This window comes from Oncorhynchus masou, unplaced genomic scaffold (assembly GCF_036934945.1).
Source record: "Oncorhynchus masou masou isolate Uvic2021 unplaced genomic scaffold, UVic_Omas_1.1 unplaced_scaffold_2007, whole genome shotgun sequence".
NCBI classification, from domain to species: domain Eukaryota; kingdom Metazoa; phylum Chordata; class Actinopteri; order Salmoniformes; family Salmonidae; genus Oncorhynchus; species Oncorhynchus masou.
The window spans coordinates 30,932-93,712 of NW_027008497.1; the positions used below are offsets into that span (position 1 = coordinate 30,932).

The 62,781-nt window shown below is 43.0% G+C and overlaps 1 protein-coding gene and 2 pseudogenes across 1 annotated transcript; 1 reads left to right on the forward strand and 2 right to left on the reverse strand.

Moving 5' to 3' along the window:
- Positions 1-13,384: 13,384 nt before the first annotated feature.
- On the forward strand, positions 13,385-60,101 carry LOC135532752 (voltage-dependent calcium channel subunit alpha-2/delta-1-like; the record flags this gene model as incomplete). Its single annotated transcript, XM_064960194.1, has 8 exons — positions 13,385-13,399; positions 13,734-13,793; positions 18,549-18,584; positions 19,352-19,484; positions 51,528-51,659; positions 56,023-56,092; positions 56,441-56,491; positions 60,002-60,101. Coding segments are annotated over exons 1-8 (597 nt in total), but the record flags the coding sequence as incomplete, so codon positions are not given.
- On the reverse strand, positions 40,100-42,961 carry LOC135532749 (pyrin-like; annotated as a pseudogene).
- On the reverse strand, positions 43,403-50,805 carry LOC135532750 (uncharacterized; annotated as a pseudogene).
- Positions 60,102-62,781: the final 2,680 nt, after the last annotated feature.

Genomic DNA, 62,781 nt, shown 5'->3' on the forward strand with positions numbered 1-62,781 from the left:
TCTAGATAAAGTATCCCTCCTCCACCCCATGAAAGTTGTTGTACATCTAGATAAAGTATCCCTCCTCCACCCCATGAAGTGTTGTACATGTCCAGGTACATCTAGATAAAGTATCCCTCCTCCACCCCATGAAGTGTTGTACATGTCCAGGTACATCTAGATAAAAGTATCCCTCCTCCACCCCATGAAGTGTTGTACATCTAGATAAAGTATCCCTCCTCCACCCCATGAAGAGTTGTACATGTCCAGGTACATCTAGATAAAGTATCCCTCCTCCACCCCATGAAGAGTTGTATATGTCCAGGTACATCTAGATAAAGTATCCCTGCTCCACCCCATGAAGAGTTGTACATGTCCAGGTACATCTAGATAAAGTATCCCTCCTCCACCCCATGAAGTGTTGTACATGTCCAGGTGTATATAGTTCTTGGTTTATTCCACCTCCACCCCATGAAGTGTTGTACATGTCCAGGTGTATTTAGTTCTTGGTTTATCCCACCTCCACCCCATGAAGTGTTGTACATGTCCAGGTGTATATAGTTCTTGGTTTATCCCACCTCCACCCCATGAAGTGTTGTACATGTCCAGGTGTATATAGTTCTTGGTTTATCCCACCTCCACCCCATGAAGTGTTGTACATGTCCAGGTGTATATAGTTCTTGGTTTATCCCACCTCCACCCAAAGGAGTGTTGTGCCCGTCCTTATTTATCAATATTGCGTAGTACTTCTGAATGGAATTTAGAATGTTCGTATGCATAGAAAAATGTGATTTATCAAACAATTCTACAAACGTTATACACACACACACACACACACACACTGGTAGGCCATAATCGTTTAAAAAAATACCAATTGTTCTCAGCCACAGTGCTTGTGCTCAACCTTGGCTATTTGCATTTAGAAACACCCCTAGTTAACCATATATGGTCAAAATCATCCCTTTAAACCTTGTGGGAATATACAATACCGTACCATGAAATAGCCTATGACTGAAAGAGGTCAAAGTGTCAGAGATTTAGTATGACCAAAATGTTTTATTTGGCTCGCTCAGTTGTGGTTGGACCAGTAAAAATGAAAACATAGCTACCAAGGGAGGACCATTAAGACAATTCAAGAGGCTTTAGAAATGGCAAAATATACAGTACCAGTCAAAAGTTGAGACAATTACTCATTCAAGGGTTTTTCTTAATTTTTTATTGTAGATTGATAGTGAAGACATCAAAACTATGAAATAACACATATGGAATCATGTAGTAAGCCTAAAAGTGTTTTAAAAATCAAAACATATTTGAGATTCTTCAAAGTAGCCACCCATTGCCTTGATGACAGCTTTGCACACACTTGGCATTCTCTCAACCAGCTTCACCTGGAATGCTTTTCCAACAGTCTTGAAGGACGTCCCACATATGCTGAGCACTTGTTGGCTGCTTTTTCTTCACTCTTCGGTCCAACCCATTCCAAACTATCTCAACTGGGTGGAGGTTGAGTGATTGTGGAGGCCAGGTCATCTGATGCAGCACTCCATCACTCTCCTTGGTCAAATATCCCTTACACCACCTGGAGGTGTGTTGTGTCATTGTCCTGTTGAAAAACAAATGATTGTCCCACTAAGCGCAAACCAGATGGGATGGCGTATCGCTGCAGAATGCTGTGGTAGCCATGCTGGTAAAGTGTGCCATGAATCATAAATCACTGACAGTGTCACCAGCAAAGCACCCCCACACCATCACACCTCCTCCTCCATGCTTCATGTTGAGAACCACACATACGGAGATCATCCTTTCACCTACTCTGCGTCTCACAAAGACACGGCAGTTGGACCAAAACATCAGAACAAAGGACAGATTTCCACTGGTCTAATGTCCAAATGTATGCACACTCATGCAAATGTTCATGTTCATGAATCTCACACTGCATGGAAATGATCCCACTCATGGATTACGCACAGATTTGTGTATGATTGATAAATGAGGCCTCCGGTCCCTACAGGTTAGGGTTTATCCAACCTCCACGCACGCAGTGTTCGTTGTGCCAGAACTGTGCTATATGCTAATTTAGCTGCCCTCATCCTGGGTAATGTTGCTTTAGCTCATTCGCTGCCTGTTATACACAGTAATAGCTCGTTAGCGAGCCTGTTCCCTATTAGCTCAGTGTTGCTCATTAGCGTGCCTGTTTACCATCCCTCGTTACTTAGCCTGTGGCACTGTGTGTTGATTAACACTGGGAAGGAACTCGAGGGGCAGATGGAGAACAGGTGAGGGAGAGTCATGTGCCAAAGCACCTGCTGACCTTTGACTCTGACCCAATTTGACCCCTAGTGGTACTTCCTCCTTAACCCCCTGAGGAGGATCCCAGTAATGAACGTGTGTGTGCGTGTGCATGTGTGCGTGTGAGTGCACATACACTACCATTCAAAAGTTTGGGGTCAATTTGAAATGTCCTTGCTTTCCATAAAAACATACATGAAATCAGTTGCAAAAATGAATAGGAAATATGGTCAAGACATTGACAAGGTTATAAATAATGATTTTTAGTTGAAATAATAATTGTGCTCTTCAAATTTTGCTTTCATCAAAGAATCCTCCATTTGCAATTACATTCTTGCAGACCTTTGGCCTTCTATTTGTCAATTTGGTGAGGTAATCTGAGGAGATTTCATCCCATGCTTCCTGAAGCACCTCCCACAAGTTGGATTGGCTTGACAGCTCAATAGGGTTGAGATCTGGTGACTGTGCTGGCCACTCCATTATAGACAGAATACCAGCTGACTGCTTCTTCCCTAAGCAGTTATTACATAGTTTGGAGCTGTGCTTTGGGTCATTGTCCTGTTGTAGGAGGAAATTGGCTCCAATTAAGCATTGTCCACTGAGTATGGCATGGCGTTGCAAAATGGGGTGATAGCTTTCCTTCTTCAAGATCCCTTTTACCCGTACAAATCTCCCACTTTACCACCACCAAAGCACCCCGAGACCATCACATTGCCTCCACCATGCTTGACAGATGGCTTCAAGCACTCCTTCAGCATCTTTTCTATTTTTCTGCGTCTCACGAATATTCTTCTTTGTGATCCAAACACCTCAAACTTAGATTTGTCTGTCCATAACACTTTTTTCTAATCGTCCTCTGTCCAGCTTCTGTGTTCTTTTGCCCATCTTAATATTTTATTTTTATTGGCCAGTCCTGAGATATGGCTTTTTCTTTACAACTCTGCCTAAAAGGCCAGCATCCCGGAGTCGCCTCTTCACTGTTGACGTGGAGACTGGTGTTTTGTGGTTACTATTTAATGAAGCTGCCAGTTGAGAACTTGTGAGGCGTCTGTTTCTCAAACTAGACAATCTAATATAGTTGTCCTCTTGCACAGTTGTGTACCGAGGCCTCCCACTCCTCTTTCTATTCTGGTTAGAGCCAGTTTGCGCTGTTCTGTGAAAGGAGTAGTACACAGCATTGTTCGAGATCTTCAGTTTCTTGGCATTTTCTCGCATGGAATAGCCTTCATTTCTTAGGACAAGAATAGACTGACGAGTTTCAGAAGAAAGTACTTTGATTCTGGCCATTTTGAGCCTGTAATCAAACCCACAAATGCTGATGCTCCAAATACTCAACTAGTCTAAAGAAGGCCAGTTTTATTGCTTCTTTAATCAGAACAACAGTTTTCAACTGTGCTAACATAATTGCAAAGGGGTTTTCTAAAGATCAATTAGCCTTTTTTGATTAGCTAACACAAACGTGCAATTGGAACACAGGAGTGATGGTTGCTGATAATGGGCCTCTGTACACCTATGTAAAAAAATCTGCCATTTCCAGCTACAATAATCATTTACAACATTAACAATGTCTACACTGTATTTCTGATCAATGTGATGTTAATTTAAAATGGACCAAAAAATGTGCTTTTCTTTCAAGAACAAGGACTTTTCCAAGTGACCCCAAAGTTTTGAACGGAAGTGTACATGCTTGCATGAGTTGTGAATGCACTAACTATAAGTTGCTCTGGATAAGAGCATTTGCTACAGAAAATTAGTCAAATGTAAATGTAAATTGTGTGTGTATTTGTGACTCGTTTCAGGAAACTAGGTGTGTCACGTGTCACTACTTCACAGTAGAGCCGTTTGAACGTAAACGTTTTTTCAAAATCAAAATTAGTTTTTGGTCAGAAATGCCTTCTGGAACATGTGAACTTTCATGTGCCTTAATAGCAAACTTGTATTCCAGCTGTAAATACGAATACAATTGTTAAATTAAGAGCCTAGTTGGTTTAGCCACAGAAAAAGACAGCATCCTTCCCGCTAGCTATGATTGGCTGCGATGAGTAGGCTGGGTATGCAGAGAGATTAGTTCAGATTGGTCTGCCACTCCTTGTGTAGGTAATCCTGTCTAACGTGGCTTTAAAAAAATATATATTGCGTAGTAGAACCGCATAAGTGTTCCCACTTTCTGGAGGACCGAGTTTTGAAATCAGTGGAATTGGTGTATGATAGGTAAGGAGATGGAGAAACACCTGTCTCTGGATTACATATTCAAACTAAGGGCAACCTTGGCATCCGTGATAGAGAGGGAGAATTCTCCAGCCATCTATACGGGTAAAATAGTGAAGCTCGCTACATTTTCATATATTACACGTTTCTAATTTTGTCAGAAAGTGTTTTCATTTCAAGTTAAAGTGTACTGTTAGCTCACTAGCTAACGTTAGCTGACCCGCTAGCTAACGTTACGTGTATGATCTGTGTAGTAATATTATTTGCATCGCAGAGCCATTTGCTTTGCTAGTTATAGCCTAATGTTAGCGAGCTAACATTGAACCTTGTTGGTTAGCTACCTGCAGATTCATGCATGAGTTTGGATTATGGTTCGGTGTTTAGCTAGCTGGCTACTTCTTAACAAAAGACTCCACTATGTCAACAGAATGTTCATGATGTCACTGCGAAACGATAGCTGTTGATAGACGTAGCTGGCAAATTCACTCGAGCTATCTACTCCGATTTCACTCTAGTCTGAGTCTGCCAGAGTGAAGAATAACTGACGAATTTACGAACACTCAATACCCGTTTTAACGGGTATTGATTTATCCGGAGCAATTAAATTTATTTTAATTGCTCCGGATTACATAAAACAGCCTAACCAGCTCTGCTCGGGCGAGTGAAATGGTCAGAGTGAGCTGTTCTCTCATTTTTATCTGAAAGTGGCTAGCCAAAGTTAGCCAGTTAGCTTGGGTCCTTGACGGCTGTTGTTAGGACAGAACGCTCGGATCAACCCTTAAAGAGATGGGTGGGGCTAAAGCTTGAGAGGGTGTGAACAATGCTGAATGGGTGTAGGCAAAGAAGAGCACTCCAGTAGGTACTAAAACATTCAAACATTCAATTTTCTCAAAAGTGAGGTTACACGTTTATAAACCTTCAAAGCAGAATTACTTTCCCTTTGTTACTCAACTGTAGTGTATGATATATCATTTTATAGCTCTACTTTTATCCAATGTAAAACTGAACGGAGCCGGTCGGTCACATTTGTGTGTTCGTGTAGGTTTAATCAAATCGAATTGTATTCATCTCATGCCCCGAATTCAAAAGGTGTAGACTTTACCGTGAAGGGCTTCCTTGCGAGTCCATTCCCAACAATGCAGAGTCCAAAAGTAAGACAAATATTTGCTAAATTAAAAAGCCATAGTAACACAATAAAATACCAATAACGAGGCAATATACAAAGAGTACCAGTCATAGCCACGGGGAGTAGGGGTGCTGACGGGCCGCAGCACTCCCTGATAAATACTAATAAAAATATATATACATACATACAGTTGAAGTCGGAAATGTACATACACCTTAGCTAAAAACAACAAGCATTGCATTTGAATTGTTTAACTTAAGTCAAACGTTTCAGGTAGCCTTCCACAAGCTTCCCACAATAAGTTGGGTGAATGTTGGCCCATTCCTCCTGACAGAGCAGGTGTAACTGAGTCAGGTTTGTAGGCCTCCTTGTTCACACACGCTTTTTCAGTTCTGCCCACAAATTCTCTATAGGATTGAGGTCAGGGCTTTGTGATGGACATTTCCAATACCTTGACTTTGTTGTCCTTAAGCCATTTTGCCACAACTTTGGAAGTATGCTTGGGGTCATTGTCCATTTGGAAGACCCATTTGCAACCAAACTTTAACTTCCTGACTGATGTCTTGAGATGTTGCTTCAATATATCCACATAATTTTCCTTCCTCATGATGCCATGTATTTTGTGAAGTGCACCAGTCCCTCCTGCAGCAAAACACCCCCACATGATACTGCAGTTGCAAACCGTAATCTGGCTTTTTTATGGAGGTTTTGGAGCAAAGGCTTCCTCCTTGCTGAGCGGCCTTTCAGGTTATGTCGATATAGGACTCATTTTACTGTGGATATAGATACTTTTGTACCTGTTTCCTCCAGCATCTTCACAAGGTCCTTTGCTGTTGTTCTGGGATTGATTTGCACCTTTCGCACCAAAGTACGTTCATCTCTAGGAGACAAGCGTCTCCTTCCTGAGTGGTATGACGGCTGTGTGGTCACATGGTGTTATACTTGCATACTGTTGTTTGTTCAGATGAACGTGGTACCTTCAGGTGTTTGGAAATTGCTCCCAAAGATGAACCAGACTTGTGGAGGTCTACAATTTTTTTTTGAGAACTTGGCTGAAATTTATTTTAATTTTCCCATGATGTCAAGCACAGAAGCACTGAGTTTGAAAGTAGGTATTGAAATACATCCACAGGTACACCTCCAATTGACTCAAATTATGTAAATTAGCTCATCAGAAGCTTCTAAAGCCATGACATCGTTTTCAGGAATTTTCCAAGCTGTTTAAATGCACAGTCATCTTAGTTTATGTACACTTCTGAGTCACTGGTATTGTGATACAGTGAATTATAAGTGAAATAATCTGTCTGTAAACAATTGTTGGGAAAATTACTTGTGTCATGCAAAAAATAGATGTCCTAACCGACTTGCCAAAACTATAGTTTGTTAACAAGAAATTTGTGGAGTGGTTGAAAAACTAGTTTTAATGACTCCAACCTAAGTGTATGTAAAGTTCCGCCTTCAACTATATATATATAAAATTCCACCAAATGAATACACTAGGCCTTTATTACTCCTGTATGAGTGGAGAAAAACACTCTCCAGCAGAGCGGAGAATAATTCTCCACAGCATGGAATGTGAGTGTGTGGGTAGAGTCTAGTGAGTGTGCATAGAGCCAGTACAAGAGAGTCAGTGAAAAAAAATAGCAATCTATATGTATATATACTGAACAAAAATATAAATGTGACATGCAACAATTTCACTGACTTACTGTTCATATAAGGAAATCAATCAATTGAAATAAATTAGGCCCTAATCTATGGATTTCTGATGGCTGGGCCAAGCCCAGCCAATCAGAATGAGTTTTTCCCCACAATTGGGCTTTATTACAGACAGAAATACTCCTCAGTTTCATCAGCTGTCTTGGTGGCTGGTCTGAGACCATCCCGCAAGCCGGATGTGGAGGTCCTGGGCTGACGTGGTTACACATGGTCTGCGGTTGTGATGCCGGTTGGACGTACTGCCATATCCTCTAAAACGAAGTTGGACGCAGCTTATGGTAGAGAAATTAACTGACACCAGCGCTGGTGGACATTCCTGCAGTGAGCATGCCAAATGCACACTTCCTTGAAACTTGAGACATCTGGGGTATTGTGTTGTGTGACAAAATTGCACATTTTAGAGTGGCCTTTTATTGTCCCCAGCACAAAGTGCACCTGTGTAATGATCATGCTGTTTAATCAGGTTCTTGATATGCCACACCTGTCAGGTGGATGGATTATTTTGGCAAAGGAGAAATGCTCACTAACAGGGATTTAAATACATTTGTTCACAAAAGCTGAGAGAAATAAGTTTTTGCGGATTGGAAAATGTCTGGGATCTGTTATTTCAGCTTATGAAACATGGAACCGACACTTTACATGTTGTGTTTATATTTTAGTTCAGTGTATTTCAATTGACTGATTGCCTTCTATGAAATGTAACTAAATAATATATTTGAAATTGTTGCATGCTGCGTTTATATTTTTGCTCAGCACATTTCATTGTTCCACTGATCATCATCTCTTCGCTTTGATCATGCATCAAGTATGAATTGAAACAATGATCATATTTTGGGGCATAGCTTCCTTACTGATCGCCTCTTTGTTCTTTACTCTCTCTAAACATTAACATCTCCAATAATCCCCCCCTCTCTCGCTCTGTCTGTCTCTGTCTGTCTCCTTTCCCTGATTGGGGAATGTATCTCGAATCCTCCTCAGTGATAAAGACTGAGAAACCACTTCCTCTCCGTGTTTACATGCTTCTCCTGTCTAAATAATGGATGCAGGGATGGATATGAGCGCTAAACAGAGGGGAAACTAGTAGTCTGGATTTACTGTCTCGGAGGAGGGGAGAGGATGGAGAGGCAGAGAGGGGGAAAGATATGTATGTGTTCAAATTCACTTCACTTCAGATCTTGTCAACATAGATATTTTTCAGATAATTAGTTAAGTCTGTTTCCTCAATTGAATTCAGAACTGATTGAATTGATCCAAATTTTGCTCCAATATTTATTTGGCACGCATAGGAAATTCACCCCAGATCCATAGTCTAATCAAATATGGACTGGATACAGACATAGTTGTCAGGTCGACCTGTTTTGAGGGATGCTGAATCTTCAGAGCTCCTGTGTGAGAGTTGTACATAATTTACCAGCCTGAATTTAAACTGTGGCTCAAAGCATTTAGTCCTCATTCAGAATTCAAGTGCTTTGCTAGAGCATTTAACACAGTCTGAATTGATTTAACAGTTTAAACCAAGGGGGTGTGATCATGCTGGGGATGAATGACCTTTTGAGTGTGTGTGTGTGTTGGGCTCCAACAGGCACAGTTTTGTTGGCATTTGTGTTAATCCTCACCAACACAGTCCATTCTTTCTGTCACACACACACACACACCTGAATGAAGTCTCAAGTTTTTGTCCTCACAGCACCAACAACTAAGACACACAACTAAAGCATGTTTCACAATACAATTCACCTCTTCCCCCTCACCACTCACAATACGGGGTCCAGCCTGCCTGACAACCATCGCTGAGATCCTCAGATAACAAGGCAGATACTTTTGTTAAACAGAAAACCCAAACCTATGGCAGCAGATCCACAAGGTCTGCCATTAGAAGTGACTGTATAGTTCCCTTAATGAAAGGCACCTTTAGTCAATCTGCTTTCTCTGTGAGAGCTTCCCATGTCTGGAACACACTGCCATCAGACACACAACTGCACCAACTGTCACACGAAAACAGACATGGCTAAAGGCCAATCAGACATAATCCCTAGCTGTGTATTGCTACTTTCCATGTTGTCTTGTTGTCTGTAGTTTGTGAGGTGTGGAAACACTGTTGCTTTTATAGATTTAGTTTTGTTGCTTTTTGTGTAATGTTGCTCTGTCTGCGTGCTGCTTCTTCTATGTTGCTCTGCATGTGCTCACTACTCATTGTTTGTCTGTATTGTAATTCTTTTAATAACCTGCCCAGGGACTGCGGTTGAAAATTAGCCGGCTGGCTACACTTTTATTGAAACGTTGATTAATATGCACTGTCCCTGTAAAAATAAAAATAAATAAACTCAAATTGTGGATATCGCCATGGCAACCACAGTCAACCGGTGTGGGCACAAGTGTGGGCACAAGTCTCTCAGTATAATTAGCTGTCTGAAAAGAAAACACTGTAACGGATTTCATTATCAAAACTTTACATAAGCATTGCAACACACCAGTTCATTAGGAAGAAACAGAGAGAGAATGAGCTAAGCTCCAAATAAAATTGTCTTTCATTCTGAATGAGAGGCGAATGTTGTTCGGGTGTTGGCTCTTCAGGAAAGATCAGAGAGGTTTGAAAGTGTCTGCACTGAGAGAAATGAGTGTCACAGTTATCACAGTAGGTTTTCCACTGATATATGTACAGTGAGGAGCTCATCATGAGAGATCACGTTATGTGTTGTCAGATCTGCCCCATAATGGTCAGTCCATTAGGATCCAAACAGCTTAATTCAGACTCTTAGGAGGTGCTTCCACAATAATGTGATTTGTACCACATTCAAGATAAATTATTGGATTCTTCACACATCACATTAATCCCATTCCATTCCCTTTTCAAGATTTTTTAAAAATGATATGAAAAAAAAGCTTTGCTTTTATACTTACAAGCCCATCATGCTTGATTGAGCTGTTTTGTCTTTCTTTGGTCAGTAGGTGTCCAACATAACAACAGGTGGTTGTGTGTTGGACACAGTCACTCATATATAGAGGTCTATAGATATATAGAGGTCTATAGGTCTATAGAGCCTGTTTTCATTCCTGATCTATATAACCGTTAGCTTACCTGTGTAATATTGACAAGCTCAGAAACACTTCTTTTGCAAACATGGTCTCATGCAGCGTAGGTCCAATCCCTGTACCTTTTGCAGAATATCAGTCTGTCCCTGATGTTTTTCCTGGAGAGAAGTGGCTTCTTTCTTGCCCTTCTTGACACCAGGCCATCCTCCAAAAGTCTTTGTCTCACTATGCGTGCAGATGCGCTCACACCTGCCTGCTGCCATTCCTGAGCAAGCTCTGTACTGGTGGTGCCCCGATCCCGCAGCTGAATCAACTTTTGGAGACGGTCCTGTCGCTTGCTAGACTCTTTTGGGCACCTTGAAGCCTTCTTCACAACAATTAAACCGCTCTCCTTGAAGTTCTTGATGATCCGATAAATGGTTGATTTAGGTGCAATCTTACTGGCAGCAATATCCTTGCCTGCGAAGCCCTTTTTGTGCAACGCAATGATGACGGCACGTGTTTGCATGGCAAAGAGGGACTTCATACAAACTGAGGCAGCAGACTTTGTGAAAATTAATATTTGTGTCATTCTCAAAACCTTTGGCCACGACTGTACACTGCGCACCTCCTCCAGGACTGCGGCGCAGAGACGCAAGAGAGTGAACTTCACCGAGTTCGCCCCATTAGTTTGCACGAAATAGATCAACATTCTTTCTGTGATCGAATCAACATGATATCAGCCCCTTTTCAATGCAACAAACCAAAACAAATCTAACTTTGCAAGATTGAGCCTGTGATTGTGTTGTAGCCAGAGCAGAACGGAATATAATTATATTGGCGGGGGTTGCCTCAAGCGGTCTTTCAATCACGGGTGAGTGTATGCGCTTTTCAGATAAGAGCAAAACCGCACGTGTGCACATTTGTTGATATTCTTTGCTATTTAGCGAGTAATTAGCCCAGTTATAGATAATTATAGGTCAGCAATGTGGAGTTACTGCTTCATACAAGAGCACATGTGTAGGCTATATTTTAAGCTCAGGTAAAAAGTGTATGTCTTAAAGGGGTAGTGTTGTATTCTGAGACAAGCTTGAATATGCAAATAATCCAACAGGCAGAGGGGTAGTCTACATTGTCTAATTCTCCATATGGAAATTATAGTTAATTGAATTTATATAAAATTGTTTATTGTATCATACAACACAAAACAATGCAATTTACAAGCCCTTCATAATGTAAAAATGTTTTTAAAAGTCTCATGTAGTGTAGGCCTGCATTAAACACCACATATAGGCTACTGTAGGATATATCATAGAAATCAAAGCTATTTCCATGTGAAAATGTTGTGGGATTTGCTCCATTTGTTTTGTTGGTAGGCCTACATTATGCTCAAATAGCCACAATAGCCTATTGGCTGCTGTCTAAAACTGTAAGGGGACAGCGTCAGTGTTCACTGTAAACGTGTGCCGGAAGTTGCACAAAATTCTCACAATGTCCAAGTTCCCGCTCACAAGATCAAACATTTGCTCAGTGCCTCCCAAAAATGTAGGGAACATCACTTCACCCTAAAAACATTACCCCTCCCTCTATACTCCATCTCTGTCATTACACTGTTCATTTTTGTCCATCAATTAGTCTTAGCTTTGATAGAGTCAGGAGGCCCACAAAGCTACAAGAAGCCCAGGGGAAGATGCAAGCCAATAACGCTAGCAGCGCTAAACACATTAGCTCTAGAATAGTGTTAGCCGCCTCAATGTGTTCAGCGACAGATAGAAAAAAGTGCTTGCAAAGCTCTCTGGCAGGCAGTATGCATTGAGGGTTAATTGGCTTTGATTAGGCATAGTCACTTTAATTATGCACTTGTGACATCATTGTGTAGAGGAGAGGATGTAATGCTAACACAGCCCTCTCATTGCAGCCAAATGGGGAGACTTAGTGTAAGCGTGCCAAAGAAAAGGGGACACTTGGCCTGCAGATCCGAGTTCTGATAGATACAGCACTTAAACACAAACTGCCATTGTGAAGATTGTAAGATCTCTACACCCTGTGATTCATCCTCAAGGGAAGCTCATTGTTTTGTTTTTCTTTGTTTGATTTTCTTGTTACTATCTCATCTCACTAACCCCCCACTTCGCCTTTATTCAATGAATTTAACTTATAACATTTATGGGTGACGTGAATAACTCCCTTTCTGCAGTACTAGTAGCTAGTGACTGGAATTAGATTCCATATTTCCCCAGGGGAAATTAGTGTTACAGTGTGTTTCTAGACCAGTTTGAGATGAAAAGATGATCTACATTAGAAACCCATTAACCTAGTCATTAGGGCCAGATCTGGGCCAATATGGAGTGGGGGGATCTAACTTGAGCACAATGGCGTCTTATACTGTGACACCCCAGCCTCGTTTCACACCTGGGGGTGTTGAGTGAAAATGTGTTTGTTTAGATTTTCAGTCTAAAATAACTTCCTGTGTTGACAGCCTTCCTAGTGTTGTTGAGCCAGCCATGATAAGGTGAGGTTGTGAATGAGCCATGATAGGTGAGCCAGTTGTTTGAATTAGCCATGATAAGGTGAGCCAGTTGTTGTTTGCCATGATTGAGCCAGTTGTTTGAATTAGCCATGATAAGGTGAGCCAGTTGTGTGAATGAGCCATGATAAGGTGAGCCAGTTGTTTGAATGAGCCATGATAAGGTGAGCCAGTTGTTTGAATTAGCCATGATAAGGTGAGCCAGTTGTTTGAATTAGCCATGATAAGGTGAGCCAGTTGTGTGAATGAGCCATGATAAGGTGAGCCAGTTGTGTGAATGAGCCATGATAAGGTGAGCCAGTTGTGTGAATTAGCCATGATAAGGTGAGCCAGTTGTGTGAATGAGCCATGATAAGGTGAGCCAGTTGTGTGAATGAGCCATGATAAGGTGAGCCAGTTGTGTGAATTAGCCATGATAAGGTGAGCCAGTGAGCCATGATAAGGTGAGTCAGTTGTGTGAATGAGCCATGATAATGTGAGCCAGTTGTGTGAATGAGCCATGATAAGGTGAGCCAGTTGTGTGAATGAGCCATGACAAGGTGAGTCAGTTGTGTGAATGAGCCATGATAAGGTGAGTCAGTTGTGTGAATGAGCCATGATAAGGTAAGCTGAGGTGTGTAATGTACCCTCAGTATATGTTGTGTACGGTGGAGGAGTATGATGGCTTTTATGCTCTTAACACTTTCATGTCTGTGATCAATGTTAATGAACATTTGTACCCTCTCTCTCTCTCTCTCTCTCTCTCTCTCTCTCTCTCTCTCTCTCTCTCTCTTTCTCTTTCTTTCTCTGCTTGCCACAAGCACTATGTCAACTCCTTAATTGAAAGGAAATATGTGTTAAAATTCCAACTCTATTTCTCTGTTTTTTGTCCAGACACTGGCATCCGCTGCAGAGGATTTTCAGATGTGGCATCGGTGGAAGAATGATCCTGAGGTGAGGCAGTGGTTGTGGAGATCAACATTATTCATGTCCTCATTATCTCTGGATGCATTACCTATAGAAGCCTTGAACTCTATAAGAAGAGATTGATTTCATTCACGATTATATATGATTGTTGTAATTGCCAGCAGCTTACCACCCTGCATCCCACTGCTGGTTTGCCTCTGAAGCTAAGCAGGGTTGGTCCTGGTCAGTTCCTGGGTGGGAGACCAGATGCTGGTGAAAGTGGTGTTGGAGGGCCAGTAGAATGCATTCTTTCCTCGGGTCTAAAAAAACAATATCCCAATGCCCCAGGGCCAGTGATCGGGGATATTGCCCTGTTTAGGGCGCCTTCTTTCGGTTGGGACATTAAATGGGTGTCCTGACTCTCTGTGGTCACTTATCGTAAGAGTAGGGGTGTTAACCTGGCTAAATTCTCAATCTGGCCCTCATACCATCATGGCCACCCAATCATCCCTATCTTCCAATTGGCTCATTCACCCCCATCTCCCCCTTCTCAGTCAACTTACCTGGTAAAAAAAGACATTGGATGTTCATTTTTGTATAAAATCTTATTAGATTGACAATATAGTTTTAATAGCGTTCAATGAAGTAGAATTCAATTAGATTGCATTGGGACACATTCAGAGCCATGCACACACTGGGTCTTACTCTCTCAAATTCCCATTAAGCCAGTGTATAGTGCATTCGGAAAGTATTCAGACCCCTCCCCTTTTCCACATTCCACATTTGTCTTGTTCTAAAATGGATTACATCAATGTTTTTCTACACACAATACCCCATAATGACAAAGCGAAAACAGGTTTTTAGAAATGTTTGCAAATGTATAAAAAAAATTTTTATTTTATTTATTTACATAGGTATTCAGACCTTTTTCTATGAGACTCGAAATTGAGCACAGGTGCATCCTGTTTCCATTGATTATCCTTGAGATGTTTCTACAACTTAATTGGAGTCCATCTGTGATAAATTCAATTGATTGGACATGATCATGATTTTAGGCTGGGTTTCTGTACAGCACTTTGAGATATCAGCTGATGTACGAAGGGCTATATAAATTGATTTGATTTGATTTGACAGGCACACACCTGTCTATATCAGGTCCCACAGTTGACAGTGCATGTCAGAGCAAAAACCAAGCCATGAAGTCAAAGGAATTGTCTGTAGAGCTCCAAGGCAGGATTGTGTTGATGCACAGATCTGGAGAAGGGTACCAAAACATTTCCACAGCATTGAGGGTCCCCAAGAACACAGTGGACTCCATCGTTCTTAAATGGAAGAAGTTTGGAACCACCAAGACTCTTCTTAGAGCTGACAGCCCAGCCAAACTGAGCAATCAAGGGAGAGGGCCTTGGTTAGGGAGTTGACCAAGAACCTGATGGTCACTCTGACAGAGCTCCAGCGTTCTTCTGTGGAGATGGGAGAACCTTCCAGAAAGACAACCATCTCTGCAGTACTCCACCAATCAGGGTTTTATGGTAGAGTGGCCAGACAGAAGCCACTCATCAGTAAAAGCCACATGACAGACGCTTGGAGTTTGCCAAAAGGCACCTAAAGGAGTCGCAGACCGTGAGAAACAATATTCTCTGGTCTGATGAAACCATGATTGAACTCTTTGTCCTGAATGCCAAGGGTCACATCTGGAGGAAACCTGGTACCATTCCTACGGTGAAGCACGGTGCTGGCAGCATCATGCTGTGGGGATGTTTTTCAGTGGCAGGGAATGGGAGACTAGTCAGAATCGAGGCAAAGATGAACAGAGCAAAGTACAGAGAGATCCTTGATGAAAACCTGCTCCAGAGCACTCAGGATCTCAGACTTGGACAAAGGTTCACCTTCCAACAGGACATCGACCCTAAGCAGACAGCCAAGTCCCTAAATGGCCTTGAGTGGCCCAGCCAGAGCCCGGACTTGAACCCAATCGAACATCTCTGGAGAGACCTGAAAATAGCTGTGCTGCGACGCTCCCCATCTAACCTGACAGAGCTTGAGACGATCTGCAGAGAGGAATGAGAGAAACTCCCCAAAAGCTTGTAGCTACATACCCATGAAGACTCAAGGCTGTAGTCGCTGCCAAAGGTGCTTCAACAAAGTAATGAGTAAAAGGTCTGAATACTTATGTAAATGTAATATCATATGTTTTACATTTTTATAAATGTGCAAACATTTCTCTAAACCTGTTTTCACTTTGTCATTATGGGGTATTGTGTGTAGATTAATGAGATAAAAATATATTTTCTAGAATAAGGCTGTTACGTAACAAAATGTGGAAAAAGCCAAGGGGTCTGAATACTTTATGAATGCACTGTATGAACACGATTCCAGTAACCTTTTCTTCTACTTGAACTCACTCCCCATCGGACACATTTCTCTACTGAGCAGCCTGTCTCTGCACTTGATTAGTAGGCCTCATCATGAATTATGATGCAGTTCCTCAACTCCCCATGTCCAAACGTTCTTTGTCCGAGCCGCAACGTGTTTCTAATGAATTCAAATAGTTAATTTACTTCTCCTACTTAGTAATGCGAAAGCCACTCACTTTCGGCAGCCATATATTGAAAATGACAAATTACCTGTTTATACTGTATATATATATTTATTTTTTTACTGCCTCTATGTGGGATGACTCCATTGCCTCCTATTGGTCTATTAGCTTCAAACTAACCTGGACAGTGTCATTATAACCTCCTCCGATACTCCTTTTAATGACTCTTCTCCATTAAAGGTTTCTTATCGGTCTGATTCCGACACACTCACGGGAAGTGTGCGTGTGTGTGTGTGCGTGCGTGTGTTTGTGCGTGCGTGCTCCACCTGTGTACGTGCCTGTGCACATGCGTGTGTGTAGGATAAAGTAGAGTACGTGTGGGGAACAAGGTAGTATCTGCTTCGCGCTGCTCTATGCTGCCGTGGTCTACTTCTTTGAGGCTTGGGATGTGTGACTGGAGGCTGGAGGATGCTTGGCTAGCTTGGATAATTATCCCTTGGCGTAGAGTCATTAGTGTGAACGTCCAGCGTTTTCTGTAACTAACGAGCAAATATTAGCGCACATGTTAGTCTTAGCCAATTAAGCCTGCACCGATGAAAGGACTCGGAGGTTGGCTTTTTCAGACTGTTTATGTTGAGCTAGCTAATTGATCCCAAGTGTGTGTGTGCGGGTGCGTGTCAACCAGGCAACGACAAACGAGGCTGAATGTAGTTTTCTCTATTCATTTCAGTTTCTTAAACCGCTGGCTTTCTCAGGCAATGTTGCGTGTCGTGAGGAGTGTCCTGGCTCCATGTGGCTCTCGCACGCGCTCAGTGAAAGTGTTAGGAGGAGACGTGGTCCAGTCTGTCTCCAGACACCCCCTCCTCACTCCTTCTCAATCCGTCTGGCCAACATCGAGGTTACAGCGTAGTCCTCCGTGAACCGCCCATGTCCTTGCTGCATCCGAGGGTGCGTGTGTGTGTGTACGTTCCTGTGTGTGTACACAATCTGGTGTAGGAGATCAAATATCCCTGCACACACGCCTCATTTCTGTATGAAAGCCCAGAAGACGTCCTCCCTCCCTCAGGAGTTACATCACTTAAAAACATTTACCCCATTACTCTACAAGCCTCTGTGTGTGTGAAACCACCTTAACACACATTCACATCCATGCACTTAAAACACACACACACACACTTAAGGAGGTGGGGAGTGTAGCCACAGTGCTTCAAAGCTAACTTGAAGAGACCTCCTCATGATGGCTGTCAGGCCATCTTAATGTTGTGGAGCGACACTCACACTAAGGTCACACTGTCTCACCCCTCAGGGATCTGAGCATATGAGAGATACAGTAGAAACTAAGACAGACAGAGTGTGTATATGTGTGCGAGCTTGTGTGTACGCTCTGCAAGGACTGCAGCCTGTCTCTCGGGAGGTGAGCAGATGCTGGAGCACCGCTGTCAGAACTGTCTATCGCTAACACCTAGCTCATCGCTAATGGCCTGGCGCTAACTATTGAGCCTCACACCACCAGCAGATCACAGGTCTGTGGTTTATGTAGCGTTAGCCCCATGTTGCAGCGCCGGAGGTGGCAGGCAGGTGGTGCTAACCAGTGAACCGGCTCCATGTCCCCAAGGCATCCATCTGTCAGCTAGGCTGGATAGGCTAGCTCATTAGCGCCTGGCTTGCTCGTGCTCTGACAGGAAGCTCGCACAGAGGATGAAAGAGAGAGTTGGTTACAACACTACTGATGCTTTTGTGTCAAACACACACACACACACACACACACACACACACACACACACACACACACACACACACACACACACACACACACACACACACACACACACACACACACACTGTATTAGGGGAGTACACACACACACACACACACACTATTAGGGGAGTACACACACACACACACACACTGTATTAGGGGAGTACACACACACTGTATTAGGGGAGTACACACACACACACACACACTGTATTAGGGGAGTACACACGCGCACTGTATTAAGGGAGTACACACACTTGTGCATGTGAGACACACACATAGACATACGCAGAGAGTGAAGAAGTGCTTGAATTGACAAAATAAGACAAATAATACAAGCACACTGAAGAATAGAAACAACATAGGAACACAGTTTCCACACAACTCTAACACTGTCTGAAAACAATGCACATTGATTTAAACCCCTACCAAAGACCTGCTGTGTTCAGAAATCTTTGTTTTACATGTTTCTCTCTCTCTCTTCCCTCCTGCCCTTTCTCCAAAGCCTGATGACATCCATTACTACTATGCCAAAGAAAACGTGAGTACATGTCTACTGTTACTTCCTCCATGTGCAGTGAAGAGATGTGATCTGAGTCATATTGAGTCTGTATAGTCAACAGAATCCCACCTGCACCCTCTGTCTTTGTAGCCATGGTTACTAAACCTGTTGTAAAGCGTATTGATAGCCGTAAAGGATCCCCCACATCCCCCAGCTGTGGCCCAGGCTCTAGAGCCCTGAAAAGACACAAAACAGTTGCTATAGTACGCTAGGGTTAGTGTGTGTTTTTGTTAGCATGTGTGTTTGTATGTGTGCATATTCAAATGAGCGTGCATGCATGTTATGTCTAGTGTGTGTGCGTGTGCGTGTGTGCGTGTGAGAGATTATCTCAAGAACACGTATCTGTGCGAGTGATATCGTCTGCATCCCTCTGAAGCCTCTGAAGTCATCTGTCTGATTTGATACTGGGGATCAGATAGTAATTCCACAGGGGATGTGGTGATAGAACACATGCAGGCAGGCACACACCTCTCCTGAACAGCTGATGTCATTCTGGCTTTGACGGGCCACGACACAGGAGATCAGTACTGTCAGGCATCTGAACACAGTATTATTCACAGCCACAGGAGATGGAGCAAGCGCCACACAGACACACACATGTGTTATCATACAACGCACCATAATGCAAAGTGACAGACACACACACACATAATACTTTATATTCACCAAATACATGCAGTATACTCTCCACTGACCTCCATTTTGCGTCAATAATATGTCATTCCTTTCGTCTTTTTCCCTTATAGCTGGACTCAAATGATACAGAGGTCAAGAAGCCAAACCGGCTTTATCCAGAGTTTAAGGAAGACGAGCAATTCAGACGCCTCATCTCCTACAACACCACAGCAGTCCACATACCCACGGACATATACGAGGGCTGTGAGTACACACACACACACACATGCATTGTACAGTATTTATAGCATGTTTCCATGACATTTTGGTCAGTCAGTTTCTCAGAATGTGTGTAGTAGTCAGCTGATGGCCCGGCCAATGCTTGCAGTCTAAATTTAGCCCTGCCTAGCCCAACCCATGGGCAGCAGACCTGGCCTCCGAGTCACCCCGGTCACCAGCTGCTCCTCGCTCTCCCACCCACAACCTCATGAGAGAATCACACTGAATGTCAATGAAACTGCCATGATTTTTTTTCTTGTGTGGATACTTTCTGGGTCTTTCTCAGTCTTTCTGCTTCCATGTCTTTCTCTAGTCTTAATCTTGCTCTATCATGCTCTTCTTTAATGCTTGTCTGATCCGCCCTCGGCTCGGTCTGTCACTCCTCTTATCGCCCTCGGCTCGGTCTGTCACTCCTCTTATCGCCCTCGGCTCGGTCTGTCACTCCTCTTATCGCCCTCGGCTCGGTCTGTCACTCCTCTTATCGCCCTCGGCTCTGTCTGTCACTCCTCTTATCGCCCTCGGCTCGGTCTGTCACTCCTCTTATCGCCCTCGGCTCAGTCTGTCACTCCTCTTATCGCCCTCGGCTCGGTCTGTCACTCCTCTTATCACCCTCGGCTCTGTCTGTCACTCCTCTTATCGCCCTCGGCTCTGTCTGTCACTCCTCTTATCGCCCTCGGCTCTGTCTGTCACTCCTCTTATCGCCCTCGGCTCTGTCTGTCACTCCTCTTATCGCCCTCGGCTCGGTCTGTCACTCCTCTTATCGCCCTCGGCTCTGTCTGTCACTCCTCTTATCGCCCTCGGCTCTGTCTGTCACTCCTCTTATCGCCCTCGGCTCTGTCTGTCACTCCTCTTATCGCCCTCGGCTCTGTCTGTCACTCCTCTTATCGCCCTCGGCTCGGTCTGTCACTCCTCTTATCGCCCTCGGCTCTGTCTGTCACTCCTCTTATCGCCCTCGGCTCTGTCTGTCACTCCTCTTATCGCCCTCGGCTCTGTCTGTCACTCCTCTTATCGCCCTCGACTCGGTCTGTCACTCCTCTTATCGCCCTCGGCTCGGTCTGTCACTCCTCTTATCGCCCTCGGCTCGGTCTGTCACTCCTCTTATCGCCCTCGGCTCTGTCTGTCACTCCTCTTATCGCCCTCGGCTCTGTCTGTCACTCCTCTTATCGCCCTCGCTCGGTCTGCTCTTATCGCCCTCGGCTCTGTCTGTCACTCCCTTATCGCCCTCGGCTCAGTCTGTCACTCCTCTTATCGCCCTCGGCTCGGTCTGTCACTCCTCCCCCTATCTGTCACTCCCCTCGGCTCTGTCTGTCACTCCTCTTATCGCCCTCGGCTCTGTCTGTCACTCCTCTTATCGCCCTCGGCTTATCGGCTCTGTCACTCCTCTTATCGCCCTCGGCTCTGTCTGTCACTCCTCTTATCGCCCTCGGCTCTGTCTGTCACTCCTCTTATCGCCCTCGGCTCTGTCTGTCACTCCTCTTATCGTCTCGCCTCGGCTGTCTGTCACTCCTCTTATCGCCCTCGGCTCTGTCTGTCACTCCCTTATCGCCCTCGGCTCTGTCTGTCACTCCTCTTATCGCCCTCGGCTCTGTCTGTCACTCCTCTTATCGCCCTCGGCTCTGTCTGTCACTCCTCTTATCGCCCTCGGCTCTGTCTGTCACTCCTCTTATCGCCCTCGGCTCTGTCTGTCTTATCGCCCTCCTCTGTCTATCGCCCTCGGCTCTGTCTGTCACTCCTCTTATCGCCCTCGGCTCTGTCTGTCACTCCTCTTATCGCCCTCGGCTCTGTCTGTCTGTCACTCCTCTTATCGCCCTCGGCTCTGTCTGTCACTCCTCTTATCGCCCTCGGCTCTGTCTGTCACTCCTCTTATCGCCCTCGGCTCTGTCTGTCACTCCTCTTATCGCCCTCTTATCGTCACTCCTCGGCGGCTCTGTCTGTCACTCCTCTTATCGCCTCGGCTCTGTCTGTCACTCCCTCTTATCGCCCTCGGCTCTGTCTGTCACTCCTCTTATCGCCTCGGCTCTGTCTGTCACTCCTCTTATCGCCTCGCTCTGTCTGTCACTCCTCTTATCGCCCTCGTCTCTGTCTGTCACTCCTCTTATCGCCCTCGGCTCTGTCTGTCACTCCTCTTATCGCCCTCGGCTCTGTCTGTCACTCCTCGTCTCTGTCTGTCACTCCTCTTATCGCCCTCGGCTCGGTCTGTCACTCCTCTTATCGACCTCGGCTCTGTCTGTCACTCCTCTTATCGCCCTCGGCTCTGTCTGTCACTCCTCTTATCGCCCTCGGCTCTGTCTGCTCTTATCACCCTCCTCTTATCGCCCTCGGCTCGGTCTGTCACTCCTCTTATCGCCCTCGGCTCTGTCTGTCACTCCTCTTATCGCCCTCGGCTCTGTCACTCCTCTTATCGCCCTCGGCTCTGTCTGTCACTCCTCTTATCGCCCTCTGCTCGGTCTGTCACTCCTCTTATCGCCCTCGGCTCTGTCTGTCACTCCTCTTATCGCCCTCGGCTCTGTCTGTCACTCCTCTTATCGACCTCGGCTCTGTCACTCCTCTTATCGCCCTCGGCTCTGTCTTATCGCCCTCGGCTCTGTCTGTCACTCCTCTTATCGCCCTCGGCTCTGTCACTCCTCTTATCGCCCTCTGCTCTGTCTGTCACTCCTCTTATCACTCGTTCTCTCCACTTTCTGCTTTAATTTCATTCATTTACACTAGAACAGCTGGGCCTTGAAGGAACCCCCCTTCAAGCTAATGAGCAGTCACTTTGACTACAACATTTTAACAGTGTAATTAATGCGTTAATATATGCTATTGCGAAAACAATCATTTGGTTATGTTTATGAAGGTCTTTTATTTCATTAGTTTGTGACTAGGCTATATGTAAAAACATAACATTAAAATGTTCAATGCATTTTATTAATGGAATAGCTTTGCTACAATTATGAAACAGAAGGCGTATGTGTTGGACCACGGTAACAGCTTCTTTTTATGACGACAAAAACAATACCCCAAAATACCACATTCACCAAGACGCATGAACTGTAAGACACAAGGTCAAATGATAGAAACAGCAGTATCCTAAACATCATTATAAGTGACAAGTGTGCTTGAGAAACAGTGAAAATCAGCAAAAAAAATAATGGCATTCTAATGAATATAAGTGTCGATAAGACAGCAGTAAAAAATAGTCAGGTATTTATACGTTGGATACCATGGCGAATTTCTGTTTCATCAAAATGGAGGTAAAGCATGATCTCTCTGAAGCGATCCCATGACATGGTTTCTCCAAAGAAAAGTATCTCATACATGTCTGACCAGAAGCTCTCCATACACACGCTCTTTCCACCGAATGCTCCACGGACATACAGGTTTGAAATGAACACTTCCAGCTCATCAACAGACAGATTCCAGGCAGTGTCTCCTTGCTCTGTGTGCACCTTAGCCACGGTACAGTCCCTGAATGCTGTAGCATGTCCGTGTCACATAAACAACGGAAGCTGGTGAGTGTATTGCTGATGTTGTTTTTTGCTTGAGATGTAGAGCCTGCTATCTCAGTGATGACATTTTGTGCTGATAATCAGCCCGTAGTCACCGTCTCGTTCCATCTAAATGGTGTCGTCACTTCCTCTCTCCTATCTCACTGTGTCATTTTGGTGGTGGCGTGGGCGTGCACCACATTTTTGCTTTTTTGCTTAGGCCTCGGAGGTGTCTATGTTCGTTATGCCACAAGGTGTCCATGTTCGTTATGCCACAAGGTGTCCATGTTCGTTATGCCACAAGGTGTCCATGTTCGTTATGCCACAAGGTGTCCATGTTCGTTATGCCACAAGGTGTCCATGTTCGTTATGCCACAAGGTGTCCATGTTCGTTATGCCACAATTGTCCATGTTCGTTATGCCACAAGGTGTCCATGTTCGTTATGCCACAAGGTGTTCATGTTCGTTATGCCACAAGGTGTCCATGTTCGTTATGCCACAAGGTGTCCATGTTCGTTATGCCACAAGGTGTCCATGTTCGTTATGCCACAAGGTGTCCATGTTCGTTATGCCACAAGGTGTCCATGTTCGTTATGCCACAAGGTGTACATGTTCGTTATGCCACAAGGTGTCCATGTTCGTTATGCCACAAGGTGTCCATGTTCGTTATGCCACAAGGTGTCCATGTTCGTTATGCCACTAGGTGTCCATGTTCGTTATGCCACTAGGTGTCCATGTTCGTTATGCCACTAGGTGTCCATGTTCGTTATGCCACTAGGTGTCCATGTTCGTTATGCCACTAGGTGTCCATGTTCGTTATGCCACAAGGTGTCCATGTTCGTTATGCCACAAGGTGTCCATGTTCGTTATGCCACAAGGTGTCCATGTTCACGTTATGCCACTAGGTGTCCATGTTCGTTATGCCACTAGGTGTCCATGTTCGTTATGCCACTAGGTGTCCATGTTCGTTATGCCACTAGGTGTCCATGTTCGTTATGCCACAAGGTGTCCATGTTCGTTATGCCACTAGGTGTCCATGTTCGTTATGCCACTAGGTGTCCATGTTCGTTATGCCACTAGGTGTCCATGTTCGTTATGCCACTAGGTGTCCATGTTCGTTATGCCACTAGGTGTCCATGTTCCTTATGCCACTAGGTGTCCATGTTCGTTATGCCACTAGGTGTCCATGTTCGTTATGCCACTAGGTGTCCATGTTCGTTATGCCACTAGGTGTCCATGTTCGTTATGCCACTAGGTGTCCATGTTCGTTATGCCACTAGGTGTCCATGTTCGTTATGCCACTAGGTGTCCATGTTCCTTATGCCACTAGGTGTCCATGTTCCTTATGCCACTAGGTGTCCATGTTCCTTATGCCACTAGGTGTCCATGTTCCTTATGCCACTAGGTGTCCATGTTCGTTATGCCACTAGGTGTCCATGTTCGTTATGCCACTAGGTGTCCATGTTCGTTATGCCACTAGGTGTCCATGTTCGTTATGCCACTAGGTGTCCATGTTCGTTATGCCACTAGGTGTCCATGTTCGTTATGCCACTAGGTGTCCATGTTCGTTATGCCACTAGGTGGTATAATGATGTTCTCCATGTCTTCACACTGAGCTCACTCTAGGCTGAGGCCTATTCCATGTTCGTTATGCCACTAGGTGTCCATGTTCATTATGCCACTAGGTGTCCATGTTCATTATGCCACAAGGTGTCCATGTTCGTTATGCCACTAGGTGTCCATGTTCGTTATGCCACTAGGTGTCCATGTTCGTTATGCCACTAGGTGTCCATGTTCGTTATGCCACTAGGTGTCCATGTTCGTTATGCCACTAGGTGTCCATGTTCCTTATGCCACTAGGTGTCCATTATGCCACTAGGTGTCCATGTTCATTATGCCAGAAGGTGTCCATGTTGTTAGAAGGTTCGTTATGCCACTAGGTGTCCACAAGGTTCATGTTCGTTATTAGGTGTCCACGTTATGCCACAAGGTGTCCATGTTCGTTATGCCACTAGGTGTCCATGTTCGTTATGCCACTAGGTGTCCATGTTCCTTATGCCACTAGGTGTCCATGTTCGTTATGCCACTAGGTGTCCATGTTCGTTATGCCACTAGGTGTCCATGTTCGTTATGCCACTAGGTGTCCATGTTCGTTATGCCAGAAGGTGTCCATGCGTTATGCCACTAGGTGTCCATGTTCGTTATGCCACTAGGTGTCCATGTTCGTTATGCCACTAGGTGTCCATGTTCCTTATGCCACTAGGTGTCCATGTTCGTTATGCCACTAGGTGTCCATGTTCGTTATGCCACTAGGTGTCCATGATCGTTATGCCACTAGGTGTCCATGTTATTATTATGCCACTAGGTGTCCATGTTGTATGCCACTAGGTGTCCATGCCACTAGGTGTCCATGTTCGTTATGCCACTATGTGTCTATGCTCGTTATGCCACTAGGTGTCCATGCTCGTTATGCCACAAGGTGCACGTGTTCGTTATGCCACTAGGTGTCCATGTTCGTTATGCCACTAGGTGGTATAATGATGTTCTCCATGTCTTCACACTGAGCTCACTCTAGCAGACTGGATGTCACAACACTCATTGATCCAGACTCAGTTTTAGTTCCAACAGGGTCGTGGTGTGAAAATGAACAGGAGGTGTGATTTGTAAGAATTAGGATGGTGTTGATTGAGGTGATTTAGATGGCCTGGGTTTGGGGGGGGGGTAGCATATGTGACATAGTTAGTGAGCATTAGACATCACCTTCATTAAGATCTACAAGGGGAGGAAAACACTAGGCTCTTGTTCCATCAGCTCACACATTGGTGTATTCAGTTTTTGAGCTGTGTGTTTGTGCACGTGGTTCTCTGTGTGTGTGTGTGTGTGTGTGTGTGTGTGTGTGTGTGTGTGTGTGTGTGTGTGTGTGTGTGTGTGTGTGTGTGTGTGTGTGTGTGTGTAGGGGGCCTCTTTTAGCATGGGCACACTGAGGACACGGGGCACCCTGCACATGGATGCAACAGACACACACATACCTGAGGTCATGGATGTATTTATTCGTCATGTAGTTACTGGCTCAGATAGTGTGTAGTGAGTGGTCCAGTATACAGTGAGCTTCAAAAGTATTGGGATAGTGACACACTTTTCGTTGTTTTGGCTCTTTACTCCAGAACTTTGGATTAGAAATTATATAATGGTTATGAGGATTAAAGTGCAGACTGTCATCTTCAATGTTGGGGGTATTTTCATCCATATCGGGTGAACCGTTTCAGAAATTACAGCACTTTTTGTTCATAGTCCCCCAATTTTAGTGGACTAAAAGTACTGGGACAAATTCACTTGGGTATTAAATTAGTAAAAAGTTAAGTATTTGCACATATACACATATAAGTGAATTTGTCACAATATTTTTGGTCCCCTAAGAGGGGGGGACTATGTACAAAAAGCTACCACGTCTCAGTCTCACGTCAGAATTAAACTTTCATCCATGTTACTTAACTCTCTAGTTGTTGCAAACGTTACATTTTGAAGTATTTATAAGGTTATCAACAGACGTGTTGATCATTATCATGCACAGGACGGCTGGATGGACGAGTGCGTCCAGATATTTTTACGAGTGGGAATGAGCAATGACGAAGATGGGAGGGAGGTAGCGGGTAGGACAGGGAGGGGGGGGATTCATCCCTCTCTTTTCCTCTCACTCTGGTGGTCTCATTCTCTCTTTTTCTGTCCCCTCTTTTTTTCGTTTTCTCCCTTTTCTCGCTCTTTCTCTTTCTCTCATTTTCACTCACGCACACATTTTCTCACTCTCTATCCTTCTCTCACTGTGGCTCTGAGTGGCTAATGGGGGATTTAGCGACGCACCCCACAGTCACAGCCTGTCTGTCCCTTCCTATTTTCGTCAGATTGTTTATGGAGGTGAGCTTCTGTGTTACTCATCCCTCTATCCCGACACCTCTCCCTACATTCCTCTATCCCTCTACCTCTCCCTACATTCCTCTATCCCGCCACCTCTCCCTACATTCCTCTATCCCTCTACCTCTCCCTACATTCCTCTATCCCTCTACCTCTCCCTACATTCCTTTATCCCTACACTACCTCTCCCTACATTCCTCTATCCCTCTACCTCTCCCTACATTCCTCTATCCCTCTACCTCTTCCTACATTCCTAACCCTCTACCTCTTCCTACATTCCTCTATCCTTCTACCTCTCCCTACATTCCTCTACCTCTCCCTACATTCCTCTATCCCTCTACCTCTCCCTACATTCCTCTATCCCTCTACCTCTCCCTACATTCCTCATTCTCTCTACATCCTCTATCTATCCCTATCTTCTCTATCTCTCTCCTAGGATGGGCGGCCACATCAATGCTACTTCAGCTGGCTGGTGCTGTCAGCGTTGCCATGGAGGTGTGTGTGTGTGTGGGGGCACCAGAGTGGTGGTGTGTGTGTGTGTAGATAGGCGGGGTGGTAAGTTGATTACAGGACATTGTCTAGACTAAGCCAAGTGTCCTTGTGGGTTTGATGGCTGAATCAAAGTTTGATGAGGTGTCCCACCATCCCGCTCTCTTTCAATCTCTCTTTCTCTCACATTCTCTATTCTAATGTATCTTTTTACCCATATTTTCCTCCTTTGACTTTCACACTCCTCTCCTCTCCCCCTCTTTGTTTTGGCTTGTTCACTCTATCCATCACTCTCTCCATCTCCTCCTCTCTCTCTGTCTCTTTTCCATCTCCCCCTCTGTTTCTTCGTCTTTTCCCCATGCCCCTCTCCGTCTCTTCTCCATCTCCCCTCTCTCCATCTCTTCCCTCTCTCCCATCCTTCTTCTCTCTCCCTCTCTTCCTGCTCTCTCTCTGCTCTCCAGTTCAGTCTAATAATAGCAGGGTGTAGAGACTGTCACTCCTCCACAGTGGGGCCTGCTGATTGGAGTCTTTCTCCCTGCTGATTTGGTGTGGGTGGGGAATAGGGACGTGTATGTGTGCGCGTGCCTATTGGTATGGGTTTGAGATTGAAAATGAGTGTTTGTGTGCACGAGATTGAAATAGTGTATGTGTGTGCATTTGCATCATGCAAGTGTGTGTGTGTGTGTGTGTGTGTGTGTGTGTGTGTGTGTGTGTGTGTGTGTGTGTGTGTGTTCTCAGTCATTAGGAGGATTGGCGTGTGTAGTATGAGTGTTGGAGGCTCAGTTTGGAAATGGAACTCTGAATCGCCTGATGCCCATTAGCATCAACCCTGTGTGTCACCTGTCAACTCCATACATACACTGGCCCAGACGAGCTCAGACACTCTGAGGGTGTGTGTGTTTATTAGGGTGTGTGTATGAGTATGCAAAAAAAAAGTGTGTGTGTAATCTGTCTGTGGTGATGTCACAGTCCCTGTGGCAAAGCTCATAACGTACAAATATGATTTTTTTCTCTCGTTTGCTCTGTTCGATACGTTGGGCCTGTCGTCTGTAAAGCTGAGAAGAACACATTTCTTTATCACTTTCTTTCTCTCCATATCTCTCCCTTCTGTTTATCTCTCTCCCCCTCCTCTGTTTATCTCTCTCTCCCTCCCTTCTCTGCTTCTCTCCATATCTCATATCATATTACATGAAATCAGAAATAAATATCCATTTAAATTACAGGTTGTAATGAACAAAATAGGGAAAACGCCAAGGGCGATGAATAGTATTCACTCTGGGATGTGTTAACACTGTTATTAAAGCTACTTCATTCACTCTGGGATGTGTTAACACTGTTATTAAAGCTACTTCATTCACTCTGGGATGTGTTAACACTGTTATTAAAGCTACTTCATTCACTCTGGGATGTATTAACACTGTTATTAAAGCTACTTCATTCACTCTGGGATGTGTTAACACTGTTATTAAAGCTACTTCATTCACTCTGGGATGTGTTAACACTGTTATTAAAGCTACTTCATTCACTCTGGGATGTGTTAACACTGTTATTAAAGCTACTTCATTCACTCTGGGATGTATTAACACTGTTATTAAAGCTACTTCATTCACTCTGGGATGTGTTAACACTGTTATTAAAGCTACTTCATTCACTCTGGGATGTGTTAACACTGTTATTAAAGCTACTTCATTCACTCTGGGATGTGTTAACACTGTTATTAAAGCTACTTCATTCACTCTGGGATGTGTTAACACTGTTATTAAAGCTACTTCATTCACTCTGGGATGTGTTAACACTGTTATTAAAGCTACTTCATTCACTCTGGGATGTGTTAACACTGTTATTAAAGCTACTTCATTCACTCTGGGATGTGTTAACACTGTTATTAAAGCTACTTCATTCACTCTGGGATGTATTAACACTGTTATTAAAGCTACGTCAATCACTCTGGGATGTGTTAACACTGTTATTAAAGCTACTTCATTCACTCTGGGATGTGTTAACACTGTTATTAAAGCTACTTCATTCACTTCATTCACTCCCCCTTGGTGTTTTTCCTATTTTGTTCATTACAACCTGTAATTTAGATGGATATTTATTTTGATTTCATGTAATGGACATACACAAAATAGTCCAAATTGGTGAAGTGAAAAGAAAAATATAACTTAAAATGGAAAAGATAAAACCGGAAAAGACATGGGTATGTTTTCACCCCATTTGCTATGAAGCCCGTAAATAAGATCTGGTGCAACCAATTACCTTCAGAAGTCACATCATTTGTTAAATAATGTCCACCTGTGTGCAATCTAAGTGTCACATGATCTCAGTATATATATACGCCCGTTCTGAAAGAAATATTCTGCATCTTCAAAGTGCTAGGCATGTTGTGTAAATCAAATGATACAAACCCCCCCAAAATCCATTTTAATTCTAGGTTGTAAGGCAACAAAATAGGAAAAATGCCAAAAGGGGAACAAGCCACTGTAGCTTCAATAAGTGTGAACACATCCCAGAGTGAACGAAGTTAATTAAAACTTCTTAGGGCTAGGGTCCTTTTTTCTCAATTTCCGCCTGACTGACGTGCCCAAAGTAAACTGCCTGTAGCTCAGGCCCTGAAGCCAGGATATGCACATACGTGTTACCATTGGAAGGAAAACACTTTGAATAACAGTGTGACATATCCCAGAGTGAAGGAAGTAGCTTTAATAACAGTGTGAACACATCCCACAGGGAGGAACCACACAATCATAGGACTGTGACACCAACACACAATAACTCATTAATTCTCTCACACACACGTGAACACACACACAAACACACACACACACACGAGGCAAATGGGTGTTTGATCATCCCAAAGCCCTAACCATTGTGTGTGTGTGGATGCCTCTTACCCTCCAGCTGCAATTATTCATTGAATAGCCCAAGCAAGAGCAGACATGTACACACACACACACACCGCTACTCACACACACACACCGCTACTCACACACAATTCTCCACTCAGTAACAAACCTCCTGGACAACTCTCAACCTCATATTACCCTTTTGGCAGAGCCTGAAGCCTGGGACAACATTTGGGCTCTTGCCTGGCCGAGGAAGGCCCGAGTTGTGATGATTGGTGATATGTGATAGTCAGCTGACGGCTCAATGCGAATATACAGAATTGATCATCTTGAGAACCTGTTTCTTGTGTGAAAATAGCTTTAGGCTAAGCTAGTGGGCCAAATCCTAACATGGCATCTTCATTCAAATCTCCACGCAAATCTCCCACTGACTTCAATGCAAGATTGAAGCAAAAACCAAATGCGCTTGCAAATCTCAATGAAATTATTTGAAAAGGAGAGAAGTGTTGGAACAGGGCCCAGAGAGTGCAGTAGTAGTGAATGGTGAGTATCGTTGAGTGAAAGGCTCTCTCTGATAGGATGATTGCAGGCTCTCACCACAGCCCCTTTCTGATACTGTAATCACAGCCAAGTGGAGTAATTACAGTGCTGATAGGACCACGGCAGCTGGCCAAGACACAGAATGACTGTGTCATGTCATCTCTGTGATAGTCCCAGTTTTCTGATGGTTTCTTCTTCTCCTCTTTTCTCTTCATCAGTTCATCCTTTTGTTCTCCTCCATTCACTCAAGTCTCAGGAAACTCCTCTGTCAACTCTCTTCTCTCCTCCAGTTGGTCGTTTTCACATCCTCTCTGTCTGTCTGATCCCCTCATCCCTCTCTCCTCCTGACCCTCCTATGCCCTCTCCCTCTCTCCTCCTGACCTTTCTATGCCCTCTCTCCTCCTGACCCTCCTATGCCCTCTCCCTCTCTCCTCCTGACCCTCCTATGCCCTCTCCCTCTCTCCTCCTGACCCTTCTATGCCCTCTCCCTCTTCCTTTGACCCTCCTATCCATTCACCTGTTACTGAAAAATACACATGATGTCCCATTAATTTTTACATGTGAAAACAACATGTTTTTGGAACACTTCAGATGTGATCATGTTTGACCCATGTTATCCATTAACTTCACTCCAAGATAATGTGATCTCATGAAAACATGTCCCTTTTTTGAACCTTCACAAGTGTTCATGTGACCCTTATGCCCTTTTTCCCTCCTGACCCCCATCCCTTGTTCTCTTTCCTTTATCCCATGCCTTGTTCTCTTTCCTTTATCCCATGCCTTGTTCTCCTTTCCTTTCTCCCATGCCTTGTTCTCTTTCCTTTATCCCATGCCTTGTTCTCTCTCCTCCTGATCCCATGCCTTGTTCTCTTTCCTTTATCCCATGCCTTGTTCTCTTTCCTTTACCCTCCCATGCCCTTCCCTCTTTCCTTTATCCCATGCCTTGTTCTCTTTCCTCCTTCTCCCATGCCTATGTTCTCTCTTGTTTCTCTCCATTCACCTGTTCAGAAAAATCATGATTTCCTTTTTCTACATCCCTTGTTCTCATGTTTTTGGAACACTTCAGATGTGATCATGTTTTTCTGTTTCCATTTCACACAAGATCATCCCTTGTTCTCTTTCCTTTCTGAATGCCTTGTTCTCTTTCCTTTGACCCATGCCTTGTTCTCTTTCCTTTCTCCCATGCCTTGTTCTCTTTCCTTTCTCCCATGCCTTGATCTCTTTCCTTTCTCCCATGCCTTGTTCTCTTTCCTTTCTCCCATGCCTTGTTCTCTTTCCTTTCTCCCATGCCTTGTTCTCTTTCCTTTCTCCCATGCCTTGTTCTCTTTCCTTTCTCCCATGCCTTGTTCTCTTTCCTTTCTCCCATGCCTTGTTCTCTTTCCTTTCTCCCATGCCTTGTTCTCTTTCCTTTCTCCCATGCCTTGTTCTCTTTCCTTTCTCCCATGCCTTGTTCTCTTTCCTTTCTCCCATGCCTTGTTCTCTTTCCTTTCTCCCATGCCTTGTTCTCTTTCCTTTCTCCCATGCCTTGTTCTCTTTCCTTTCTCCCATGCCTTGTTCTCTTTCCTTTCTCCCATGCCTTGTTCTCTTTCCTTTCTCCCATGCCTTGTTCTCTTTCCTTTCTCCCATGCCTTGTTCTCTTTCCTTTCTCCCATGCCTTGTTCTCTTTCCTTTCTCCCATGCCTTGTTCTCTTTCCTTTCTCCCATGCCTTGTTCTCTTTCCTTTCTCCCATGCCTTGTTCTCTTTCCTTTCTCCCATGCCTTGTTCTCTCCTCTTTTAATCATCCTCCTCATTCCCTTCATCCTCTTATTTCATGTTCTCTGCTCTTTATTTTCTGGTGATTATGACCAGTCTATTCTGTCTGTTGTAGCCGGGCTGTGTTGAGAGAGAGAAAGCGAAATGTCCAGGTTGATTGATGTGTCCCCGCGGCAACACTGTTGTTGTGCTGTGACCCTGGTCGATTGGGATGCGTGTCGGCCATTAGTGATTTAACACCACTCTGCCACACACACACAAGCATGCAGACTTCACACACATAGACATAGACATGGATAGACACACACACACAAACATTTCCCCCAAACTAGACCTGACCGGGGCTTGTGTTACCGTGGTGATCTGTCCCACTCTGTCTCCATCACTTGACCTCGACCATCGCTGGGGTGACAGACACATTGCCGTGGAGATGGATTTGTTTACACGAAGCTTTGATTTGTTCTAGGTGTTTGGGTTTCATTAGGGCTCTAGGCCCCACCCCTGATGTGGCTGTTGAGGCTGATCAATGGTCCCCGGCCTAACTCTCTCTTCTGTCGCCCCGTTACTCTTTTTCTTCCTTCTGTCTTCCTATCCTTCTCTCTTCCTCTCCTCCATGCCACTCTCTTCTCTTTCTCTCATGCTCTTCTCGCTCTTTTCCCTTCTCTCTCTGTCTTGTTTCTTTCCTCTCTCCCATGCCTTGTTCTCTCTGTCAGCTTTCTCTATATCCTTGTTCTCTTTCCTTTCTCCCATGCCTTGTTTCTCTTTCCTTTCTCCCATGCCTTGTCTCTCTTTCCTTTCTCTCTCCCATGCTCTTTCTCTTTCCTTTCTCTCATCCCCTGTTCTCTTCCTTTCTCCCCACTCTCCTTGTCTCTTTCCTTCTCTCTCATCCCTCTCTCTTCCTCTCTCCCATGCCTTGTCTCTCTCCTCTTCTCCCTGTCTCTCTCTCTCTTCCTCTTCTCCCATGCCTTCTCTCTTTCCTTTCTCTCCATGCCTTGTCTCTCTTCCCTCTTCTCCCTGTCTCTCTCGCTCTCTCTTTCTCCTCTCCTCCTCTCTCCTCGTCTCTCTTCTCCCTGTCTCTCTCTCTTGTTCTCTTCTTTAATCTCCTCCCTCATCCTTCTCTGTTCTCGCTCTTTATTTCTCCCTGTGATTATCTCTCTATTCTCTCTGTTGTCTCCAGGCTCTCTTTGCTCTTTCTCCCTGTCTGTCCAGGTTGATTGATCTCTCCACACTCTCACTGTTGTTGTGCTGTGACCCTCTCTCGATTGGGATGCGTGTCTCTCTTAGTGATTTCTCACCACTCTCTCTCTCTCTCTCTTTCATGCAGACTCTCACACATAGCTCTTTCTCCCAGTCTCACACTCTCTCATTTCCTCTCCTCACACTCTCTCTCTCGCTTGTCTCCCTGTCTCTCTCTCTCCACTCTGTCTTCCTCTCCTCCACTCTCTCTCGCTCTTTGTGTCTCTCTCTCTTCCTGGTGATCACACTCTCCTCTCTCCATCTCTCTCGCTCTGACAGTTCTCTCTTGGATTTCTTCTAGCTTTGATTTGTTCTCCTGTTTCTCTCTAGGGCTCTAGGCCCCACCCCTGATGTGGCTGTTGAGGCTCTCCAATGGTCCCCTCTCTCTTCCTCTCTCTTCACTCTCTCCCGTTCTCTCTTTCTCTCCTTCCTTCTGCTCTTTCTATCATGTCTCTCTCTCTCCCTCTCTCTTCTCTCACTCCAGTTGTCACTCTCTCTCTCTCGCTCTTTCTCCCTGTCTCTCTCTCTCTTCCTCTCCTCACTCTCTCTCTCTCTTTCTCTCCTCGCACTCTCTCTCTCGCTTTCTCCCTGTCTCTCTCGCTCTCTCTTCTCTCTCCTCACACTCTCTCTCGCTCTTTCTCCCTGTCCTCTCTCTCTCCTCCTCCACTCTCTCTCTCTTTCTCTCCTCACTCTCTCTCTCGCTCTTTCTCCCTGTCTCTCTCGCTCTATCTTCCTCTCCTCACTCTCTCTCTCGCTCTTTCTCCCTGTCTCTCTCTCTCTCTTCCTCTCCTCACACTCTCTCTCTTCTCTCTTCATGCTCACACTCTCTATTTCTGTCTCTGTCTCTTTCCCATCTCTCCACATGGTTTTATGTTCTATAATCTCCATGTAACTACCATGTTCAAAGCACTGTGTCAGCTACATCAGTGTGTATATTTCACAACACTGGTAGATCACACAGCTGTGCTAGTGTTGACTCCATGAGATCTGACATGTAGCCCATTTTCTGTATAGATGAAGTGGGTTGTTATTTAGCCTTTCTCATCTTTTTCCCTTCCTCTCTCATTCGTCCATTCTCGTTCTGTCTCTCTCTCACCTATACTATGAGGCAGCAGCATCTCTTTTTTTGTTCTCTCTCCCCTCTTTTTTCACGTTCTCCTCTCTCTCTCCCTCCCCCCACCTCTTTCTCGCCCCACTAGCACCCCTCTTCCCTTTCTCTTCCTTCCCCCACTCTCCCTCCCCCTCCTCTCTGAGCGTAGCTATGTTGGTTTGCTGTGAATCATGGACAACATCAGCTTGGCATGCTGCCATCCCTGTGCCACTCTTTTGGGGAAAAAACAGCATTTTTTCAACCTAATTAGATACAGGGTGTATTAGCCAAATAGCATTACTAGCTACTATTTTAAAAAATCAGCTTCATCTCTCTGGCTCTCTTTGTATCTGTTGTGTCTCTCTCTCTCTCTCTCTCTCTCTCTCTCTCTCTCTTGTCTCTCTTTCTCTCTCTCCAGTTGTCTCTCTTTCTCTCTCTCCAGTTGTCTCTTTCTCTCTCTCCAGTTGTCTCTTTCTCTCTCTCCAGTTGTCTCTTTCTTTGTCTCTCTTTCTCTCCAGTTGTCTCTCTCTCTCTCCAGTTGTCTCTCTCTCTCTCTCTCTCTCTCTCTCGGTTGTCTCCCTCCCTCCCTCCCTCCCTCCCTCCCTCCCTCCCTCCCTCCCTCCCTCCCTCCCTCCCTCCCTCCCTCCCTCCCTCCCTCCCTCCCTCTCTCCCTCCCTCCCTCCCTCTTGGTAGTCTCTCTCTCTACAGTTCTCCTTTTAGAGTCAGTGTACTCACTCTCCCTCAGTAAAACAGCATGATTATTGTAAACTCATTTTATTAAAGTAATCCTACCTGGGAAGAGAACAATTGGCTATTTTAATGTTTTAGTTATTTTTCTTTGTAGTTTTTTCTCCAGATCTGAGTCACTGAATCCGTTTTAGCAATAGACTGCTGCTATTGGATACTTGTCATTGTCAATTATGGTTAAATAGATGTGCTGTGTATTACTGTGCTGTTATCTATGTAGCCATTAGGTGGTCTTGTAGTTGACGCCCTCCCTATCACCACAGTTTAACCTCTAACCCTAGAAAATCAATGATATAGGTGTCATCTTTGGCTGTGTACGTGTGTATGTCCAGTGGCGAACCGTGACTATAGGATCAAAAATCTTCCAATATGTTCTATCAAACTCAAAAATCAAGAAAATAAATGAAAACATAGCATCACCATTTTCGCCAGTATAAGTGGGAGATTGCATTGTCGCTCTCGCACGACTGTGTGGTCTAGAATGGATTAGAATGGCAGCAAAATGGGAGACCCTGGTTAAAAACGTGTTTTAAACACTTATTTTATAGCGAAGTACACATTCAACACATGGAGTCGTAAGTATTGTTCCTAGAGCTTCCGCATCGAGCCGTCTGTAAACAATGACAACATGAAAATGAACAAACCAGCTATTACTTCCCATTGCAAATCTATTTTTATCACATTTATCACACTAACTGGTGATCTAAAGTTGAAATGCAACTGTGTGTGTGTGTGTGTGTGTGTGTGTGACTACTAACTCAGCAATCAGTGTTCCAGTAGTTCTCTGATGTGACAACTCTTCCCCCAGAGTTACATTAACGGTTCCAACATCCATTTTCAGACCTGCTCTTTATGTCACTAAATGTGATTTAATCAGTGGAGTCCTATTAGTTTGGGCCCTTTTATTTGTGTCTTCCATTGTTTTATTCTGTAAAGACAAAAAGTGTCAGCCCCAGTCTGCAGCCCCGCCACTTGGTATGTTATAAAGCTGAGGGATGGGGATTCAGCCAGCTGAGTTCTCTGTCCATCGCACAGACAGGAAGAAAGAAAAGTGGAGGTGTGTGTTTTGTGGTTAACTACTCATGGTGTGATTCTGGTAAAGTACAGGAACTCAAGTCCATTTGTTCTCCCGATCTGGAATACCTCACCATCAAATGCCGAACACATCCTGAGATAATCTGTCATTGTCACGACCATGTATTTCCCCCGAAGCCGACCCTCCGACGGCTCTATAGGAACTACGCATTTCCTCAGGCCCAATTTATTGTGGCAGGGGACTGTAATAAATGACCTCTGAGGAAAACACTACAAACGTTTTATCAGCACATCTCCTGTGCTCCTCGCGGATCGAGCTCTCCCCCTTCGACAAGGCCCTCCCTCGCCCTCCCTTTTGGCAAATCAGGTCATGCCTCCCCTCCTATAGGTAGAAACTTAAACAGGAAGCCCTAGGAAGTGCAACCTCATCCATATCCCACTGTGAATTCAATAGGGACTGGGTTGAAAATCGACCAACCTCAGATTTCTCACTCCCTGTTTGGATTTCTTCTCAGGTTTTTGCCTGCCATATGAGTTCTGTTATACTCACAGACATCATTCAAACAGTTTTAGAAACGGGGTTCTATGTAGAATCGTATATAATATTTCACAGCATGCTCTATTGCAGAGATGTTTTTAGAATTGTTTATTTTACTGTAATATCTGTACATTTTATGATACAAAGAGATTAGTTTTCTAAGCTAGTAATTTTGGTTGTTCCAGTTTAGATGATCAAGGTAGTCTTAGTTTTCAATCTTCCCTACCCTGCAGTCATTCTGAATGCAGGTTGGGGGTGATTAACAATTCCCCTTGTTGGATATGCTAATTCTGGCTGGATTCCAGTATTGAATTACACATCACTTTTATTTTATTTTAAATTTTCCCCCTTTTTCTCCACAATTTCGTGGTATCCAATTGTTTAGTAGCTACTATCTTGTCTCATCGCTACAACTCCCGTACGGGCTCGGGAGAGACGAAGGTTGAAAGTCATGCGTCCTCCGATACACAACCCAACCAAGCCGCACTGCTTCTTAACACAGCGCCATCCAACCCGGAAGCCAGCCGCACCAATGTGTCGGAGGAAACACTGTGCACCTGGCAACCTTGGTTAGCGCGCACTGCGCCCGGCCCGCCACAGGAGTTGCTGGTGCGCGATGAGACAAGGATTTCCCTACCGGCCAAACCCTCCCTAACCCGGACGACGCTAGGCCAATTGTGCAATGCCCCACGGACCTCCCGGTCGCGGCCGGTGTCGACAGAGCCTGGGCGCGAACCCAGAGTCTCTGGTGGCTCACTTTTCAAGCCAGCATAATGTGACTTGCAGGCCTGATGTGGCCTGTAAACCAGGAAATGATTAATAAACTGTAATAGGGTATACTGTAGCTAGGCCCTCAAAGAAAGGCCTTATTTAAGTGATAATGCACAAAAAGCCCGTGTTCTGGAGGATATAATGGCATGGGTGTTGTTAGGCCCTAGACAAACACCGGCTTTGAGGGTTTTATCACTTTTATACAAAGGGTTACCAAAATATTCAAATAATGATTTGCATATTTTCATTTAACGTTTTAATGAATATATTCATACTATTTATCCTTCCACAAGATATAGTCCCAACACAAATCTATGGTTGCTACCCAAGCCGGCTGGTCTATCGGTTCGGTTGCCAGAGAATTTTGAACGACCCAGTCGTTCGTTCTAAATGTTCTATTGCCATGCTTTCTGGCAACGTTCTTATCCCTTGCTTGCTAGCTAGACAACTATGGATAACTTAGTCACGTCAAACAGTGCAGCCAGAATAACAACAAAGTAGCTGCATTAGCATTTGTTTAAGGTGTTTTCTAGTGACATTTATTTGGATACATCCAAAACAATGAGCTAATGATGCGCGATTTCACCTGGCATAGAAAATGTGATCTCCTCAGGACTCTGATGTTCAGAGGAGCTAGTCAACAACACAGCTAGCAGAATCACTTCAAACTGAAGCTGGAAAGACTGCAAACTAGCTGCACTTTGTTTTGTTTTACCTGTTTTCTATTGATAGTTCTTTGTATATATCCAGAAAAATTATGGCAGCTGATTCATGATTTCGACTGACTGAGAAAAGCTGCCTGCCTGTCTGTCTCATCCCGACTCCCAACACGTTTGCTGCTATGTGACAGCTGGAGAATGAATTTGAATATTGAAACAGTGTGGCAAATGTCGGAGAGACCGACTAAATTTGATGCAAATCTCTACTGTTGTAGATGCTTTTAATAGTGGAGATCAAGTTTACAGATGGCATGGCTGGGCTGATGAGACGGTGGATTCAGATGGAACAGAGGAAAATGGCTAAATCTATAACGTTAAAATGCCTGTGGTAACTTGTGGAATAGAAAACAGCTGGAATGAGGTTTTAACCAATCACCATTCAGGATTAGACCCACCCATTATATAAGATACATGTATTGTATTGTCATAAATCATTTCATTTGGAAGGCTGATAAGGTTCTTGGTAGAACCATATACAGGGGGTTCTTTGAAGAACCCTACATAAAGGGTTTTAGAACCTTCTACAAAGGCACCAAAAGAGTTGCCCAATGGGGACAAACCAAAGAACCCTGTATGGTTCTTCTTAGCACCTGTTTTTCTTAAAGTGTAGAATCAGTCAATTCAATTGTAGTTTTAGCTTTAGAGTTTCCAACATTGCGTTATGGGCGGATACGAGCCAATCTTGATACAATGTGTTACCATATAGCATTGAAAATAGTCCCCTAACCAAAGGATAAAGAGTTGAAACATACAGTTGAAAAAGAAAAAAGGATTTGCACATGGTAAAAACAAAGAAGTAAAAGAAGTAGTAAACACACTAAAGCTTACCTTACAATTTGTCTGTCCATGTTCATCTCTCTACTCACCTGCTTGTTTATGGATAATATCTCTGTTCTTTCTGTGAGAAACTGGACACAGTGTATAGGTAGTGAATAGATATTTCTGAAGACATGGAGAGAGTTTGGTACCGTACACAATACACTGTATACTTTAGTTTTATTACGACAAGGTGATGTTGAAATGCAGTGACAATGAGTCATCAAAACCATAGAAACAGACGATTACAAACACCCCCATATAATATACTCCCCCTAAAAAAATGACATCAAATTCAATAATATTTCATAGAATAAGGCTGATGTCATAAATACCCATCACTATTCTAAAGCTCTGGTGCTGTGCTAGACTGAATACCAAGTGTATCACTATTCTAAAGCTCTGGTGCTGTGCTAGACTGAATACCAAGTGTATCACTATTCTAAAGCTCTGGTGCTGTGCTAGACTGAATACCAAGTGTATCACTATTCTAAAGCTCTGGTGCTGTGCTAGACTGAATACCAAGTGTATCACTATTCTAAAGCTCTGGTGCTGTGCTAGACTGAATACCAAGTGTATCACTATTCTAAAGCTCTGGTGCTGTGCTAGACTGAATACCAAGTGTATCACTATTCTAAAAGCTCTGGTGCTGTGCTAGACTGAATACCAAGTGTATCACTATTCTAAAGCTCTGGTGCTGTGCTAGACTGAATACCAAGTGTATCACTATTCTAAAGCTCTGGTGCTGTGCTAGACTGAATACCAAGTGTATCACTATTCTAAAGCTCTGGTGCTGTGCTAGACTGAATACCAAGTGTATCACTATTCTAAAGCTCTGGTGCTGTGCTAGACTGAATACCAAGTGTATCACTATTCTAAAGCTCTGGTGCTGTGCTAGACTGAATACCAAGTGTATCACTATTCTAAAGCTCTGGTGCTGTGCTAGACTGAATACCAAGTGTATCACTATTCTAAAGCTCTGGTGCTAACGTAGACTGAATACCAAGTGTATCACTATTCAACTGAATGTATTTATCCAGACATCCTGAATGTTACTCAGTGTCCATTAAAGCTATTGAGGATCAACAGAGTATATGCATTGTATATATCTAAGTAAAACAAACATATAGTGCTGATATTATCAGAATTAAAACAATGCAGTATTAAACATTTCGTCCCTCTCAATGATACCTCCCCCTTCCCCCGGCAAATTCAAACGAGACTATGCTGATATTATCAAAACATGTGCCAGTTATAGTGCCACCTCATAGTCGATATGAATGTTCTTGCATATGTTGGGTCTTGTTGACAGTGTTTTCAACATGTGTACCAAATTTGTTACAATACAAATATCTGTGACTGATTTGTGTTTCGGACCACATGAAAGTTTATTGGCCATTACGGCCATGTTGTTTTAGGTGCTAGTCTGGAATATATTGCGTTGAGAGACGTTTGTCCATACGTGCCGCATATCAAGTTTCTTGCTGATCGGTCATTCAGTGCAAGAGGAGAAGCGTTTTAAGTGTTTTTAACCAAATTCTAAATGGTGGAAAATCCATCATGGTGGACCTTATGGATCCCTGCTGCAAATGTGTTCCTTGTGAAGAGGTGGACCGATGTCCTGAATTTCATGACTATTGGACAAACTGGGTGAGGGGCGTGACCTTTCAAAATGTGCATTTTCAATTGCTTGTTATAGTGCCTCCACCTGGCCAGTCTTTGTCATTTAGAAAATGCCAGATCTCTGCAGCAAGACACATCATACAACCAAGTTTCATCAAAAACAGTCTGATATCTCAGTCTGAGATATCGCGTGTGACAAACATACAAACGTGCTATCAGACAGAGACAGAGCCAAAGTCCCCTCCCCAATTTCATCATGGGGGACAGTAATCAGAACAACCTCTGAATTCTCTCTCCCAGATATGAAGTCATACCTTGTTGTGAGCCTGAGATATTGGTAATACAGGTCAACTGTTACATTGCAGCGGCATTCTGCACTCATCATGTCTAACAGACTGACAGTGTTATTCATAGGCTTTGGTTTTTCCATTTATATTTAGAGGTTGGACGTTAGCGCGTGGGGCACACTGACAGTGTCCCCTCGTTACTCAGTATGTGTTACACCTGTGCTGGTTTGTCATCTCATTAGTGGGAAGGTGTTGGCCCAGGTGATATTGAAGAGCGGCCGGCCCAGTGCTCCGTTAAGATCAGATAAAGGATTGTTCTTTTAGAAGTCAAATAATAATAACAAACATCAGTTAATAAACTACAGTGAAATATTCTCCCTGGTGTTTTATGAAAGAGTGAACTCTATTTGAGGTACTTCAAACTCAGTCTGTGTGATTGACAGGAGAGATGATTAGAGGAGTAGAGTTTTTACCACCATCATTGAGCAAAGGGCTGAAGTATGGATATAGTTTCTCAGTGAAGGTGTAGCCAGTGAAAGAGTAGATATGAGACCTGGCCTCCACATCATAAAAGGAGACCTGACCCTCCTCATAATCCACAAACACCCCCACCTTCTGGGGCTTCTCTCTCATGCAGAGGTGGACACGGGTCGGGGCACAAGCTATGTACTTACTCCCATCCCTCAGGATCACTGCCCAGCGTCCATTATCAGGGCTTAATGCGACAGTCCCCTTTCTGTTGATAGACTCTCTGGCCACTCCTAAATTCCACTCAGTCTTCCCTGTAACAGTTACCTCATAGTAGAATCTCCCTGAGGAGAAGCCTTTCTTTCCCAAGACATTAACGGCAGAATCAAACCTCTTTGGGTTGTCAGGGAGCTTCTGTTTTTTTCTCCAGTTCTCACTTCTTTCCCATTCTTAGACAGAATGAGCCAGGGGCTGGCTGTATCAGGGTCCAGAATAACATCCACTGCATACTGCTGAATCCTCTTCAGCTCATCATCAAACAACCTCTTCATCTCACTCATGACTGTCTCTTCTAGCTGAGACACGGCTCTCCTTACAATCCCCACACACAGATCACTGTCCTTGGTGAGTGGAGGGCTGCACAGGGATGGGAAGCTCTGGAGGAGGTTTAGGTCATCCTCAGTGTGTGAGAGCTGCTCCAGCTCAGTGCTTCTTCTCTTTAGCTCAGTGGTTTCCTGCTCCAGCTCTTTAATGAGTTCTTCAGCCTTCCTCTGTGACTACAGTACATCCAGACAGATAGAGCACAGGAATTGCTCTTCATACAGGAGACTACTGGAGATGGCCATATCTAGACAGAGAAAGAAAAATCAAACCGTAAAAAACCCCATCTAGAATCAGTCAACTAAATTGTAGTTTAAGCTTTAGAGTTTCCAACATTGTGTCATGGAGAGATACTAGCCATTTTAGACACGTGTTACTATAACATAGAAAATAGTACTTTAACTAAAGAATAAAGAGTTTTAATATACTGTTGGAAAATATAAATAATTTACTCACATCAAACATGGTTGAAATGAATCTTAATTTAACTTATCTGTCCATGTTAATCTCTCTACTCACCTGCATACGTTTGTGGGTAATATCTTTGTATTTTCTGTGAGATAGCAGACTGTGTATTTAATAGATATTTCTGAAGAGCTGGGGAGAGTTTATTCCATACTCAATACACTGTATACTTAAGTTTCATTTCAGCAAAGTGACATTGTAATGCTCCTCCAAATCCACTTCAGCAAAGTGATGTTGAAATGGTCCTCCCCTCTTCCTGGAACAGTTAACTCCTTACATGGCTAAACTCTCTCAGATGACAGTTTTCCATTGCCTGTAGATTGTGAATTTTATAGCATGGATATTTTTTATTTAGACTTAAGCCAATAATACATTATTTAAGTTAAGGTGACTGTCCACTGTCATGTTTCTCTTGATCGTTTCCATCATTCACTCACTAATTCTTTGCCTTTATTTCCACAATGAGTGTCATGTTATTATCAGTTCAGAAAGGCAGACAGACCAGGTACATGTACATTTATTTTGTTGTAAAAAAACACATCTTTGAGAATTATATACACTGATGAGTCAGAAACAAACCATTCATTACACACAACCCAATATCACATATATTTCCCCTCAGTTACATAAGTCTACTATTCCAAACTGATGTCATAAATAGCCATCACTATTCTAAAGCTCTGGGACTGTACTAGACCAAATACCAATTCTATCCCTTTCAAATGGATTTGAAAAATCCTCAATGTTACTCAGTGTTCATTACAGCTAATGAGGATCAACAGAGATATACAGTGTGCATAATACCTACACTCTTAGAAAAAAGGATTCCAGAAAGGTTCTTTACGGAGGGATAGGGTTCTACCAAGAACTCTCTTGATCAGAAGAACCCTTTTTGGAAGACAATGGTTCTTTGATGATTCTTTGGAAGGCAAAACGGATTCTTTGGAAAGCAAGAAGCGTTCTACATAGAACCATATATAATATTTCCCAGCATGCTCTATTGCGGGAAGATTTTCAGAATAGTTTGTTTTACTGTAATATCTGTGTTTTTGCATATACATTGAATGGTTGATTAATTGTATGCTACACAAAGATAATATCTAAACTAATCCAATCTGTTTGTAATTGGATTTATTGCACCCGTTACTGAGATAGTTGTTCCAGTTTAAATGATTGCCGTTGTCTCAGTATTCAATCTTTCCTACCCTGCAGTCATTCTGAATGCAGGTTGGGGGTGATTAACAATTCCCCTTGTTGGATATCCTAACACTGGCTGGATTTAGGAATTACACATCACTTTGCAAGCCAGCATAATGTGACTATCAGGCCTTAAGTGGCCTGTAAACCAGGAGATTCCTAACACCAATGTGTTATGGCATAACTAGGCCCTCAGACAAAGGCCTTATGATACATGCAATGCATTGTCATAAATAATTACATTTTAAAGGCTAATAAGGCTGGTGGAACCGTTCAGAGTGTCCTAAGAAGAACCCTCCAAAGATAAAAGGTTTCTCGGTAGAACCCTTCATGGCAGTTCTGTGAAAAACCTTTAGATGTTAGTAGTTCTTGGTAGAACCCTACATAGAGGGTTCTAGGTACAACCATAGAGAGGGAGTTATTTGAAGAACCCTACGTAGTGGGTTATAGATAGAACCCTCTGCAAATGGTTGTACCCAGCACCAAAAAGGGTTGCCCCATGGTTACAAACCAAAAACACCTGCATGGCTCTACTTAGCACTTATTTTCTAAAGAGTGTAGGTAAAACAAACATGTAGTGCTGATATTATCTGATAAAAAATAACATCCCCTGAAATGTCTCCCAGATATGAAGTCATACCTTGTTGTGAGCCTGAGATATTGGTAATACAGGTCAACTGTTAGATTGCTGCTGCATTCTGTACTCATCATGTCGAACAGACTGACAGGTGGACTGCTGACTATAACAGACAACAAGCACATCAGTAATACTCTACAGTGTAATATTCTCCCTGGAGTTTCATAAAAGAGAAGTCTAATTGAGGTACTAATTCTACAGGTCACTTCCTTTCAGGTTCAAACTCAGTCTGTGTGATTGACAGGAGAGATGATTAGAGGGGCAGAGTTTTTACCACCATCATTGAGCAAAGGGCTGAAGTACGGATATAGTTTCTCAGTGAAGGTGTAGCCAGTGAAAGAGTAGATATGAGACCTGGCCTCCACATCATAAAAGGAGACCTGACCCTCCTCATAATCCAGAAACACCCCCACCTTCTGGGGCTTCTCTCTAAGGGGGAGGGGGGTAAAGATGGGGGCACAAGCTGCGTACTTACTTCTATCGGTCAGGATCACAGCCCAGCATCCACTATCAGGGGACAGTGTGATATTTCCTTTCCTGTTTATAGACTCTCTGGCCACTCCTAAACTCCATCCAGTCTTCCCTGTAACAGACACCTCGTAGTAAAATCTCCCTGAGGAGAAGCCCTCCTTTCCCAAGACAATAAGGGCAGAATCAAACCTCTTTAGGTTATTAGGGAGATTCTGTCGTGTGTCTCCATATTTTACTTCTTTCCGATCCTCAGACAGGATGAGTTCACTTTGTGCTGTATCAGGGTCCAGAGACACATCCACTGCATACTGCTGAATCCTCTTCAGTTTGATTTCAGGCAGCTTCTCAATCTCTTTATTCAGTGTCTCCCCCAACTGACACACCGCTCTCCTCAAACTCATCACACAGAGATCACTGTGAACACTGACCTCAGACCAGTCCTTGGTGAGTGGAGGGGTGCATAAGGATGGAAAGCTCTGGACTAGATGGAGGTGATCCTCAGTGTGTGAGACCTGCTCCAGGTCAGTGCTTCTCCTCTTTAGCTCAGTGATTTCCTGCTCCAGCTCTTGAATGTGTTCTTCAGCCTGCCTCTCTGCTGCTTTCTGCTTCTTCTCAATCATCTCAATGAGATCAGCCTGGTTCTTTTCAATGGAGAGCATCAGAACAGTGAAGACCTGAGCACTGTCTGTGATCTCTCTCTCTGAGTTTCTCTTGCTGAGCTCTACTGAGTGTTTGATCTCCTGAACCTTCTCCAGTTTCTCCTGGATTTGCTGTTGCACTTTTGCCTGTGTTTTTTCCAATTTACCCTTCCTCTCTCCAAACTCTTCCTCTAGAGGGACAGTATGGTGAGTCTCGTGGTCTGATTTTATGCACAAGACACAAACACACATCTGGTCATTCCTACAGAACAACTCCAGGAGTCTTTTGTGTGTCTTGCAAATTCTGTCTTCCAGGTTCTCAACAGGGTTGATCAGCTTGTGTCTCCTTAAGGCTGTGACTCTCTGATGAGGCTCCAGGTGAGTCTCACAGTAAGAGGTCAGACACACCAGGCAGGACTTCAGGGCCTTGAGCTTCGTCTCAGTGCAGACATCACAGGACACTTCTCCAGGTTTGACAGGGCATTGGTCTGGGCTGCTGGTAGCTTTCCTTTTAACTGACTTCCTGAACTCAGCAGCCATCTCAGAAATTAAAGCATTAACAAAGAGAGCAGGTCTTTTATCAAATGTATTTGTACACATGGGGCACTGGCACAGGTCATTGGTATCCCAGTACTTCCTGATACAGGCCATGCAGAAGTTGTGTCCACATTGAATAGAGACTGGCTCAGTGAACACATCCAGACAGATGGAGCACAGGAACTGCTCTTTAGACAGGACATTGATGGAGGATGTCATATCTAGACAGAGAAAACGTTAAACTAATGTTTTATCTTGGAAAAATTGGTTCCACAAATGTTATTTGCAGAGGGATATGGTTCTACCAAGAACTGTTGTGATCAGAAGAACCCTTTTTGGAAGAAAACGGTTCTTTGTAAATCAAAGGGTTCTACCTGGAATGTGTAACATCCTAAGAACTGTTTTTTGGAAGAAAGGTTTTTTTGATGATTCTTTGGAAGGCAAGAAGGGTTCAACAGAATCATACATAATATTTTACAGCATGATCTATATGCTCTAGGTTTTCAGAATTTGTTGTTTTACTGTACTAATGTATCTGTGTTTATGTATGTACGTTGATACATTTTATGCAACACAAAGATAAATAACATACAGTTTTCTAAACTAATCCATTCTGTTAGTTACTGGATTTATCACACATGTTACTGAAATGGTTGTTCCAGTTTAGATGATTGAGGTAGTCTCTCTATTCATTCTTTCCTACCCTGCAGTCATTCTGAATGCAGGTTGTGGGTGATTAGCAATTCCACTTGTTGGATATCCTAATTCTGGCTGGATTCCAATATGAATTACACATCACTTTGCAAGGCCTGTAAACCAGGATATTTCGAACACCACTGTGTTAGGGTATAGCTAGGGCCTCAAAGAAAGACATTATTATATATGTTATGTCTTGTATTGGCTCCCGAGTGGCGCAGTGGTCTAAGGCACAGCATTTCAGTGTTAGAGGTGTAACTACAGACACCCTGGGTCGAATCCAGGCTGTATCACAACCGGCCTAGATTGGGAATCCCATAGGGCGACTCACAATTGGCTCAGCGTTGTCCGGGTTTTGCCAGTGTAGGCCGTCATTGTAAATAAGAATCTGTTCTTAACTGAATTGCCAAGTTAAATAAAGGTTCAATCATTAAAACAATAAAATTCAACTACATTTTAAAGGCTAATAAGGCTAGTGGGTTCTAATCGTTCAGAGGGTTTTAGTCGTAACCCTCCAAAGATAAAAAGGTTCACGGTAGAAGCCTTCATAGACAGTTCAAGCAAGAACCTTTAGCTGATAATTCTTTGGGGGTACAACCCTTCCTAGAGGGTTCTAGGTAGAACCATATACAGGCAGTTAACTTATGGGTACAAGCCAAAGAACCCTGTATGGTTCTACTTAGCACCTTTTTTTCTAAGAGTGTATAATCAGTTGTAGTTTTAGCTTTAGAGTTTCCAACATTGCGTTATGGGCGGATACGAGCCAATCTTGATACAATGTGTTACCATATAGCATTGAAAATAGTCCCCTGACCAAATGATAAAGAGTTGAAACATACCGTTGAAAAAGAAAAAGGATTTGCACACAGTAAACACGATAAAGTAACAGAGTTAGTAAACACACTAAAGCTTACCCACAATTTGTCTGTCCATGTTAATCTCTCCACTCACCTGCATGTGTTTGTGGATAATATCTCTGTCCTTTCTGTGAGAAAGATATAGATATATCTGAAGAGCTGAGGAAAGTTTGGTACTGTACACAATACACTGTGTACTTCACTTTCATTTCAGCTTAGTGACAGTGCAATGCTCCTCCCCATCCACATTTCTTCCCCATCCACTGTTCCTCATGGAAGTTAACCCATTACATTGCTGAACTCTCAGATGCCAGTTCTCCATTGTCTGTAGAGTATGAATTGTTAGTGTGTGTGTGTATGTATGTATGTGTGTGTGTATATATGTATATATATATATATATATATACACACACACACACACACACACACACACACACACACACACACACACACACACACACACACACACACACACACACACACACACACACACAAAAGTTTGGACACACCTACTTATTCAAAGGTTTTTCTTTATTTTTACTATTTTCTACATTGTAGAGTTTGAAGGTCGGCCTTGAAATACATCCACAGGTACACCTCCAATTGACTCAAATGATGTCAATTAGCCTATCAGAAGCTTATAAAGCCGTGACATCATTTTCTTGAATTTTCCAAGCTGTTTAAAGGCACAGTCAATTTAGTGAATGTAAACTTCTGACCCACTGGAATTGTGATACAGTGAAATAATCTGTCTGTAAACAATTGTTGTAAAAATTACTTGTGTCATACACAAAGTAGAAGTTCGAACCGACTTGCCAAAACTATAGTTTGTTAACAAGAAATTTGTGGAGTGGTTGAAAAACGAGTTTTAATGACTCCAACCTAAGTGTATGTAAACTCAACTTCAACTGTATCTGATGAAAAATCATCATAACATACCATGTTATGATCCTGAGATATTTGGTAATACTGGTAGCCTATGTTACATAGCTGCTGCATTCTGTACTCATCATGTCTAACAGAAAATAAACTACAGTGAATTATTCTCCCTGATGTTTGAAACCACTCTAAATGAATTTAGCTATTTATTTTACAGGTCACTTACTTTCACGTTCAAACTAAGTCTGTGTGATTGACAGGAGAAATTTTAATTTATAATTTTTTAAATTTTACCTTTAACCAGGCAAGTCAGTTAAGAACAAATTTTATTTTCAATGCCTAGATTGAGTTAACTGCCTGTTCAGGGGCAGAACGACAGATTTGTACCTTGTCAGCTCGGGGTTTGAACTTGCAACCTTCCGGCTACTTGTCCAACGCTCTAACCACTAGGCTACCCTGCCACACCACGATCAGAGGGGCAGAGTTTTTACCATCATGATTAACACCAGGGTTGAAGCATGGATATAGTTTATCAGTAAAGATATAGCCAGTGAAGGAGTAGATATGAGACCTGGCCTCCACATCATAAACGGAAACCTGACCCTCCTCATAATCCACAAACACCCCCACCTTCTGGAGCTTCTCTCTTAGGGAGGATCACTGCCCAGTGTCCATTATCAGGGCTCAATGTTATTGTCCCCTCTCTGTTGCCCGACACTGTAGAGACTCCTAAATTCCACTCAGTCTTCCCTGTAACAGTTACCTCATAGGAGAATCTCCCTGAGGAGTAGCCCTCCTTTCCCAAGACATTAACGGCAGAATCAAACCTCTTTGGGTTGTCAGGGGAGATTCTGTCGTGTGTTTCTATCTTCTACTTCTTTCCGATCCTCAGACAGGATGAGTTCACTTTGTGCTGTATCAGGGTCCAGAGACACATCCACTGCATACTGCTGAATCCTCTTCAGTTTGATTTCAGGCAGCTTCTCAATCTCTTTATTCAGTGTCTCCCCCAACTGACACAGCGCTCTCCTCAAACTCATCACACAGAGATCACTGTGAACACTGATCTCAGACCAGTCCTTGGTGAGTGGAGGACTGCACAGGGATGGGAAGCCCTGGAGGAAATAAAGATGGTCCACGTCAGTGCTTCTCCTCTTTAGCTCAGTGATTTCTTGCTCCAGCTCTTTAATGAGTTCTTCAGCCTGCCTCTCTGCTGCTTCCTGCTTCTTCTCAATCACCTCAATGAGATCAGCCTGGTTCTTTTCAATGGAGCGCATCAGAACAGTGAAGACCTGAGCACTGTCTGTGATCTCTCTCTCTGTCTGAGTTTTTTTTGATGAGCTCTACTGAGTGTTTGATGTTCTGAACCTTCTCCAGTTTCTCCTGGATTTTCTGATGCACTTCTGTCTCTGTCTTTCCTAATTTACCCTTCCTCTTTCCAAACTCTTCCTCTAGAGGGACAGTATGGTGAGTCTCGTGGTCTGTTTTCATGCACAAGACACAAACACACATCTGGTCATTCCTACAGAAGAACTCCAGGAGTCTCTCGTGCATCTTGCACATCCTGTCTTCTAGGTTCTCCACAGGGTCGATCAGCTTGTGTCTCTAAGGCTCCATGTGAGTCTCATAGTAAGAGGTCAGACACACCAGGCAGGACTTCAGGGCCTTGAGCTTCGTCTCAGTGCAGACATCACAGGACACTTCTCCAGGTTTGACAGGGCATTGGTCTGGGCTGCTGGTAGCTTTCACTTCAACTAAATTCCTGAACTGAGCAGCCATCTCAACAATGAATGTATTGACGCGAAGCTCTGGTCTCGTGTGTAACATATGCGTACATATTGGACACTGGCACAGGTCAATGGTTTTCCAGTATCCGCTGATACAGGACCTGCTGAAGTTGTGTCCACATGAAGTTGTGACCGGCTCAGTGAATACATCCAGACAGATAGAACACAGGAACTGCTCTTTAGACGTGGGATTGGAGGTAGCCATATGTGGACAAGAATCAGTCAGCTTAGCTGTAGTTTTAGCATTAGAGTTGCCATCATTGCGTTATTGGCAGATATTAGCCAATCTTGATACATGGCGTTACCAAATAACATAGGAAATAATCCTATTACAAAAGGATAAAAAGTTTAGCATACAATAAACACGGTAAAGTTCATCTTCAACTTAACTATCAATGTTCATCTCTACTCACCTTTATGTGTTTGTGGTCATTTATTATCTTTGTCCTTTCTGTGAGATAGTAGACTCAGTGTGTACGTATTTAAGAGATATTTATGAATAACCTGAGTGTGGTACCGTACGCAATACACTGTATACAGTACTTTAGTTTAATTTCTGCAAAGAATGTTGAAATGCTTCTCCCCATCCAATACAGCTATGCACCTTGTTCTTCCTGGAGCAGTTAAGCCAGGACCACTGTTTTCCCACTTGGACAGATTTTGACGGGAGTGAAACCTCTCTTCGGCTCTCTCTCTCTGGGAATACTCATCTATTGCGTCAATAGGATTTCTGTACATAATTTTGAGTTAAATCATGTTGTTATGTGTCTTGTGTACCAATCCGTCACCTCAAAGGAAGTCCCTTCAGAAAATGAGTTGTTTAAGTCAAATGATCAAAAACAGTTGTAAATATCACAGAGTGGGCCTTTAACTCTGTTATGTGAATACTAATGTGTGTGTATGCGTATGTGTTTGTCTATCCCACAGCCACCATTGTACTGAATGAGCTGAACTGGACAGACGCATTAGAGGCAGTGTTTAGGAAGAACAAGGAAGAGGATCCTACTCTACTGTGGCAGGTGTTTGGCAGCGCCACCGGATTGGCTCGCTACTTCCCAGGTGAGTAGCCAGCCAGCCAATCGGCTTACGCCCTCAGCCCATGACCTTAAAGTGGCTATTGATGGAGACGTAATGCGCTGGGCCACTTTGTCACGTTGTATTTACTCAGCACTCACACACACTGAAAAAATACACAAAGAGAGAGAAAGTTCACTCATTCTCACACACACTCACTCACTCACTCACTCACTCAAACACTCAAACACACACACACACACACACAATAGAGCACTCTCTCACACACACGCGGAGGTTGGGAAAACATTGAGTCACGGCGATCCCTGTGTTTGTCACCAAGGCCTGGGTAGCTATGGGCTTGTGACACAGGGACGGGGACGGGGACAAGGACACGGGGACAGCCATCAATAGCCTCCTTATGCCCTACCTCTGACATGACCGACCTGAAAAGCACTTTGTGAACATTGTTCATGTTTTTTTTAAATATACAGTACCAGTCAAAAGTTTGGACACCTACTCATTCAAGAGTTTTTTATTTATTTATTTATTTACTATTGTCTACATTGTAGAATAATAGTGAAGACATCAAAACTATGAAATAGCACATGGAATCATGTTGTAACCAAAAAAGTGTTAAACAAATCAAATAAAAAAGCCAGTCTTTGCCTTGAGAGTTTTGCACACTCTTGGCATTCTCTCAACCAGCTTCATAAGGAATGCTTTTCCAACCATCTTGAAGGAGCTCCCACATATGCTGACCACTTGTTGGCTGTTTTTACTTCACTCTGCAGTCCAACTCATCCCAAACCTTCTCAATTGAGTTGAGGTTGGGTGATTGTGGAGGCCAGGTCATCTGATGCAGCACTCCATCACTCTCCTTGGTCAAATATCCCTCATCGTCCTGTTGCCTGTTGGAAAACAAAAGATTGTCCCACCAAGCGCAAACTAGATGGGAAGGCATATCACTGCAGAATGCTGTGGTAGTCATGCTGGTTAAGTGTGCCTTGAATTCTAAATAAATCACAGACAGTGTCACCAGCAAAGCACCCCCACACAATCTCACATCCTCCTCTATGCTTCACTGTGGGAACCGCACATGCAGAGATCAATCAATCAAATGTATTTATAAAGCCCTTTTTACTTCAGCTGGTGTCACAAAGTGCTATACAGAAACCAGCCTAAAACCCCAAACAGCAAGCAATGCAGATGTAGAAGCACGATGGCTAGGAAATACTCCCTAGAAAGGCAGGAATCCAGGAAGAAACCTAGAGAGGAACCAGGCTCTGAGGGGTGGCCAGTCCTCTTCTGGCTGTGCCGGGTGGAGATTATAACAGAACATGGCCAAGATGTTCAAATGTTCATAGATGACCAGCAGGGTCAAGTAACAATAATCACAGTGGTTGTCGAGGGTGCAACAGGTCAGCACCTCAGGAGTAAATGTCAGTTGGCTTTTCATAGCCAATCATTCAGAGGATCTCTACCACTCCTGCTGTCTCTAGAGAGTTGAAAACAGCAGGTCTGGGACAGGTAGCACGTCCGGTGAACCGGTCAGGGTTCCATAGCCGCAAGCAGAGCAATTGAAACTGGAGCAGCAGCACAGCCAGGTGGACTGGGGACAGCAAGGAGTCATCAGGCCAGGTAGTCCTGAGGCATGGTCCTAGGGCTCAGGTCCACCGAGTGAGAGAGAGAAAGAAAGACAAAAAGAAAGAAGGAAAGAGAATTAGAGAATGCATACTTAAATTCACACAGGACACCGAATAAGACAGGAGAAATACTCCAGATATAACAGACTGACCCTAGCCCCCCGACGCATAAATACTGGAGGCTGAGACAGGAGGGGTCAGGAGACACTGTGGCCCCACCCGACGATACCCCCGGACAGGGTCAAACTGGCAGGATATAAACCCACCCACTTTGCCAAAGCAAAGCCCCCACGCCACTAGAGGGATATCCTCAACCAGCAACTTACCATCCTGAGACAAGGCCGAGTATAGCCCACAAAGATCTCCGCCACGGCACAACCCAAAGGGGGGCGCCAACCCGGACAGAAAGATCACGTCAGTGACTCAAACCACTCAAGTGACGCACCCCTCCTCGGGACGGCATGGAAGAGCACCAGTAAGCCAGTGACTCAGCCCCTGTAATAGGGTTAGAGGCAGAGAATCCCATTGGAGAGAGGGGAACCGGCCAGGCAGAGACAACAAGGGCGGTTCGTTGCTCCAGTGCCTTTCCGTTCACCTTCCCACTCCTGGGCCAGACTACACTCAATCATAGGACCTACTGAAGAGATGTTTCTTCAATAAAGACTAAAAGGTTGAGACCGATTCTGGTTCACTCACATGGGTAGGCAGACCATTCCATAAAAATGGAGCTCTATAGAAAAAAGCCCTGCCTCCAGCTGTTTGCTTAGAAATTCTAGGGACAGTTAAGGTGTCCTGCGTCTTGTGACCGTAGCGTACGTGTAGGTATGTATGGCAGGACCAAATTGGAAAGGTAGGTAGGAGCAAGCCCATGTAATGCTTTGTAGGTTAGCAGTAGAACCTTGAAATCAGACCTGGCCTTAATAAGGAAGCCAGTGTAGAGAGGCTAGCACTGGAGTAATATGATAAAATATTTTGGTTCTAGTCAAGATTCTAGCAGCCGTGTTTAGCACTAACTGAAATAAGATCTTAACCAGGCTACAACTTGTCCGTGTAGACCAATGTGGGTTTCCAATCTCTCCAAAAGAATGTGGTGATCGATGGTATCAAAAGCAGCACTAAGGTCTAGGAGCACGAGGACAGATGCAGAGCCTTGGTCTGACGCCATTAAAAGGTAATTTACCACCTTCACGAGTGCAGTCTCAGTGCTATGGTGGGGTCTACAACTAGACTGAAGCGTTTCGTATACATTGTTCGTCTTCATGAAGGCAGTGAGTTGCTGCGCAACAGCTTTTCCAAGCTTGTTGAGAGGAATGGGAGATTTGATACAGGCCGTTCACCTACTCTGCGTCTCACAAAGACACGGCGGTTGGAACCAAAAATCTCAAATTTGGACTCCTCAGACCAAAGGACACATTTCCACCGGGCTAATGTCCATTGCTTGTGTTTCTTGGCCCAAGCAAGTCTCTTCTTATTATTGGTGTCCTTTAGTAGTGGTTTCTTTGCAACAATCTGACCATGAAGGCCTGATTCATGCAGTCTCCTCTGAACAGTTGATGTTGAGATGTGTCTGTTACTTGAACTCTGTGAAGGATTTATTTGGGCTGCAATATGAGGTGCAGTTACCTCTAATGAACTTATCCTCTGCAGCAGAAGTAACTCTGGGTCTTCCTTACCTGTGGCGTTCCTTATCAGAGCCAGTTTCATGACATTTTCCACATTGACTGACCTTCATATCTTAAATGAATGATGGCCTATCACTTCTCTTTGCTCATTTGAGCTGTTCTTGCTTGCCATAATATGAACTTGGTCTTTTACCAAATAAGGCTATCTTCTCTATACCACCCCTACCTTGTCACAACACAACTGATTGGCTCAAACACATTAAGAAGGAAAGACATTCCACAAATTAACTTTTAACTGTTAATTGAAATGCATTCCAGGTGACTACCTCATGAAGATGGTTGAGAGAATGCCAAGAGTGTGCAAAGCTGTCATCAAGGCAAACGGTGGCTACTTTGAAGAATATAAAATCTAAAATATATTTTGATTTGTTTAGCACTTTTTTGGTTACTACATGTGTTATTTAATAGTGCTGATGTCTTCACTATTATTGTACTTTGTAGAAAATAGTACAAATAAAGAAAAACTCTTGAATGAGTAGGTGTGTCCAAACTTTTGACTGGTACTGTATTTCAGATTTGTTGAATATAATAACATCAGCTGAAACAGTATTAAGTGTGTGCTAAAAAAATCTATTCACTCTTTATGGTAGTAAGTTAAACTGGGATTTAAGTTGAGAAAAAAGAAGAAACCTACACACTGCTCTTGCTAGTATCACTGCAGTTATTAAGCTTTATGTGTCAGCCTTAAGGCCTTCTTTAGAGCTTTTGTGAGTGTTTTTCATTTGCACCCTTATGTAGACATTGCTCCACCCACATCCGTTCAATGCAGCGAATGGTGTTGAAGTCAAGGAAAATGAAACGTGTTACCAAATATAACAATGTGCATTTCAGAAGCATTCTAATAAAATGTGTACATAGAACCTATTTATCACGTCTGTAAATCCTCATTTATAATAAAAGTGAGTTGAATATAAAATGCAGTGTTTAAAGTCAAACTGTTATGATGTATGTAACATTCAGCTGGTGAGTAGTCTCTGTCTGGACTCAAATGAAGCATTATGCTTTTACTGTGAAGGGTGTTCTCTTTTCAAATGCACTTTAAATAAAGCTTGATTTGATTTAAATTGTCTTTGTTCCCAGCATCCCCTTGGATGGACTCGCGAAAAACGCCCAATAAGATTGACCTCTACGATGTCCGGCGGCGGCCGTGGTGAGAGGAGACATTGATGCCTGTATATAGCTCTACCTGTCTCGTTTGTCTCCTCGTTCTCCAACTCTCCTAGTGTTTCTCAGAACCAACATTACCTGCCCTGCTTGAACCTAGCTTTTTGGTCCCCATATTAAACACTGTTTGAGAAACACACACAAATGTGTACACACACACACACACACACACACAACGATGCATAACCCTGTTACTTTACAATTGACATTTAAAAGTCAGCCTGCTTTTGCCAATGTTTTTTTCTGTTGGTCTATTTGGTGGAATCAATAGACACGAGGTAAACGTCTCACGTGGTTTTTCACCACTGTATTTATTTGCTTGTTTGTTTACCAGGTACATCCAGGGGGCAGCGTCTCCTAAGGACATGCTGATCCTAGTGGATGCGTGAGTGACTCTCTTTTTGTCATTCATATTTACAGTCACAATCCATTTCATGACCAGTCATAAAAACAAGTTCTGACTCCCCCACCCACCACCACCACCAGCCTGTAATGAGCTTAGAGCTGCATCAGCACTCTCATGACTTGGAAAGACTGAGGAAATAGAATACGTCATGAACTATAGCGAAACCATCATTTGTTTTGCTGTGAATGTACACTACCATTCAAAAGTTTGGGGTCACTTAGAAATGTAGTTGTTTTTGAAAGAAAAGCCATTTTTTTGTCCATTAAATTAACATCAAATTGATCAGAAATGCAATGTAGACCATGTTAATGTTGTAAAAAAATATATGTTTTGATTTTTAAAAAATGGAATATCTACATAGGCATACAGAGGCCCATTATCAGCGACCATCACTCCTGTGTTCCAACGGCACGTTGTGTTAGCTAATCCAAGTTTATCATTTGAAAAGGCTGAATGATCATTAGAAAACTCTTTTGCAATTATTTTAGCTCAGCTGAAAACTGTTGTGCTGATTAAAGATGCAATAAAACTGTCCTTCTTTAGACTTGTTGAGTATATGAAGCATCAGCATTTGTGGGTTTGTTTACAGGCTCAAAATGGCCAGAAACAAAGAACTTTCTTCTGAAACTCGTCAGTCCTATTCTTGTTCTGACAAATGAAGGCTATTCCATGAGAGAAATTGCCAAGAAACGAAAGATCTCGTACAACGCTGTGTACTACTCCCTTCACAGAACAGTGCAAACTGGATCCAACCAGAATAGAAAGAGGAGTGGGAGGCACCGGTGCACAATTGAGCAAGAGGACAAGTATATTAGATTGTCTACTTTGGGAAACTGATGCCTCACAAGTCCTCATTGGCAGATTCATTAAAAAGTACTTGCAAAACACCAGTCTCAACGTCAACAGTGACGAGGCGACTCCGGGATGCTGGCCTTCTAGTTCTTTCAAAACAGTTTCTAAGTGATCCCAAACGTTTGAACTGTAGTTTCCACCTAAGAATTCTCAACCACAATTACACTTTTGTTTACATGTTTACATTTTAGTCATCTTATTCAAAATGAATTACAGTCAGTGGTTAGTATTACACAGACCTTACACATAGGGTCTAAGACCCTGGTTCGATTCCAGGCTTTGTCATAACCGGCCGTGATTGGGAGTCCCATCGGGCAGCACACAATTGGCCCAGCGTCACCCGGGTTTGGGAAGGCCGTCGTTGTAAATAAGAATTTCTTCTTAACTGACTTGCCTAGTTATATAAAGCTTAAATAAAAAATGTAAAAGAAATGAAACAACATCGGATCAAGCTAATAAGTACACAATTTTCATTGTTTTGGACAAAAATGGGGAAATCCTGTAGGTGTCGTGATGGAGTGCCTACATTTAGGAACTCACTTATTCGTTTTCTTGTAAAACTAAAGTGACTGGTTGTGTAAGTGCTGCTAGTACCTGTAGCCTGCTTTACACACCTGATACAAGGCAATTACAAGAGTCCCTATAAACTCCCACAATTACTCCCTGGGTATATGGCTATTTAATGTAAAGTACAACAGAAATCACTTGGAAACTTGGAAACGTAGAGCAAGACAGCCAGACTACTTTGTCTTAAAGCTGAAAGATGTCACTTTTTGGGGGACCCAACCCAAATTCACATAGTTATTGATCTGTCTTTGTCATTGAAAGCAAGTCTAAGAAGCAGTACATCAACTTCAAAAAGCTGAAAATATAATATTTTGGGTTATGTGAAAGATATTTCACAGCGGTTTAGATGGTATAATGATTCTCTACACTAGACTTGCTTGTTTTGTCACCTAAATAGAAATTAGGCAAACTATTACAATTTTAACAACCAGGAAATGGGGGAGCGATTTCTGCATAGTGCATCTTTAATCAAACCACTATATGCTATTGTATCAACTACACACTAGGCTATCAATGTCATGGTTATCTAGTTAATCAGCAAATCCCTGCTGTATACTGTACATAACATATATAACGGTATCATCTTATTATGTGCTAATGCTAATTGCCTATAGGGAGTTTTTTTGTTGTCATGGAACTAAAACGATTTGTCTATATTAGATGGGTAAAGCCCCTGCCAACGCGACGCACCCTGATTAATCGGCTGTGCCTGGAATGGAAAGGCTGGCACCGCGCCAGCACCTAAATGAGAACAATAAAAAATATATAAGAAAAATCAATTTCGCCCCCCCTTTGCTCTTGACGCTAGGTAGATAATTGGCCTGATTGACAGGCTATTTCAACATCACAGCCGTGCTGCTGCGTCGTGGGGATGCCCGAGCAGAAGGAATATAAAAGAAACAACCCTTCACTCCTCCTTTTTCCATTCTGTGCATTTTGTCTTTACCTGCAACCAATTAAACCATGTATTTATATACAGACCATCTGCTCTCAACTTCTCTCACATCCAATTTCAACTTGAGTGGTGCTATGTTCAAGTGTCGGCCTATATCATTAAATGTCCAACTCTCGGCGCCGCTACGACAACACCAAATGTCAGAGTTAAAGTGACTCACTCTATGCTAATGTTAGCCTTTCATGTAGCGTTAGCGTCGGCTAGACGAGACATGGTGATAGCGCTTTAAGTCCATTGCTGGGTTAGCCTAATGACGCTAGCCACTCCCCCTCACATGTTTATCCTGATAGGCCTATATCTAGAGAGCCTATTAGTGTTAGCTAAAAGCCTAGTAGTCACGCAGCCTGTGGTTGTTTTAATGCCTCTTTGTCTCTGTATGTGTCCCAAATGGCACCCTATTCCCTATTGTGCACTACTTTTGACCAGAGTCCCATACGGCGCTAGTCAAAAGTAGTGCACTGTATGGGGAATAGGGTAGCACACCATTTAGCACACGACTCATGTCTCCCACTTCATCACACTCAATGTTAGTTTTATAGCTTCAGCCGTGGCAAATTTAAAGGGCAATGTCTTTCTGGGCCCCTGAATGCTAACAGGCTAGTTAGTGGTCTTATTGCATATGTAATGACGGCACCACACTTAGGCCTAGTGCTAAATATGAATTACAGTATGGTGGTGTTGGTTAAGTCAGATACATTTGTTGTTTATGTGGTCTGATTCCCTCTTGCTCATTACTCTGCTGCGGATATAGATGTGTTCATCGAAGAGATATTCAATTGAAATTCCTCCACACAAACAAGAGAAATACAACAGACTATTTTAGCTCTTGGCAGAAGGAAGCAATCCAGTTCACGTTAAATCCAGATCAAACAAACACATATTTGTCTGGATAACACAGTCCTAGATGTGTAGCATGGGGTAATAACCTGCTCCTGTGGTACTTAATGCCCTTTCTCTCCTTCCTGTAGGTGTCTGAGTTAATGCTCAAACTGATCCACACCTCCAGACCAGACAATGACTGTTTTTCATGGTTATTTTCCCATTACATTATAGTAATAGGCACGTAATAACACCGTCATAGGTATGTAATAACAGGTTATAACGTCTGTCCGTAGGAGTGGCAGTGTCTCTGGCCTCACCCTCAAGCTAATCCACACCTCTGTCAACGAGATGCTGGAGACCCTGTCTGACGATGACTACGTCAATGTGGTCTATGTGAGTATCCAAGGCAGTTGGCAGAACGTGGTCTTTACACACAGGCTATTTATCGGACAAATGGAATGACTGTGATGTTTACCTGTGATGTTGACCCATTATAATTATAGGACGAATGGAATGACTGTGATGTTTACCCATTATAATTATAGGACGAATGGAATGACTGTGATGTTTACCCATTATAATTATAGGACAAATGGAATGACTGTGATGTTTACCCATTATAATTATAGGACTAATGGAATGACTGTGATGTTTACCCATTATAATTATAGGACAATGGAAATGGAATGACTGTGATGTTTACCATTATAATTATAGGATTGGAATACTGTGATGTTTACATTATAATTATGGAATGAATGACTGTGATGTTTACCCATTATAATTATAGGACTAATGGAATGACTGTGATGTTTACCCATTATAATTATAGGACGAATGGAATGATGTTTACCCATTATAAATGACTGTGACAAAATGGAATGACTGTGATGTTTACCCATTATAATTATAGGACGAATGGAATGACTGTGATGTTTACCCATTATAATTATAGGACTAATGGAATGACTGTGATGTTTACCCATTATAATTATAGGACGAATGGAATGACTGTGATGTTTACCCATTATAATTATAGGACTAATGGAATGACTGTGATGTTTACCCATTATAATTATAGGACTTAATGGAATGACTGTGATGTTTACCCATTATAATTATAGGACGAATGGAATGACTGTGATGTTTACCCATTATAATTATAGGACGAATGGAATGACTGTGATGTTTACCCATTATAATTATAGGGAATGAATGGAATGACTGTGATGAATGACTAATGGAATGACTGGGATGTTTGACCCATTATAATTATAGGACTAATGGAATGACTGTGATGTTTACCCATTATAATTATAGGACGAATGGAATGACTGTGATGTTTACCCATTATAATTATAGGACGAATGGAATGACTGTGATGTTTACCCATTATAATTATAGGACGAATGGAATGACTGTGATGTTTACCCATTATAATTATAGGACGAATGGAATGACTGTGATGTTTACCCATTATAATTATAGGACCTAATGGAATGACTGTGATGTTTACCCATTATAATTATAGGACTAATGGAATGACTGTGATGTTTACCCATTATAATTATATAATGGAATGACTGTGATGTTGACCCATTATAATTATAGGACGAATGGAATGACTGTGATGTTTACCCATTATAATTATAAGACTGTGATGTTGAATGGAATGACTGTGATGTTTACCCATTATAATTATAGGACGAATGGAATGACTGTGATGTTGACCCATTATAATTATAGGACTTAATGGAATGACTGTGATGTTTACCCATTATAATTATAGGACGAATGGAATGACTGTGATGTTTACCCATTATAATTATAGGACTAATGGAATGACTGTGATGTTTACCCATTATAATTATAGGACAAATGGAATGACTGATGTTTACCCATTATAATTATAGGATTAATGGAATGACTGTGATGTTTACCCATTATAATTATAGGACGAATGGAATGACTGTGATGTTGACCCATTATAATTATAGGACTAATGGAATGACTGTGATGTTTACCCATTATAATTATAGGACGAATGGAATGACTGTGATGTTTACCCATTATAATTATAGGACGAATGGAATGACTGTGATGTTTACCCATTATAATTATAGGACGAATGACTGTGATGTTTACCCATTATAAATGACTGGAATGATGTTGTTTACCCATTATAATTATAGGACGAATGGAATGACTGTGATGTTTACCAGTAATTATAGGACAAATTATATGTTAATTATAGGACTAATGAAATGACTGTGATGTTTACCCAATATAATTATAGGACTTAATGGAATGACTGTGATGTTTACCCATTATAATTATAGGACGAACTGTGATGTTTATCCATTATAATTATAGGACAAATGGAATGACTGTGATGTTTACCCATTATAATTATAGGACAAATGGAATGACTGATGTTTACCCATTATAATTATAGGACGAATGGAATGACTGTGATGTTTACCCATTATAATTATAGGACAAATGAATGACTGATGTTTACCCATTATAATTATAGGACGAATGGAATGACTGTGATGTTTACCCATTATAATTATAATAATGGAATGACTGTGATGTTTACATTATATTATAGGACTTAATGGAATGACTGATGTTTACCCATTATAATTATAGGACGAATGACTGTGATGTTTACCCATTATAATTATGACTAATGGAATGTGATGTTTACCCATTATAATTATAGGACGAATGGAATGACTGTGATGTTTACCCATTATAATTATGGGGGTTTACCCGAATGGAATGACTGTGATGTTTACCCATTATAATTATAGGACGAATGGAATGACTGTGATGTTTACCCATTATAATTATGGGGACTAATGGAATGACTGTGATGTTTACCCATTATAATTATAGGACAAATGGAATGACTGTGATGTTTACCCATTATAATTATAGGACGAATGGAATGACTGTGATGTTTACCCATTATAATTATAGGACAAATGGAATGACTGTGATGTTTACCCATTATAATTATAGGACGAATGGAATGACTGTGATGTTTACCCATTATAATTATAGG